The 68,618-nt window shown below is 38.2% G+C and overlaps 3 protein-coding genes and 1 long non-coding RNA gene across 9 annotated transcripts in view; 3 read left to right on the forward strand and 1 right to left on the reverse strand.

Annotated features, from left to right (window-relative positions):
- The first annotated feature begins 9,693 nt into the window (after window positions 1-9,693).
- Window positions 9,694-34,514, forward strand: LOC106954831 (E3 ubiquitin-protein ligase Midline-1-like). 5 transcript variants are annotated; one of them, XM_015044628.1, is made up of 3 exons: window positions 9,694-9,843; window positions 29,610-30,331; window positions 32,255-34,514. In XM_015044628.1, exons 2-3 carry the CDS (start codon window positions 29,666-29,668, stop codon window positions 32,375-32,377), a joined length of 789 nt encoding a protein of 262 aa, XP_014900114.1. In that variant the 5' UTR covers window positions 9,694-9,843; window positions 29,610-29,665; the 3' UTR covers window positions 32,378-34,514. The 5 variants fall into 5 exon arrangements, with proteins under 5 accessions (XP_014900114.1, XP_014900145.1, XP_014900121.1 ...); XM_015044659.1 differs by lacking the exon at window positions 9,694-9,843 and adding an exon at window positions 16,719-16,784; XM_015044635.1 differs by lacking the exon at window positions 9,694-9,843 and adding an exon at window positions 20,237-20,735.
- LOC106954861 (uncharacterized) lies at window positions 23,490-25,146 on the reverse strand. Its single transcript, XR_001426444.1, has 2 exons — window positions 24,821-25,146; window positions 23,490-24,733 (listed from the first exon to the last, which is right to left on the reverse strand). It is a non-coding gene; the product is annotated as an uncharacterized LOC106954861 (long non-coding RNA).
- A 937-nt stretch (window positions 34,515-35,451) lies between the features above and the next one.
- Window positions 35,452-58,693, forward strand: LOC106954819 (E3 ubiquitin-protein ligase Midline-1-like). 2 transcript variants are annotated; one of them, XM_015044608.1, is made up of 11 exons: window positions 35,452-35,760; window positions 37,965-38,686; window positions 40,610-40,669; window positions 51,429-51,524; window positions 52,272-52,379; window positions 53,725-53,873; window positions 54,053-54,180; window positions 54,728-54,871; window positions 55,863-56,024; window positions 56,140-56,347; window positions 56,544-58,693. In XM_015044608.1, exons 2-11 carry the CDS (start codon window positions 38,021-38,023, stop codon window positions 56,890-56,892), a joined length of 2,070 nt encoding a protein of 689 aa, XP_014900094.1. In that variant the 5' UTR covers window positions 35,452-35,760; window positions 37,965-38,020; the 3' UTR covers window positions 56,893-58,693. The 2 variants fall into 2 exon arrangements, with proteins under 2 accessions (XP_014900094.1, XP_014900104.1); XM_015044618.1 differs by lacking the exon at window positions 40,610-40,669 and having other exon boundaries at window positions 35,455-35,760.
- Window positions 58,694-60,906: 2,213 nt separating this feature from the next.
- cog3 (component of oligomeric golgi complex 3) overlaps window positions 60,907-68,618 on the forward strand; it is a 20,296-nt gene continuing 12,584 nt past the window's right edge. Inside the window, exons 1-12 of the mRNA XM_015044670.1 lie at window positions 60,907-61,127; window positions 61,382-61,528; window positions 61,605-61,666; window positions 61,895-62,060; window positions 62,463-62,537; window positions 62,767-62,859; window positions 63,071-63,196; window positions 63,955-64,035; window positions 64,127-64,170; window positions 64,283-64,409; window positions 65,248-65,339; window positions 65,514-65,653. Of these exons, the coding sequence (XP_014900156.1) occupies window positions 60,960-61,127; window positions 61,382-61,528; window positions 61,605-61,666; window positions 61,895-62,060; window positions 62,463-62,537; window positions 62,767-62,859; window positions 63,071-63,196; window positions 63,955-64,035; window positions 64,127-64,170; window positions 64,283-64,409; window positions 65,248-65,339; window positions 65,514-65,653 (1,321 nt within the window). The 5' untranslated portion in view covers window positions 60,907-60,959. The remainder of the gene's footprint in view (window positions 61,128-61,381; window positions 61,529-61,604; window positions 61,667-61,894; window positions 62,061-62,462; window positions 62,538-62,766; window positions 62,860-63,070; window positions 63,197-63,954; window positions 64,036-64,126; window positions 64,171-64,282; window positions 64,410-65,247; window positions 65,340-65,513; window positions 65,654-68,618) is intronic.

Raw genomic sequence — 68,618 nt, forward strand, 5'->3', positions numbered from 1 at the left:
AAATTCCCCCCAAAGGACATTTTCATTTTAAAAACCCCTCCCTACCCACAAAAACACAAAAGCCCACCCCCCCCCCCCCCCCCCCCCCCCCAAAAAAAAAAAAAAAAAAAATTCTAAGACTACTAACATTAATATAAGCATAAAGGGGGTAATGTGAAAGTCTGGGGTTACTTTGCCACTTCAGGCTGAGAAGACTTGCATGAAATGGTGGATCCAAGTGCAGTTATCCACAGCCCACCAGCAAATCTGCCCAGATTAAAAAACAAAAGAAGAATTAATGTTTAGAAGGGCTTAGTCAAAGTGCGACCTGATTGAAATACTCTACAATATTGCTGAATTAAAAAAAAATAAAAATAAAACATTATGCAAACAATGGAGAGACTTCCAGATCACCTAATGGTAGTTGCTGCCACCAAAGTTGGAATAGCCAGTTATCAGTTTTGTACAATGATTATTTTTTCAGATAGAGCCAGTTATTTGCATAGTTTTCTTTTAATAAATAAAATCTCCATGCTGAAAATTGCGTGTTATCTTCTCATTTTATCTCTGTCAGATGTTAAAATGTGTTTTATAGTGGAAAACATTTAAGTGTGAAAACAAGCGAAAAGGGAAGAAATCTGTGAAAGAGGAAAACAAGTTTTCACAGCAACGTGCACGTGAATGTCTTATTATGCTGAATGCAATAATACCACAATGTACTTTGGTTACGATTTTTGCTACAGTCACAATAGTGGAAATGGTGCAATCTGTGTATGTGTTTGTGTTCCAGGAAATTAAAGCTGGAGTGTCATCTTGTAAACGTGTCATTTCGCTTCCCTGTTACATTTCAACTCGTTTTCATGCCTCACACTCACCACTTCTCACCGTGTTTCACCTAAAATCAAAAGTTATATTACATATACCAGATATATTTTTACATCATTAGTTTATTTTAAGTGTTTCATGAAAAGCGGTTATCAATTCATATGACAGAAAAAGTGCATTTTGTTTTGTCAAATATATATTTTTTCTTACACCCTTCATCTGTACCTTTCTTGTTTATATAGATGAAATATTGAACCAAATATCATTCAGACGCCCACAAAATCAACTTTAAATTGTGTTTTGTCTTTGAACTACACACGTTTGTCACTGTCATTGAAGTAATTCAGTATGTACTCTTTTTTTTTTTTTAAATCTAGTCCAAGCTTGATTTTTTTTTCTTCTCTTCTTTGCTGAATCCTTTATCCTGCCCCTGGAGACAGTGACAGATTTGCATTTGTCAGGCAACCAACACCACACAGCGATGTGACCTTTGTTTAGATGGGCAGACAGGTAGGTGTCACTCTGTGTTCACACAGTGTCACTCATCGTCGATAAATCTCCTGAATCTCGGCTCAGGGATGGTCACCATGGTTTTACTTAGGAAAACACCAACCAGCTTTATCAAAGCTTCACGTCTATTGATTGTGTGGTGTGCACATGGATACACTCTCTTCACAAAATATGTCAGATACTACTAACAAGTGTGCATTTTCTTGAGTTAACTGACATTTAAACAAAATTAAACCCGCTTAGTGGCTTTAGTGGCTTTAGTGGCTGCGTACCTTCCTCTTTATTTTGGCATCACAGCTGCCTTGTTTTTGGCGTCTTGCAGATCAGTTAGAAATACTCTTATCTTTCATAAACCTTGGAAAACAAAACTTTTCTCCAAGGATGTCTTTGGTTGGGTTGGACTTTGTTATGCATAAAATAATGGGATAGCAAGAAAGAAAATCAATCAAATGTCTTTTATCTTGCTGAGGAGGAATTTTGACAAGTCATGCCACAACATCTCAGTTGAGTTGGTCAGCCACACCTGGGGAAGTTCAACAATTGTGTTTTTTTTTTATTATTATTATTAATTTTGATTTCAATGTAGTTTGTGGGATTGCCAAATAATTCTAGACTGATAGAGTGACTGTGTTGTTTGTTCTTCAGATTGGACGCAGTCTGTTTTTTGTTTTTTTAGATCTTCATGTTGTCAGACAGGTTCTATTTAAAGTTTTATTAAAGTGATTTCTTGATAGTATATGAATCAGGATAGGGGGGGGGGAGGAACAGTTCCTTATTATAATTAAGTGCGTTTTAACGAGGGGGTCTTGTATCGTTTCCTGTCATGTACAACATTGCAATGATAACTACCAAATGTGGCCATAGGGGGGCAGCATAAGACCACGAACGCGTTTTCATTTAATCTGTCATTAGTAAGCAAACACTGTGGCTCTGTTCATTGAGCTTCAACAGTTTATTGAATATTGAATAGAGTTTAATTTCTCTTCACACTCAATCATATCAAACAGTCAAACATAATTAAGCATTTAAAGATTAGATTTTACAGGCTATCAATTAGGTTCTGGCATGTCCTTGGAACTTTATGCAAGGAAGACATTTCAGATGATCTGTGGTAATAAGTTGCAATATTTAACACAAACCTGGATGGTGAAAAACTCCTACTGCAGCTCGCTAATGCTGGAAGTATCAGGAATATAAGGCTTTTTGTATACTTTACACTATTTGAAAGGCTGGAAAGATTCTTCAATCTTTTCAACAAGTTTAACCTTCACAGCTGTGTAAGTGAATTTGGAATGACCTGACCACCACCGGGTTTGATTTAAACAACCCTGAAGAGACAGAACAGGATGTTTGGATGTGTCGGACGCTTTAACCTCACAGATGTGCCGTATTTCTCTCTCAGAGCCGTTTTTCTCCTCTAAACACTAACAGGTTGGGCTGAGGGGCGGGGTGGGGTGGAATAAACAGAATGGAGATAATATTTTTTTGTGTGACCTGCTTCCTGAAAGCGAGCGATTGAGATATAATATTTTATATCATGTCTTATCTTTTCATCTTTGCCGCTGGATGCAAATTGAGCCTGTGGCAGAGGGACTGCTGCTGTTCCCAGCAGGACGTCCATCCGTTTTGAGCCGACTCCTTAGCATCAGGAGCAGCTGCGGGGAGGACAGGGGAAGGTCACAACCAAAATGAGACTGAGTGTGTTCAGCAACAAAAGAGCCTTGGCCCTGTGGTTTCAAGGGCAAGATTTATGCAAAAAAAAAAAAAAAAAAATCTCTGCACATGAAAAATGGAGCACAGTGGAGCTCATTAAGGTGTTAGTCATGCACAATATCTTTCAAATCAAATGCTACAAAGCCTCAGTCTTTTCGCTGTCATTTCAGGGATCGTCTCTTCGCTACTTAATATGCTGCAGCATACTGACTGCTGTTCAAATACATTCCATAGTTCTTGAGTGCTTCCTAACTTGAAGGATTTTCTCCCTGATGTGTTAAGTACCCAGCAGATCAGAAGTAGCTGCTCCCTGCAAATGATAGCTCTGAATTCAGAGGTGAAGGATACCATAAATTAGCCTTTTCATGTGTAATTTCATAATCAGAATAAAACTATTAAGTGTTATCCTAATCAGCGGCGTAAAATAAATAGCATTTCATTTGGTATGGAGACATATTCAGAATAGTCTTGGTCAGCTTTCATTGCGTTTGCACAGTGAGAGGCTTTATGCATCATAAGATCCATACATTTTCTTATACCCTTCTCCATAGTGGGGTCAGGAGGGGTCACCGGAGATTCAAGGAGTTCTCAAACACGAGAAATGAAAGGATCCAAACAGCACCGCAGGTATGTTTTTGATGAGAGAATAACATCATAATACGATATTAACTACATTAAAAAATATATAATGTATGCATCTCCCACCCCTAAAGAAATAAAAATCAACAATATGAACCAGCATGTAGAATATTTTAACAGCAATAAGCACTTTTTTTTTGTTTTAGATTATTATTTTAACTGGGAGATTGAAAATAGAGTTACAAAAACTAACTGGTAAATCCAAAAGCGATCCAAGTTCCAAATATTGAATAAAGTAAATCAAGTCATAAATATTGGTTGGTGATGTTTATATTTTATTTAAAGTCAACATCTACGGAACAGAAATGATAGGTTTAGGTGTCTCACTATCATTTACCAAATAACTTTATTAAACAATACTGAAAGGAACTTTTCGTTCTAAGGTTTTCTACGGGATTTAAAGGCGAGTGCTAGAAGTGACACTTTCTGACATTATTTTGTTAATCTTTCATTCATAGTCGGTTGTTTTGAAATCAGTTGTACTGCTTTTGTTTTAAATGATCCACTGAGTGTGTTGTTAGAATTATTGCTTTTTTTTTTCTTTTCTCTTTTCAGTAGTCGTGGTGCAGCGCTAGAAGAGCCGTGTTCATATAAAGCCTGTAAAATCTCATTTCATTCATGCCATCTGTTCTGCTTCTTGCTCCCACTGGCATAAATGTGATTAAAGCGCCTCCTTTGGAAGAAGAGACTACACTGGACCAATAAAAAAAACAAAAAACAAAAAAAAAAAAAAACACCCAAACATTTTAATTATTTGTTTATATCTCCTTAAATGTATAGAGTATGCAGGTTTAGAGAGTAAATACAGTATGTGTTTGTGTTAAGAGCACACATTGGCAAAACACTCTTTTTATTTTTCATTGTGATGTTACATGCATATATAATTAGAAGGATGGGACAGTAGGTCAACTTTAGTCAATCTCTCTTTTTTTTTCTTTTTGCCTGTTCCTTGGCAAGGCTTGGCAGTGAGTGATTGGCTGTTTAAATTACATCAGCGGGACACTTGAGGACACCACCAGGCAGCTTTCAACAGACAGCTTTGTTCGTTCCTCGGCCTTGCGCAACAAGCAGCAAACTATGTGGCTGAGAAATGACTCCCATGCAACACCAAGAACTTGGAGCAACCAGATGTTTTCCTCCCTGAGCTCGTTGTTATCGCACTTGTTTTATAGGACGTCCGTGAACATTCTGATTCTGTCTTCATCTCGGTTCAGACTGTCAGCATGCCATTTAGCAAGCATTTAGCATATGCTCGGAGATGTGATATTTCACAGCGTATGTTATGTGACAATATATGCCACACGGCCATATGGTCGCGGCGTATTAATATGTCAAAACAGATGAGACTAACCAACGTTATTTGAAACGTTCTTCTTGTTTGGGGAAAATGGCAAAAAAGGTCAGTAGTGCAATGTCAGATCGCATACCTTTACTTTTAATGTTTAAAGATCATGTATCATCATATTTGCTCCTTTTTCACTTCAGCTGTATTCAGACTTGTATTTCACGATGGTTATGTATTTTTTTTTAAATGATGAAATATATGAAAAATCATGAAATAAAACATTTTTCTGCACAAGGCAAATAAAACTTGCCACAGAGGAAAAATGATACGTTTGGAATGCTTAACATGGACATCAGTGGATTACACAATGATGCAAGACAAAAAGGAGCGATTGCATCATTGCCTGCTCATACTTTGGTTAGGAAAGGAAAAAATGTATGGAGAACTGTCCAGGGAAGAGGAGGGTACCTATCAAACCAGCACTCTACAGAAGAATTAAAAGTTTCAAATTCTCACTGTGGTATAGCCAGACTAATTTAGCTATTTAAGTTATTTTGTTAATTTTGCAGCAACATTTACTTATAGATGTGCAACACAAAATAGCTCAGTTTAATGGTAGAGTTGGTACACAGCCCTCATATCCGTCTTAGAAACAGTCGTCTCTCTATATGTCTGATAACCTGATATTTCCCTGAGATCTCCGTTTCTCCCACAATGTCTTTTTCAATGGTGGAGCAATACTGACCCCTTCTGGCAGAGTTACCAAACAGTCACTGGTGATTGACAACATATTCTATAATTTTTAGCCAAAATTAATGATTCTTTGTACTCTAATCCCAAAAGCCCAATTAGAGAAGAACACAGAAAACACAAAACAATATACATTTACATAAATTATCATGTCAACATGGCCAAAGAAGCACAATTCTGAGAAGCTAAGAATGTGTCATTTCTTACACTTCAATATATTTCATATTAGAAAATGTGAATCATTTGACAACAGAAGAATGTTCTCCACAAACAGAGCCCCTTTTAAATCTATTTAGTTTATTAAATTAGCACCAATTCATAAAAATAATGTTGTTTCAAGGTACTTTATATAAACAGACCGTTCCAATTCAGTACTAGTTATACTACAGCTGCCGTTTGCTGCAGTTGAACTTTGTAACAAACCCTAATCCTATACAACACTGTACAAATTAGAGCGAGTCTATTTTGACTTAATAACAGCTTTGCAGTGTAAACATTGAACTTAGTTGGCACAAACTTGTGCCTGATAAGGTTTATTTTTTCCTAACAAGTTGGTTCTCATACACCAATATTCACCCAAGTTATTAACACAACATGCTAATATTAACAGAATTAAACAACATTGTTTTATATTGGAGCATTTCTTGATATTGCTGTGGAAAAGGCTGACTGGGTCATTGGATAAATACTGTATTTTGGTCTTTGAAGGATTATGGGGAATTAGAAAGCTCAATTGGGATAATTTCTATCCCAATGTTTGGTTAAGCTACCCAACTTCTGTCTCAGCTTAGATTTAAGACATAACCCAGTAGCTGCTGTGGAGGGAATCTCTGAGTTTTGTGTGAGTTTAGGGGTTTTGTTTTCACTCATCTTTGTGCTATTGCTGTTCAGGAGATTTGGAGGCGTAGGGGTCGGGAGTGATATTTTTGCTGAACATACTACTACAGTCTCTTAATTCACTCAGTCCTGTATTTGCCAACTCCAAGACACTGATGAAGAGATCCTAGAGTCGCGCACTATTTCAACTTTAACTTTGCTTTGACACGGTTGGAAAAATGACACAAATCCTCGAGTCAAATCTATTGATTTTGTTAGAAGTGTTTTCAGTGAAAAGCAGATCTTTAGCTGACAAAAATCCCCTGCTAAGATGTTTTTTTGATAGTGTTGTTAATGTTTAATGTAACAGCAACTTTATAATTCAAAAGTTGTATTTGTCAGCTGTGAGTTGCCCTGAAGGAGCAGTGCTTTTTACACACAGAGGGAAATAATGAAGCTGCAGATTGTGAAACTCTTATGAAATTGCAAAATGCCATAGCTGATTTATTTCACTATTGATTCAATCGAAAGACGTGTGATATTTTTTTTTCTTCATACCAGAGGTTTGAAGTAGTTTTCACCAGATATCTGATCTGAGATTTTTTTTTTTTTTTTCATTCGTTCCGGGAAAGTGGAGTTCTCTTAACTCTGGAGTAACTCTGGAGAATATTTGTTGAAGTGATGAAAGCAAATAAACTAAACACGGTTGATCAGCTCCAGCAGTATGAAACACAATCCCACAGATAAAGCATTGCTGTCCGGATCATTAGGTGCGTTCTCCACTTGCCATCACCACAAGTTTGACATGATTCTGCCTTGAAACAATAGATGGAAGCTTTGATATTTTCCCAGACTGAATTTTTGCAGAGTCGGGTTGACGGTGCACATCTGCTGCAAATGTTTGAAGCCTCTTCGCAGCCACGTGTGGTGAGTTAATCTGGGGTTTGGCTGCTGTTTGCTGGAAATTTGCTGAAGTCATCCAACTATACTTTGCTCAAAGGAACTATAAAGGTGTAATCACCCCACCTCCACAGGTGTGTGAAAAGTCCCTTCTTGTCTCATTCAACAGTTTGTTTTTTTTCTGGTCAACCTTAAACAGGGCCTAGGTAGCAAACATCTGTAGGTTTGGAAAAAAAAAATGTTCTCATGGCATACTAAGTAGTCTGAACATATTATCTTTGCAAATAAAAAAAAAGCACATTTTTTTTGTTGCAAAACAAATTAACCTTCTTCTTTGGAAGAAAAATTAAACTTTCCTTTCATACTGAATAAAAAAAAGAAGTTAGCTCTTTCTACTGCGCATTTCCCTTGCCTTTCAATTGCATACAAAGATAAGTAGCTTAAAATAAGCAAAATTCCATCATCTGCGTTACACATACCTTTTTTCTTTTTAGCATGTATTGAAAAATGACACACAACTTGATATTAACTGCAGCAATTAATATCAAGGTTACCCAATCTCATGCTGTGCTGTCCAAACATTTTGTCAACACTGATGAAGATCCACTGTTTTTGACAGGCTGAAATATTAAATTTGCTCGCATGGCAAGGCAAGGGAGTTGGACTTATTTTCTGAGTACTGCTGGTGATAGTTATTTATCCACCTGGGGATCCAGTAGATCTTGTACAGAACATTTAACTTTATTTCAAAAATGTCAAACCGTTGTTAAATTTGGAATCCTGGGGCAATAAGAAGCAACTTAATCAGCTCTTATAGTTTTGCACACAGTAAATGTTGCACCATTCGTCACAATCCTCACATTTAAAGTGGAATAAAGACATAAGATCCGTTTTCTTGCCACATGTGTGGTAAGATCCAAAAGCCTATCTCAGCCAAGGAATTTAATCTGCTGCAAAAAACAAAAAACTTAAGATGAGAGAAGTATTTTAAATTACATTAATTTAGTGATGGTTGAATTTCAGTCCCTTGTGCTTACTGTAGAGAAAGGAAGAGTTAAAAATGAAAATCTATATTTTAGGCTATAAAATCCCCTAAACACCTTCAAGGGCATTTTTTACGTCTCTCCCAAGCTGTAAGTGTCAGAAATCTTAAATGACATCTTAATGTGGATAGAAATTTTTTGGGCGTAAATTAAAATTACTTTAAAGGTGAGCCGTTTCTGCTTTCCAAACCATCCTAAATCAAGGTTAAAAAGAGGATGACATGCACTTGCTCAGACAGATATCTGTGCAATTAGTTTTTTTTTTTTTTTTTTTCTGAAGAGCTCAATTGGTTTTGTCCCTTAGGCGTAAGCTGATTAGTAAAGAAATAAAGTGGCTTAAACTATCTAAACTAAAATAACCTCCTAAACACTGAGGGATTTACTTATCTCCAAACTTCCTATGCATCTAATCTCACACAAGCCGACACGCTGTCGGTTTCCAGAGCTTCCAAATCAGTGTTCTCATTTTATTTTGACCAGACGTCTCCATGCTTTAAAACGTTTGCCCCAGCGGACTCGGTTAAGCTTGCCAAAGTTTTTTTGTTTTTTTTTTTTTGTTTTTCCTTGAAACTTCAAGTTATGTACCATGAATGTTCATATGCAAGAGTTTTCTTGAATTCAGCAGATAAAATCCACACAAATAAATTTAGTTTTGGCTAAAGCGCTTCACTCTTTTACTCGAGGGATGCACACCCAATTCCTCAAATATGATCTCATTATTACAAGTATGAAATTGTTTTCAGAGTGAGTCATCCATCTCAAAGGATGAATTCTCATTAGGATGGTGGAAAAACCAATTCTCTCTTGCTCAACAGTAAGACACCCCGGTTCCCCGCCCTTTCCTCTCCCCCTCTCCCCTTGATCTTTATTGTCTCTGCTTGGTTACACAAAACAGGCAACAGTGACACTGAAAATAGGCCCTCAATCAGCATTATCTGATGCCAGACTCCATCTTGGAGTCTTTGCAAAGACAAAAATCAGTGCAGCCATTTACTTTTACCCCACTCTTGATGGAGTCGATTTTCTGCCAGTTCTCGTAATTTGCAGGAATAAAAAAAACAAAAAACAAAACAAAAAAAAACTCAATCCTTTCAGTGGCAGCTTTTCAAAGGGTTAAATACTCCTTCAGAGCCTTCCATGATCCTGTATAAACCTGTAAAGCAGATGACAGGCTGCGTGTGTGTGTGTGTGTGTCTAAGGGAGGTATTTGCGAATACACACCCTAGTAAAGAGGAGTGTTTGCAGGCAAGAACACCTTTCAGTCTTCTGTCTCCTGCCTGTCTTCCTCCTCAGGGAAATAGCCAGCTGTCTAAAAATAATTCTCTGCTTTTTCCCTTCTCCACCAGAGAGAGAGAGAGAACACATACAGCCATGGGGAAGCAGGTAAGATCTGATTAAGAAGCGTTTTTCTGTTGGACTGAAGGAGTTCCAACTCTTAAGATTTTGATTTGGTTGAATCAAGTAGAAAGCTGATCAGCTCAGGGAGGAGCGGTAGGGAATCCTGCAGGTCATTCTGAAAAAGACACCATTGATTTCAGAATATCGATCACAACACACTGAGCCTCGTACCTGGATGCCTGTTAGTTGTTTTTTTTTCTGCTGAAAAAAAAACAACAAAAAAAAACAACAGGCATGTTGCAGTCTGTGTGAGTGAACACATGCATGGAGGAGAGCTGGAAGAAGCACTGAACTTTATGAACTCATTAAGAGAGTTTTGACAGTTTGAGTTATTTAGTTACAAAGTCAGTTCAGACTGGAGCCAGATGCTTTGTCACAAAAACGTCCCCGTTTTCACATGCTTCACGTCTGCTGACAGCTGAGGAGCTCCGATATGTCAGCTTCCTCGTAAAGCAGCTGCTGGTGAAAACATTCGGCTGGCAAAAAAGGTAGTATTTCACTCTCACAGAAAGAAAGGTAAAGACCAACTTTCAATGAGCAGAGCTGGTTTCGTCCTACCTTTCCTGTTTTAATAAAGCAACACAGCCTTTGCTCTGGCAAAGTCTGGACATGCAATATTGCTGAACTCACTTGGATTTTCTGTTTTTTCCGTGAGGTAAGCTTTCAGATTTTTTTTTTTTCTTACTCCTCGAAAGACCGAGCAAATGTGTTTTTTTTTTTTTGGTTTTTTTTTAATGGTATTCTTTTTTTCTGGGTTCTAGAATTGACTTAATTTGGCAATATAAATGGATTACTTTGGTCAATGCGCTTTGGATGTTAAAAATTTCACTAGTGTTTTCATCACTTAGCTCTGTTTCCACAGCCCTGCCTCCAAATCATAAACACAACCATATCCATTGCATTCTCAGTGCCAACTTCATTAGCAGCTGCGAGGCTTTTGTGCCTGGTTGTTGTGACAGGGCGAGAGGTGTGGCTAGATCACCCCCATTACGACAGCCAATAACAGCACAAAGAAGCAGGACGTTAAGAATTATGTGCGCTCATATCCACACGGTCACATTTTAGGGCCGTGAATTTTGAACATTCCCAAGAAGCCAGTCTTTATTATGGAGAGGCGGAAGGACAGGATTAATCGAGCGCTGATTTTAGTTAAAAGGAAATTTAATTCACTGCAGATGACATCCTGATGAATGGGGAGCAGTTCAGCGCATTGCGAATCTTTGGAAAATAGTAATATTGCTGAAACAAAGTCTTGCTTTTTCATAAAAGTATGTAAAATAAGTGGTGAACACGTGTGTGCTTTTGTTGATTGAGATATTGCTAATGAGGCCATTGACCATTGGAAGTTTTGAAATATAACTGCAAACATTGCTATTATTATTATTTTTATTTTTTGGCAACTGTAAAATTTTTTAAGGTGTTTTTGCTTTTATGAACCAAACATGTCTGCATTTCTTTGGTAATCAGAAAGGATTTTTGTAGACCACGAGTATAGATTAACCCATAGCAACAGGAAGAAACTTCAAATATTGACAACTAGTTTCTCTACTTTCTTTGGCTCTTTGAAAATCCCTTTCTTCCTGTTTTTAGTAGGTACTTATTCCACGTGTCACTCTTAACGTTTTAGCCGTGACTTTCTTTGACGAATACTTTGGTTTAGATTCATTATATGGATTACTTTGACTGTTACCAACATCTGGTGCAAATTTCATGTGATTGACCTGATTAGACAAACATATTAGTTCATGTAATAGTTAATGCTAGCTACCATGCAATTATTAGAACAGCATGCTATTCTTAGCTTCTTAAGAGGGATTCAATCAGCTGCTGAAATTCCTATCTTAGTGAGGTGTGGTCGACACCACTGCTAGGACTGTGATGGCTCTTCTACTTGTTATTTAACAGTGGTTAGCAATTAACTTAATGGAGCCTTACCACCACCATATGGTAAGAAGTATGGACCAAATGTCACCAAAAAGGAAAGAAAAAACAAAACCCTCGTCCTGTTACGCAAATTACACTCTTGTAGCTTTTACTTCTCGAGTCTTTCATTCACTACATGAATGAATGAATCCTCCATTTAATATTAATTCGGACGTTCAGCTGTCAGCAATTCACTGTGATTGCCTGCTTGTATAAACCTGTTTGATCTGGTGAAACAACCAACACTAAATGGGGAAGTAAAACTAAACAAGGCAAAGGAACAGTACCTGCTTTTGGCACAGCTCTATTCATTTTGTGGGCATCGTATCCGCTGGGTCTGTGAGATACTGTGATATAAGGGATTGCAGTAATTAAGTACATGCTAGTGGCCTCAGTTGGTAAAAACTGGACTTCACCACTGAGGTGATCTGCCTGTCAAGACTAAAATAACCATCCATTTTTTACCCCAGGATTGGTGGCAGTGCCTTTCAGATGGCCAAGATCTATGATCTTAGGGAAAAGAAGAAAAAAAGTGAAATGGAAAAAAAAAAAAAAAGAGACCCAAGAACTGAGCTTTGCGGAACTCCACAAGAAAGTGAAACAGAAAGATTTGAAATTTCCCAGGCTGACACAAAATGCTCTGTCAGATAGGAGCTAAACTAGGCAAGAGCAGTCCATCCAATGCCTGTAAGGTGCTCTAAGGGACAAATTAAAATTTTGTGGTCCACAGTATCAAATCCAGCTGTCAAATCCAATAAAACCCAAGATCACACAATTTGCAGACTCTGTGGCTACAAGAATATCGTTAAAAATCAAACAATGCATATTATTTACGTAATTTAAATTCTGACTGAAAAACCTCAGGAATGTTATTTGCTGTTAAAAATTCCATGAAATGTTTGTAAATAACTTTCTACAAAACTTTTGAAAGGAAAGATAGCCTTTAGATAGGCTTAGCAATACAGTTGGCTCAAGACTAGGCTTTTTAACCAAAAGATGCACTGTGGCATCTTTTGGTTAAAAAGTAGTCTGTCCTCAGGTGGAAAAACACCTGAGGACTAATAACAGCAAACACAGAAGGCCCTGAAATAGAAAATAGCTCTTTAGAAAAACATAGGTGGGAATAGATCCATAGATGAACCTAAGATATTAAGATGATCAATAATCTCTGCCAGATATTGACGCCAACAGTCCTTTAATATTTGAAGTGACATCCGAAGCTTATTCTTTATCCACTTTCTGTCTGCTTTCCAGAAATTCTGCTGAAATTTGTTCAGTTTAGAGCTGCAGGTGGTAAATGTTATGCTGATTTTAGACACGTTCTTCCATGTGTATTGTAAAGTTTTCCACCACAGCTTACTATTGTTGATGCGAGAAGAAGTCATATTGAGACACAAAGTCGACCTTAATAGTCGTAAATGGGGTCGTCTGAGTTTCTCCCACTTTCTAAGTTTTTAATCTATTTAACCGAGATGTCAGAATGTCTGTGTTCTGACTACAATACAATAAGCCATATCCTAACGATAGGATATTTTTCAATAATGATGATACTGGATATTTCTATCGTTCCATAATGATTTGGAAAGTAGTAACCAGAGCTGAGCAAAAACAAAAAACAAAAAATGTACTAGAAAAATTGGGGAGATTTATCTGTAGACATAAATTTGTGGATTTGTTTGCAAGTTTCAGCTCCAAGCCAAGATTACACTGTGATTTACCGAAGAAGGCTGAAAAGGAATCAAAATGTCCTTGAGCAAAGTATGAGTTTATGATGCTTATGTTTCCCCAAAATACTAGCTGCATTTTTTGTTGATTTATACATAAAGTAAAAGTATAATGTAGAATATATATGGCATTAAAGCTGGGAAACAGTTTTAAAATACCATTTTTTTTTTTTCCATCACAGAAACTGGATGTTTGGCAGTGCAATCGAGTTTGAGATCTAGTGTATGCAGTTCTGTGCAATGAAGTGTAGCTGAGTGAAATGGTGTCAGTGATATCTAAAAAAAAAAAAAAAAACACCCATAAATAAATCACCCATCTCTAACTTTAGAGAAGAACGTGCTTCTGCAGCCAAGATTCAGGAATGTCCTGTGATGTCCTGAAGAAATGTTTTGACATCTTGATGGACAGCAAATGAGAATATTCAGTTGCGCGTCCCTAAGATAACATTGACGGTGTTTTTTTTTAATATAATATTAACTGCTCACCAACAATGTCAACATGCCCAAGCAAACGGGTTTTTTTTTTAAAAAAAAAAACAAAAACAAAAAAAAAAAAACCTAAGAGAAAACTGAAATTTAGGTGATCCTGACTCAAACAGCTGGGCTGAGGCATTTGGCTCTGACTGCCTCCTTGGACATGTGAAAGCAGCCCCACCACAGATGTTCAGATTGACTCCAGCAAAACCCGGTCGAGTGTGACGGTCGTAATGTTTAACAGAGATGGAGGAACGGCGTTGTCTGAAAACTCTTCAGCCCGCGGAGAACAATTTCTTATCTGCCTTTGTCAAACAGGTTCCGTCTTTCAAAGCGACTACTGCTTGTAAAGCGAGAATACAAACCGAGGCCGGGGGGTTGGATATACAGCCAGAAAGTGCAGGGGTATTGCATTACTATCATCATCTTTGATAAAGTTAGTTAGCCGCAGATTTACGATAAAGATGTGATAAATTCTCTGAGATAGATTCCCACACAAGCTGGAAGCAATTACTGAGTCATCTGAGCAGAAAGAATGCATCAGGCATTCACTGAACCCTTTCGAAAAAGTAGATACGTTTTCTTTTCCGTAAAAAAAAAAAAAAAAAAAAGTCAAGACTTTCTGAGGAGCAGTTTGTGGTGTGGACTTAAAATAGTAGATTATATTTCTTTTCCAAAATGCCTTCCCATATTTTTTTTTTTTTTTAAGCGAGAAAGCACCAGACAGCAAAGCGTTTAGCAATTTTATTTAAGCCACAAAGTACAACGAGCTTCTTTGGGAAATGATCAATGACTTTTTATTTTGACCACAATAGTTTCTTTTGATCCCTTGTTATAGTACTTAAAACAAAACATAAAGACTTCTTTTTTGAATAGCAAAGTTTGCTTTATTGTTTCAAAACAGATTGTCGGCAAACTTTGAAGTGCGAAGTATTCAGGGCCCTTAGAATTTTCATAAAAACTTAATTGCATTGATATTTTATTTAGTTTGTCATTCACAAGCTTCTTTCATCTTACTGTTAACTCTTGCAACTTTTGTCACTGCTATACTATCACAAATATAGTTATGTCTATAAATATAAACAATCAAGTTTCTTCATGGGGGATGATATGTTAAGCATAATGCGGAGTGCCAATTTCTTGCCACTTACATTTGCAAGTTTTGAGCAAGAGTTTATTTTGGTGTCATCTGACCCAAGCCCCTCCTTCCACATATTTGCTGTACGTATACGTATTCCCCACATGCCTTCTGGGAAAATGTAAACAGTACATATATATATATATATATATATATATATATATATATATATATATATATATATATATATATATATATATATATATATGTATATATATATATATATATATATATATATATATATATATATATATGTATATATACATATATATATACATATATATATAACTTTTTTAATGTGTAAATGTTCCAAGTACTGTGAATGCTTGTATAGAATTAACAAAACAAAACGTCTTTAGAACTTTGCTCTTTCATAAATCTAAACAGTGGTGCTTATAGGGTTTCATAAACATTTCAAACTAAATTAAGTCTCTGTATACATGTGCACAGAATAAGTTAGTCTAATTTACTACAGAAGAAAAAATGGAGAGGATCGTAAGCTTAAATCTGATGGTGGCATTTTCACGACCATTACGCTGCTGCGGGGGATGAGGATCAATACCAGGTCGGCTGCCCACACCAGTCCTGCTCATTTAGCCTGCTAACCTCGAGCTAAATGCACGCAGAAACAAGATGGCGTGTCCTTTGAGAGCCTAAATCATACTAGATTACTTTGAACTAACTTTACCTGCTCTGAAGATAAACCGCTGTGAGCGTTAATTAGCTTTTCAATAACATTCTCATTCATTTGGCTAATAATCAAGCCGATTGCGGGTTAGTCATTGGCAGCGTGTCTTAAGGCACGAGCACAATTAAAAAGTTGAACTTTTGCTACGACGAGGGCAGCATTTGCTTTCATCTTATTGTTCGCTGGCAGAGTGAGGGCTGTTCTAGTTCGGGAAAAATGATTATAGTAGCTTAGATCAGCACTTGTGCTGAAAAAGACCATCCTAATGCCTGTAAGCACATGCTAACCTAATTAGACATTTACCTTCAGACTCTAATTACTGTGATTACATTGAAGTTTGATGCCAAACATGATATTATAAAAGACATTTTCTTTTATGCTGCCCATCACATCTAGAGTAGAATCTGCACAGCATCATTTGGTGAGCAGAAGTTGGTTAAAAGGATGTATAGGTGTGTGTGTGTGTGTGTGTGTGTGCTTGTGTGAGTGTATGCGCCAAACGCAGCGATGCAGCACAACCCTGGAGACACGGTCCCATCTGTTCAAGGCCGGGCCTCGTAGTTAGAAACTCATCAAAATGTGGTCCCCAAGGTTTTTGTACCCCCCACCCCCCCACTTTGTCTCTCCATTTGCTACCTCTTTGTCTTTTTGTTGTGAGGGTGGGTGGGGAGTCAGGGGCAACTGCTCAACCCCAAAAAGGGGGCCGGGGTTGCATTAATGAAGAACATATCCATGAAATGGCCTGGTGGACGTGATGCTTGCTGGTCATGATTTATGCTTGCATGAGCATATAGCCAGGGATGGGGCCGGGGCTGGGTGGGGAGATCCAGCAATGAAGGAGGGCGTGTGGAAAACAGAGCTTCTGTATGTTTTGTTTATTCTCTCATCACTGAAATAGAGAGCTCAGCTCTCAATGTGGGAGATTCCTTTTCGTCTTGTGCTCGAAAATAATCTCAAAGATTTCTCAGGACTTTAGCATGTGAGTTGATTTTACCGTTTATTTTCCCGGCTGCTGAAGACAAATGAATTTGCATTTTGAGGCTATTCAAATTGTTTCTGCCTTACTCAGCGTATCTGGCTGCTTTAAAGCTGTGTAATGAGTATTTATTTTAAATGTGTTATTTTAAAAATCTTATTTGTACAGTTTGTGTTCGTAGGCATGAATTAGGATTTCTTTGTTTGGCATGACATGGATTTTCTTGTGGAACTGCTTATACTGCAAATTGAAAACTCTCCTTATGACATGATGACTATGCAGGTGGAAGAAAAAAAATCCTCTCTCTTCTTTCCCCAACTATTAACATTTATGTAACATTCAATTTCATGGCCTGTTTTGCTCCAACTACTTATCTTGCTTTTCAGGAGGGCGTTTCTGGCCCTCTGCAGGTCTTTTTCTAATTAATGCAGCTTGATGTGCCAGCCATCATCAAGAGGACCGCCTTAGGCTGCAAATGGCCTCATTTAATGGAGATGAATATTCATTTGTTTGGAATAATTTTGTGGACAGTTATGCTATTAATTGATAAGGGAATATATGTGTTGTTGTTTTTTAGGCTGTAATTATATGGGGATTATTCTAGAATATTTGTAGGCTTCACTGCCACCGATGCAAATGCAGAAACAGAAACAGAAACGATCATTTTTCGACATTGTGGCATCTTGTGACAGCATTTTATACTGGTTATTTAAGATAGGGTGTTGTGAGAAAGTATTTATTCCCCTGCTGATTTCTTCTGTTATTTTATAGCATTAAACTACTTTTAATATCAGACAATGATATGAGGGAAAACAAGGTGCAGTTTTAGAATTTCCTTTGTTTTATGAAGTGAAATTAAGTTACCCAGGCCGACCTGGCCTTGTTAGAAAAAGCCTCTGAAACCTAATAACTGGTGGTAACATCATTGGCAGCAACGACTCCCGCAATAACTGGCAATGGGTCTTTAATCTTCGTGGAAATATCTTGGTTCACTCTTCTTTGCGGACTTGTTTTACTTTGGGGGACGTTGGAGGGTTTTCAAGCATGAGCAATCTGTTTAAGCTACTGCCATATCATCTCAATGGGATTCGACAAGGCCACTCCAAAGCCAACATTTTGGTTTTAGTTTTAGCCGTTCAGAAGTGAACGTCCTGGCGTTTGGATGACTGTCCTGTTGCAAAGAATTTCTGGTGCAAACATCAAGTCATCATGGTCATGAAACAGCAAAACAAGCCTCCCATCATTTTTAAAGTTTTATGTATGGCTTACTTCTTTTTCTTTTTTTTTAAGTTACATGTCTTATGAAGGATGCAACAGGATGAACCCCTTCCAAAAACTTCCACTTTTGTCCCGTCTACCAGAAAAAAAATATTCTTCTAAATGTGAGATGGGTCATTGTTTTCCTTTTGTTCACCAGTCAATATCGCCTTCGAGCTTGCCCATGGATAGTATTTTTGCTCGGTACCTTTCCAGCTGTTGAATAATGAACACTGACCCTAACTTTGACAAATGAAGATTGCAGTGTTTAGATGTTATTCTGGGTTTGTTTGTGACCTTCAGGGTGAGTCATCAATGGAACGTCTTTTGTAGGCTGGCCATATTTCTTAATTCTACAGGCCTGGCTGTAATCAGGCCTGCTTGGGGCGAGTGAAATTGGATAAAAATGCTTATAAAGTTTGCTTTATGACTTAACAGTGGGTCTTTGGCATTACTTTTTGTTATAGTTTCCCGATTAGCTACACGGTATAATTTCAAAACTGCATATTGTATTAACACAGACTATTAATTGCTTATTTTAAAATGTTTGAGGATGTGAAAAACTTAACAGTGACAGCTAAAGGCACTTACTTCTTAAAAGTTCTGTCAGGACTCATATATTTTCATACCACAGTAAGTCACTTAAAAATAACACCAAAAAATAAAGATCTCTTTTCTTGAAAGCAAGAGAAACCTTGTGTGTCAAACCAGAGCAAAGTACAGCCTCAGTTTCCAGCGGGAGAGGTGGGGACGGATTAAAACCACAACCCAGACAGATTTTCTTTTGTGGAAAGATAAAAACAGAAACAGACTGTTTTTTTGTTTTGTTTTGTTTTTTTTTTATTTGATGTTTTTTTACAGTTCAGGGAAGGGTGTGACCTCTGGAATGACCAAAGAGGGCAAACCAGTTTTCACTGGCTTCACATGTCTGCTTGTCTTTCAAATCAAAGTAAATAGCCATGATTTTCTGTCATTTTGTTGCAAAAGAATGAATTCATAGATGTGTTGCAGGCCCTTTAATAAGAGAACTTATAATTATTTCAGATTTTATTGGGGTCTGGGAGGGCGGGGCTGTTTTCATATTGAGTTCATTTTATACTTTGTGCAGCATTTCTGTCAACTACTGATGGTTGTATGTGGTATAGAGCTTTGAAAAGACTTTGAACAACATTGGAGGCATGCTAAAAGACATTATCAAAACAAACTTGTTTTTTAACAGCTCATCAGAACCACAGGGTGATCCACTCCGCATTGATGCAGTAGTTCCTGTAATAGGAGCAATTACAGTGTGATACATGGACGTGTGAAGTAATTATGTTCATCTTATGGAATATTCAAATTTTCTGAAAAACTGAATTTTTTGGTTTTTACTTAGTTGTATGTCATAATCATCTTGACAGAAATAAGCTTAATATTTCTCTACGCGTATTTTATCTGGTGGATGTTTCAGTTGTTTGAACTGCAGCACACAAACTTTAATTAGTTTAGCGCTTTCTGTGTGTTTTGAATTGGAAATGGATTTGCTGAGCGCTGTTTACAAATCTATTAGTGTTCAGAATGAGTCAAGCACAGACATCAGACTCACAGCCGTGCTTAATGTGTCTGTTGTTTCTCGTCATTTGTCAGTTAGAGCGTTTAGTCTCGGTCCTGTGAAGGGGAGTGACCTCGTTCAGGTATTGTCTCAGTCACAGGGTCTCTACACATTTCACTTCCTTACAAAATGCTGTTGACTTCAAATTGGCATTGGATGTTGGGAGGAAGAGGAAACTAACAGACAGTGGTAGGCTTGACGAAGAAACAAACAATCTGTGAAGAGAGAGCTGAGGGTTGGCCAGTGAAAAGATTAGAATGGCATTTGGCTCGAGAGGCAGGATGCATCCCTGCTCCTGCCAAACTGCCATAGCAACGGCAGCTTAATGCATCCGTCGTAGACCCCCCACCCCCCACCACCCTCCCCGCTGAGTGTCCAGACTGTACCAAAGTGTCATTTAAAAGATCTTGACATTATTCAGTTTGACCCTAGCATTTACCCAACTGCCAACGTATTAACCGAAGCACATTTTTCCCCCCTCAAATCCAGATGCAGAGACATTTGCTGTCAAGTCTGACAAGTCTGCAGCTTTATTCTAAATGACATGCAAATGAGTGAGTTGTGTAAAAGTCTATTATGGCTGTGCATGTAACCCTAACGGAGCAATCCTATCCATCTTAGAGCTCCCATTTGTCATGCTGGGCACCCCTGCTCCCCGGTGACCAATCAGGAGTGTTTCCTTAGAGGCTAAGAGCAGCCCCTCACCTCCTCATCATCGCAAGTGATTGACAGCTTCCACAGGAAGGAGGGGGTGGATATTTACCTCCTCGTGTTCTCATGGGACCAAGTTAATGATCCCAGCCAACAAAATAACACAAAGAGGGAAAAGCCTGAGAAGTCGGTGCCTGGTTGAACCATTTGGAGCAGTTTCGGCTTCCTTTGGAGAGAATTAGAAAAAAAAAAAAAAAAAGAGGCTTGTGTGAGAAGACTTTCAGAGACAGGAGGAACACAGATGAAGCGGCAGCACCCAGACAGATAGTTAAAAAAGTAGAGGGAGTCTTCTGAGCAAAGTCTCAAGTTTTTAGAAAACTCTCATCTTGGTTTCTCTGTGTATCTTTGAGTCACCCTGACTGGACTGTCTGGTTGAGTGACTAACAGGCTGTGAGGTAAGACACACTTTGTATCTTTGGAGAAGGATGCATAAAAAGTCCAGATGAAAGAGTAAGAGTTTCTGTTTAAGCTTCGACAGCCTATTGGTCTGCTGCATTGAATCTGCTTCACAGTTTTCTGTGAATAGTTTGCATTTTGGATGCAAATATTTTTTTTAACAGCAGGTTGACTATGAACAAGCAGTCTAGTGGCACTCAGTGGCCTCCTGCACCTGTTCATATCCATTCACTCAAGGGGTACTTCATTAGATACACCTCTTTAATTGTTTGTTAAACAGTGAATCACCCAATCAGATGGCAGCAGCTCAATGCATTTAAGCATTCAGGCCTCTAGGCATAGCGAACACGACTTGCTAAACTTTAAACAAAGCATCAGAATGTGAAAGACATGGGATTTAAGTGATTTTGAATGTGGCATGGTTGTTGGTGTCAGAGAGGCTTCTGAATATTTTCTAGAAACTGCTGATCTACTGAAATTTTCACATAAAAAGTGACATTTCCGCAGATGAAAAACAGGTTGCAGGCATCAGAGGTCAGAGAATCATAGAAAGACTGGTTTGCGATAACAGAACAGGCAGCAGCAGCTGAAATGACCACTGGTTACAACCACGACATGCAGAGTGGCATCTCTGGCACAGTATGTCAAACCCTTAAGCAGAATGGCTTCAGCAGCAGAGGACCACACAGGGTGACCCTCCTATCAGCAAAGAGCAGGAAACCGGGGCCGCAACAACACTGAAAAAAAAAATGCTTCCATGTCTGATTAGACTCTTCATATTGGCTGAGAGTCAAAATATTTCAAACAGTGCAAAAGCGCAAGTCTTTCCTGCTTTATGTCAAAAGTTTAGTGTGGCGGTGTAATTTTTTTTGATCCGTCTAACCAACTGAGAATTGTTTTAATTTATGGATTTTCTAGGCAGCAAAATGTAAAATTCAAAATTTCATATTATGGTGGCTGAATTTAAGCTGAGTGTCCTGAAAAAAAAAATAGCTATGTGTTACTTTTCAAGGGAAAATTGACTATTAAGTCCCTAAAATGGTTTGACTTCTCTTATTTAATTTCACACCATTCTGAATGCAGCAGGGTGAACTGAAACATGAGGACTCCTGGGCATGGGAATGTGGCTGCTTTGTAATCCAAGTGAAACTATGCCGTTTTGCACTGTGGTTTTACGCCGGTGAAACCACAGCCCAAAACATGCATCTTGCACAGTGATCCAATTCTAAAAAAAAAAAAAAAAAAAAACCCTCATACCCAATGTTGGTGACAAGGTTGATTCGGGTAACGGCGTCTAAACTTTCAGCTGAGAACCTTCTGCGATCTCGCTCTCTCGCACTGCTTGGGTGCCAACCGGGTCAGTCTTTCCACATGTTAGTTATTTTCTAAGCAACTGAGGAATTGTGAGCAGACGCCAACAATGTGAGAGAAAACTTTCAACACTTTTTAAGTCTGCAGTCACAAATCTCAGCGCATTCCTGTGTTTAATCTGAGAAATATGGCTGATGACAGCTAGCATCTGTGTTAAAGTACATTGTTTGACTTCAGTTATTCTCGCTGTGAGCATGGTGCAAATGTCCAGCTCCGATGCTTCCAACTAAATTTGATTGAGGTTAAGGATGATGGTAACGGTATCCAACAGTTTAATTTTGTTTCTGGTGTTCAGCTGGAGGCATCTATGCGAGTTTGGAAAACCTCTGCTCCAAGTTACGTCTGATAGCCTCAAGTTATAGTGCGGAGAAGCAAAAGTCCTGCCCCCCTTTCTCACTATTGGCTTCTCCAATATCCTGCAGCCCACTGCATCTAGATGGGATGGTTCTCAGTCAGAGTAGATAAAAAAGGTGGCAAGTTTTGATCCTCCCGCGGGCTCAGAGGAGAGGGTTAAGAGCTCAGAAACTCACAGAGAGTCTGAGAGGCGAGTCACTACGCTTTAAGTTCAGACCGCCGCAGTGGATCAGCTTCGCAGAGACTCTAAATATCAGCAGTGAATGACTGTGGAGGTGGCTCTGTACTTTCCCTTGCTTCTTTACAACTGGAACCATGAGGCAGGTAAGTCAGGAGGTCACTCAGAACACAGCCAGTGTGTAATGTTACTGTGCCTTTGTGTTTTTTTTTTGTTTTTTTTTTCCCTGCTAAAACATGAGTCATAATGTGTTTCCAAAGCTCCAGGCAGGGATCTTTTTAGGTGCAAAAGTTGTCGGGGTATGTTATTTTTCCTAAGGTTTTGAACCGGATTGCATGAGAGGTGTGATGACTAAGCAAGGTCTGAAGGGAATTTCTGGAATTAAACGGCACAAAAATGAGTGGGTTGAGGCTACAGCAGACTTCCTGTGTAAAAACAGTCATTTGCAACAGCTTTGAGACATTTTCAAACACATTCTCGACTGCAGGTTTTCTGGAAATTGAATGAATTAATCTTTGGCACATTTATTTTAGTTTGATGCATTATTTTTGAGTGTGTGGCTTCAAAAGCATGGTTATTGCCATTTTGTCAACAGATCCTTTTTTTTTTTATTTATCATTATCAGATGTCACAGTCCACTTCACTGTGGAGGAGGAAAATTTATGTTCTTGTGGCTCCTGTTAATTAATAACTGGTTGTTTTAAAAAGAAATGCAAGGCACCTTTCCAAATGAGCACACTGCTTCTGATCACTACTGTGACTAAGACAACAAGCTGTCACCATGGCAACACATGTGGAGATCTTTATAGCGTTTATGGAGTCAATGAAGTGCTTGAAGGGACTGTTAAGAATTGTTTTAGTAGTCTTTATAAACAGTCAATATCTTACCTACAGTACAACAGATTACCCTATAACTCTCTTAGTGTTTTTGTTTAGTACAAATCCAGAGGAGTTGGTTCTGGAGGCTAAAGGAGGAGCTAGTGTAGGAGGGGCTGAAACCAGAGTGGAATCAAGACAACTCCAGTGTCAAAAACACCACCTTAGCATTAAACACAAAAGCTATTTAAAAAAACAAACAAACAAAAAAAAAACAAACAAAACAAAACAAAAAACTTTAAAACGCATTGTCATGTTTGAATTAGGAAGTTATTTACACTGGAGATAAAGTTTAAAGCAACTAATTACTTTCTAGGTAAATGTATTCCAACAAAGTGCAACTTAGATGAATATTCAAATGTTGACAAAATAGCATCTGGAAAAAACCAACATGATTGGAGGCCAAACATCTATTTTGGTTTTTGCCCGCGTTGGACTAGCCATTACCTCCAGTCCATCACCTTCAGTCTGTGAGACCTAATCTGGATTATTCTAAAGAAGCAAAACTGTATTTATTGTGAAAATGGGACGATCTCAAAACGGTGAAATGCTTGGAGAAAATCAGAAATCCTCCCAAGGTTCAGTTTTTAAAATTGGCACAAACAAAAGTAGTCTTTTTTGTCCCCTTTTTTAACCAGAATTATCTTTTACAACGTTTAATCTTATAACGGCTGTGTTATATGTTCAAAAGACAGAGTTAGGCCAGAGCAAGAACAACTAAAGCTTTCAAAGAGATGGACGAGATATTCTTACTTCTGAGAAAAGTTTTTAAATTTTCCAAGAAGTAGTTATTTGAAAGTCACCGTCGTTAAAGCGGGTATATTTTCTCACATTTTGATCCAATCTTTGTTAATGTATTGCTAAGCACGTGACAGTGTGAATACTTTCTTGTATGCAGTTTTGCAAAACAACCACAAGATGTCGCCATTTGCGTGTTTTCTCCACTTGGAAATCGTCAATCCTAAACGACTTGTCCAAACTTAAAAAGTCAAAACTTAAACGAGTACATTGACGTTTTAACTCAACGGGTAACAGAGTAGTTTTAACCATGTGCGAACTTGGAGGAGGCGGGTTGCAGCTGCATGCTTGGAAAGTCGCATTCCTTGAAGTTCCTGTGGTCATGGAAAGGATAGGGTGTTTTCCCGCTGATGGCACCTGCCAAGCCTCGTAGAGGAAATGAGAAGTTGCTGCCGACCAGGATGACCTGCGTTGCTCAGACTGTAAGACAGGAAACCAAACGAACTTGTTAGCACAACCAGACTTGTGAAATGGCAGAAACGGTACATTTAGCGCCACGGTTTTCACCTGAAGCTTATTATTAGCCCGGAACACCGTTATTCTTCTCCGTGCCAACATGTACAGATGAGGTTAAACTCCAGTCGCAGAGATGCTAAGGTTAGTAATTAGGTTGCGCTCTTTAATCATTTAAACTACAGCCTGTGTCTCGGCCGTACAGGCTCCATTAACGATGATCTGGGTAATGTGTGCAGCTGCAGATCAGGTAGATTAGTCAGTCTAATCAGCTGGCTGGTGCCACCGCAGCTGTAAATCACATTAGGCCTGAGTGGGCCGCTGCTGAGCTGAGCAGAACCGAGCAGAGCCGGCTGCTTCTGCTGCTCCTCCGGCCCTGGCCCCCTTCATTGGTCACAGCCACGCTACCAGGACAGGATTACAGATAAATATGTTAGGTGTCAGCCCGGGGAAGAAGACAGAGAGCAATAACAATCTTTCAGAGTCTGAATAGCCTACATGGATCAGGACTATCATTAAGGGTGATAAAAGACCATAACCAAGAGGATTAAGGAGCGTTTGAGCAGGAAATTGCTCTCATATCAAAGACATTTTAATTGTTTCATCTATAAAGGACCCATTACTTCCTAATCAAAATGTAACTCCACATGTCATTTCAGTACCTTGGTTCATCGTTTGGGGCTGAATTCCAATGTTTTAGACCAAGCTTTCCTGAAAAAAGTCTGATTTTTTTTTTTCCCCTCTGTGAACTTTTTCACATTAAAATAAGAAGCTCTAGCTCAACCTTTTGGACATTGCTCCTATAGGCATACCGCTTCAGCAACATGATCTTCCATCAACTATGACCAGCTTTTCTGTCCCTGAAAAATAAAGGTCCCACACCCGGATGTTGCCAACACCATGTTTTACAGTGGAGTATGTTCATATAGATGCAGAGTGTTATCCATTAAACATGCATAATTTAGTTCTAAACTCTTTCACTGTAGTTCTTAAAACCCCTTAACTGTCAGGTGAACATGGGTATCCTCGTGGACCCTTTGACTTCCATGTAAGGGTTTTGGGAGTGACAATTGTGAATAGAACACATTTTACAACATGTTTAATGTGTCCCTTATGTGTGTGCCATGCAGACTGCAAATTGGACTTAAGGATCTCTCTCAATAATGCCTTTCTTTATGCCACTGGCAGGTGTGCAGTGGTGCCATGATATCAAAGCTTGTGACATAGTTTTAATCTGCACCCTGATGCCACTCCTGAGCTGTCAGACATGCTCCTTTGTCTTCATGATGCTTTTGTACATTAATGAGCTCTAACAAACTCGTAAGTGATTCACGGAACAGCTGGCTTTATTTTAGATTAAATTGCACACAGATAGTTTAATATGAAGTGAATATGTGTTGGTATGTCAATCAAATTCCCATTTTTTTCATGGAAAACTGATTAGCATGTGCTTTAAAGTTAGAATGTGAGCAAAGGTTATTGTGTTCACATTGTCTTTCATCATTTTACTGAACAAATGGGGTAAGTTCCCCTTTCTGCTCCAGGGCGAGTGAATGTATTTCCCGCTGGAGGCTGCACAGAAAGCGCCCAGGGAATCAAAGTCACATTCCCTTCATGTCTTACTCTCCCTGAAAGTTAGCACCTACAGGTGTGTCTGGACTTGAGCGAGAGCTTTTTTAATATTTACAGCTTCTTGTCTGTCTCTGAGAGCGGCGAGCCTCCCGGGGGACCCCTCTGAGTGACAGGAGGATCAAAATGAAACCCAGCAGGGGTGTGTTCGGAAATAGTCGCACATGGTAAGCAGATGGCTGCTCACTGACTCGCCACATCAGGGCCAGCTGTGACAGATGTGGATGTTGCCGATGATGTTAAGTCATGTCTGGCTTCATTTTCTAGTCTTATTGAACATTCTCCTTTGAGACTGCGCAGATATTTCGCAAGCTGTACGATAATGCCGGAGTTTGAATTACTCCGGAGAGGATCTGCCTCCAACAGGACTTATTATTTGGTTCTCATCACTTGTTCACTGGCTGCAAAAAGAGTCACGACCCTGCTGTAGAGCCTTGCCAACTCTCGTCTCAGCTTGTGTTGTCAACTTTTACCCTTGAGTCCCTGACGGAAGTGCCAGGAAAAGTTTGAGTCCACAGCATTGTGCTGCATGAAACAGTGGGAACAGTTGCACAAAGAAAGCTGAAACTAATCCCGATGCTTTGAATTTCTGAATGGGCAGGGCTGCGAGGACACTGACCTGCCTGTGAGGACGAGGTTTCCGCAACAATCCCGTCCCCTCTGTTTGTTTTCGACGTTTTACTCCTTCTCTCCCCACACTCACTGCTGTCCGCTCTCCTCCTCTTCTCCCAAGCTCTGGCCGGAGCTCCCGCTGTAGGTGGAGCTGGCTTTCCTGGAATTGTCGGGCAACTTTTCCTGTTGTGCTTGCTACCTCTTGCTCAATCTTTCGCCTAATGACAGCTCTGCAGCAGGATTACTGGGGTCTGGAAAACTTGTGCCATCTGGATGCGTGCTGCACGCCGGAGTCCATGTTTATTGCATTTGTTAGAAACAGATTTTCATGATTCAGGTCAGAGGTTTCCCTGAAGCAAAAATGTCTCGGCAGTGCAAAGTGGGGCGAAATCCATCGGTGGGTAAAGTAAACTTTGTATGAATGGGAGCGCTTTTAGGAATGCAGAAAATACTTGGGGCTGTTTGGAGTGGCTCTTTGCCACAGTGTTATTTTACAAGCTTTTGTATAAGTCCGGGACGTCTTATGATATAGCTGGTGATGACATTAGAATAGCCACCTCTTCCTACTGTGCTTATTTAAAACTGCTCTTTATTTGCCTTGTTTTTTTTATCACAGACTGCATGCTCCAACAGGCGAACCTGTTTGACAAGACCTGCAAAACCTATTGTAGTCGGCTATGTTTTTGTGTCTTTTGCGGTTTTTAATTTTTTTATTGCTTTGAAGTTTTATTACTCAAAAATGTTACCTGTGATTAGTAAAATGGTAAAAAATATATATATTTAAAAAGTAATGTTAGAAAAACAAGGATTTCCACTGAAATTAAATTAGAATTATGCTATATGTCTCAGACATATAGCATATCTCCTGAGACAGTGTTATAAAGTACACTTAAAAAAATTTGGTATTAAAGCTTTTCTGTTTAAGATTTTTTTTTTTTTTTGTCAACAATGGTGGGGGAGAGATCAGGTTTAATCCAGAAAAGGAATTTCTTGGCAGTTGCATTGGCAGGTCTGTGTGTAAAGAATAAAGTAACAAGCTAACAAAGGCCAACAGATGCTTCCCAGTCACAAGAAACATGCTCAACAACTGTGTCTTGTGTTGTAGCCACAGTAAGATAAGCAAAAGTCTGGAGATTCGAGAACAACGGAAAACACAAACTTGCTCTGAGATATTTGTGGCGTCCCGCACAATTTTCAAGGGGCTGCTTGTGGCCCGACTGTCCTTGATAATGAGCTTTTGCCCTCTTCACGCTTAATGAGTGGAGGTAAAGTTCGCGCAGGGAGACGCTGTGAAGTCCGGTGCGTCCGCTTGCAGCTGGGGGTGTCTGAGCGACCAGGGAACAAAGGCTTAGTGTCTGTGACGGTGTGGAGCCCCAGCCTTCTGCAAGCAGGCCAACAGACTTCTGCTTGGCTGAGCTGTCAGTCCTCGCTGCTCTGTTCCCCAGTGGATGACAGTGCAGAGGGGAACTCATGCAGGCTCCCCTGGAGCCAAATTAAAATGAGCTGCAGCTGCATTCTTCTAGTTCAGCAAATCAGATCTGCACCTTATACGCAAAGGGTTATTTATTAGTAGCAGACACCTGCTTATCCTAACTGTCCCACAACTATTTACACAATTCATGTACTTGAGTTCATCTTGCAAAGGAAAGCCAAATAAAACTCAAGATGGGACTGAATTAATAAAGTCTGATTATTCTAAGTAACACATAGTTGTGCGAAAGTCTTGTTTAATTCAGGTTTTATTTGTATTTTGTCTAGAGAGGCACCATTCAGACCACTTGCTGATACTCATTTTAGCAAATTTTCAAGTCCTTTTTCAGAGGTCTTATGATGTCATGGCTCCAATCATTCACAGATCATTCACTTTTTGTTTTCTACCAGTTCTTTTGTAAGCAGTCATTAATTAAATATATTAACAGTAGAGACAACTGTATGGTGTTTGTGAGGGAGATTCTGTCACCATAAGCTACTATTTTAAAGACATTTTAAATTGCCTTTGGCATATTACCAATTCTAGTGAGACTAACAAACACTGCCACTGAAACAGTAGAAACACTGGGTATTTTCTCTTGAGAAAATAAGCAGCCTTTCTTAAACACTTTCCAAAAGACTGCCAACATTACAATATCAATCACTTTCCATAGTAGACTGCGGTTAAAAACTGTATCTGTTCAAACTTCCTGCTCTTTGCTGTAAATGTTGATCTCTCCTGTAGCCTGAATGAACTGCAGACATGTCTTTACATGTTTCAGAAAATACAGTTTTCTTTTTAATTTGGCTTTTACCTCTCTGTGCTGCCATTGACATTTTTTAATCACCTTACTGATTCTGAAAATAACCCATATCCGAGTCATCTTCCCTGACTACCAGCTTCCACATAAAAGAGTGTTAATGCTTGTGAAATCTAGAAGCTCGTGTGATTAAGCTCTCTTATTTTGAATTCGTACCCAATCTGATCTCTATGCCTCTCTATTCATTAAATATGGACAGTTGGATTGAATAATTCCAACATCTATTTAATTAGTTTTTAACTCTCCTCCCCACCCCCTTCCAACTTTCTATAACTGAGTAACTGAGCATTTTTCCTTTGTGTCATTCATAGATAGCTGATCGACTTCCCTGGATTTCCCTCACAATCCCTCTTTGTTGTGCCTGAAAATGGAAACACTAGAGTCTGAGCTGACCTGCCCAATCTGTCTGGAGCTTTTTGAGGACCCACTGCTGCTGCCCTGTGCTCACAGTCTTTGTTTCAACTGTGCCCATCGTATCTTGGTCTCCCATTGCACCCCCAGCGAGCCTATCCAGTCTATCAGCGCCTTCCAGTGTCCAACTTGTCGCTATGTCATTACTCTCAACCAGAGAGGCCTAGAGGGACTCAAACGCAACGTGACCCTACAGAACATCATCGACCGCTACCAGAAAGCCTCTCTAAGTGGACCCAACTCCCCAAGCGAGACTCGTCGTGAGCGGGTGATCCCAGAAGGCAAAGCCATGACGTCTCCTACGGATCGAGTGCAGTGTCAGTTCTGCGAGCAGGACCCCCCTCAGGATGCAGTAAAGACCTGCGTTACCTGCGAGGTGTCGTACTGCGAGGAATGCCTCAAGGCCACCCACCCAAACAAGAAACCCTTCACGGGCCACCGGCTGATTGAACCCTTGCAGGACTCCCATCTCCGGGGGCTCATGTGTCTGGAGCACGAGGACGAGAAAGTCAACATGTACTGTGTAACAGACGAACAGTTGATCTGCGCCTTGTGCAAGCTTGTCGGCCGACATCGGGACCACCAAGTAGCGGCCCTCAGCGACCGGTATGACAAACTCAAGGTAAGAAATGGAATTATTATTGGAATGCTTGAGAATTTAAAATGCAAACATTCCAGACTTTTTTCCCCCTGCAGATCTCACTTCACCTCTTGAAGTACTTTATTATTCCAGTTGCACAATATGATAGTAAATTATTAAAATTTGCATCAACCAAGAAGCAAATGCATGATGTTAGTGGTATGCACTGTCACATAAATCAAAGTTTATCAGCAATTTTCTTAAAAAAAAAAACAAAACAAAAAAAACACTGTCCTTTGCACTTTATCTTCCTTAGAAGCATTTCTGAATGATCTGCAGCTTGCCAATGCATGCAAAAGTAACGAGTAATTACATCTCCATCTCTTTCAAGTTTACTTTCTAATGTTTAGGAAGCTAATCTGAGTTAACGTTGACTAAAATAGTGTCTTCCCTTAGATGTGATCGACTTCTTTTCTCAGTATCACAAAATTCTGTGTCGTGATTTAAAAAACTAACTAAACAAAAGACAGACATATTTTGCCTGGAATGAGAAATGAGTTCTGGATTTCTTGGTAATCGGTTGTGAAGCCAGTGTTCATTTTCCGACAGGTCCACAGTGGGGGATTTTTTACAAGCATTATAAGCTTTATAGGACTAACTGTGCTGTAGTATGTCATGCAAGAAAACGACCTTTTACTCTGCTTTTAATTCCAGAATGCAATAGCACTTGGACCAGGCACTCACATCCTTACCCTAAGGGGAACTACTCACTTTCAACAGGAGGGCAGGCATTAATAAGACATGATGTTAGCTGGAGCGTGAAAAAGGTGTCTCTGCTTTCAGTTCACTGTAAATTTAAATGAGCCGTTCACGCAAAAATTGCACTGTTATTAGTGATTTATTTTAGCTTGATGAGTTATATGGGTTTATTTTATGATCTCATTTAAAGCGGCCTTTAGTAAAAGACAACAAAAATGTAATCAACGGTTTCAGTATGGAAGCCAGCAGATGACACACCTTAAAAAGTTTATTTTGTCATTTTAATTTTTTTTTCCCTTTACCTCAAGATTATCAGTAAAAGATTGCGTTATCTCAGTTTAATTAAACCTTATCAATATAAGTTTCATTATGATTTAGAAAATTAGCCTTTAAAACCCGTATTTTATGACATGCGACCATTATTTTCTCATGCCTAGCTATAAATTAAGTATCACCAAAATCATGATGGTTGTACTAGCTTCTTATTCAGCCTTAAAATGTCAGCTGAAGGAACATTCATGCAGGATCAACATATTGCTTTTAAAAATCATCTAAAAATGTTTTAAACAGTCATGCTGACAACAGGTTTGTGTTGAAAAGCCTGGACACAAAAGAATAGATGCAGGATGAACCTCCATGATGGTATACCAGCATTGTCGCTGTAGTATTAGTGGCATCGTCCACAGCAAAATACTAAATACTATAACTCAGTTGTTTTCCTAGAGGATAGTCAAATATCAACAGCATAAAATGTGATTATTGATAAACTAGCCTGGCTACCTTTCAGTAACAGAATGATAAACTTAATTAATAGCAGCTGTCATACCCATTCCTGGCGCCGTGATTTGGGAAGTTTTCAGGTCATCACGTGATCTATAGTCAAAGTTTTTATGAAGGAAACTATTCTCTTCTGAAAAACAAAACAAACAAAAAAACAGCCCTTTTTCTTCTTAAAATGAACGGCTGCATGAAAACAATGTCCACTTTCTTCACCGACACTCACAATGTTCATGCATGAGTCACAAACAGATGTTTTTATTTATCATAAAATCAATCCATACCACATTTTTCCCGGTTGCTACGCTTGCCGGTCACAGCGGAATTTGGATGCAAGCGGTCTGTTGGGATGTTTTTTGTTTTTTTTTTTTAGCTCAGAGGATTGGTGTTAACTTCTCTCCTTTGTCTGATCATGCTGTCATCATGCAGAAGTCTCCTGGCCGCCTTCTCTGTGCGGGGAATGATCAGTCATACCAGGAGGCGGACCAGGTGATCAGCGTCATTTCTTTAATCAAACAATCGGGACGGATTTGTTTTATTGATCTTCCTTGAATCTGAACGTGATCTTCCTGAGGGATGAAAAGTATCTGTGAAGATAAAGTGATGTATTCCCTGAAACAGCTAACACGGGTCTAAGGCATTGACTAATGAGACATGCTAATGTGACCTTGGCAGCTGTTAATGTATGAGGTATAGTGCTCAGTTTTATGAGCCTGTTGTGTTTTCATTATTGCATCTAGTAACTAATGTGAGCACTAATGTGGCTTAATAACATCGTCTCAATGATTAATGACGTTACGGATAAAGAGGAATATAAAGGCTTTCCATTTAATCTTCTCGCAGAGTTAAGTATTTACTTGCTGGGTGTAATTTTTGATGTTATTCTTTTTTTATTTATCCCTGCGTCCTATGGACTTCACATTACATGCAGCCACTTCCGCTGTTTGAGGTCGGAAGAGAAGGAGGAAATGGCAATTCCTACCGCTGTGGAAAATAGGCTTTTCTTATAGCATGCAGCCCAGGACCCAGGTGGCTCTGAGCTGAGCTTGTGAATAGCTCTGATGGAGTTTTTCTCTTGATCAAAGTGCTTCAAAATGTCTCCGAATCTCCCACATAAAGAAAATTGTGTGGCATTGCACAGACACGTGTGCTGCTGAGTTATTTGGATCATTATGTGCTGAGATCAGATCCATAATTGCAACATTTTTGTGTCAATATTTGACTTCGAATGATCAAAGAGAGCGACTGCTGCATTAAGGAGTACGACTTTTCCAGTCAATCCCGAAGCTTATATGTAAACAGGCAAAAGAGTGAAACTTTGAAGTGAAATTAAATCGACTCAGTTTAAACCATGGGAAGATGCTAATCTAAAACCGTGCAAACAATAGGGGATAATGTTAAGACTTTAAAAGATGTTATTGGTGATAGTGGGACAGTGCTGCACTTATTCACAGTAAATTCCGTTTTTAATTTATGTGGTTGTGCAATGATTGCAGTAAACAGAAGCCATTGTGTCCTTCTATATCACTGTATGCGAATTCAAACTGTTTATCTTGTAAAGTACTTTGAAATGACATTTGCTGCGAATTGGGGCCTCATAAATAAACCATGTTGAGTTGAATTATATGGAGCATTGTAGAAATGACTTTCACTCAAATTTTGTTCTCATTTTCCAAATAGTAAAATTATACTTTCAAATATTGAACTTTTATTGACAGGAACACCAGTCTGAATTAACATATTTTAAAAGGTAGAGCAGTAAATATCCTTGTGCATTGCGTAATAACGCCGTCAATTATCACATTGAAAAAAACAATTTGATGGAGGCGTAATAATATTTACACAATGTGACGTCGACTACTACAGGAAATTAAATGTTAAAGTTCTGGAAACCATTTCTTCCTCTGCGTGTATGTCAGCTTCTCTTGAATTTCAATGCAAACACACATTATTCTGCCTAATGGTTAGTGATTATCTGCACCCAAAAGTATTGAGGAAGTCCGGTAGAGCGCATTCTGAGATGCATGAAAGCCTTGATTACAAATTAGGGTTATTCCACCTAACGCTGATCTTGATTTTCTTGTTTCTTTCACAGCTGTATGTAAAAAAAACAAAAAAAAAACAGTTTATTTTATATATTTAATGTAAAAGTTATGCAAAATGTTTTGCTTATTAGGTCACAGTCTACCTTTGTTTCCACTTCTACCCTAGCTCAGGAATCACTGGCATTCCACATGCAGGACACAGCAGACCACAGCCAGCTCTAAAATATGGAGGGAATTCAGCTGGAAAACTTTTTTCTTATCGTGCCTCAAAATAAATTCAAACATTTGGGCACACAGCAACAACAGGGCTGACGTCAGTGGGGCGCCAGTCACGGTCAGGTTTTTTTTAGCTATGTGCAACGCTCCACATACTTTTGGATGACATTATTTTAAATCTGGTATGAGATATTTTGATATAGGACTTGTCCCAAGAATAGTTCTTCAGGGATTGGAGTCTGATTTTCCTCGTCAAAGAAAGGGTCACAATATCTTTAGCTGAAAAGCAAAACCACTAAAGACAGACCTCTGGAAGGATACAATGGATAAAAGCTTCTCTATTGAAAAAAAAAAAAAAAAAATCCTGTAAGGGACAATTTAGGAACCCACAGAAATGGACAGTCATCAAACTAAAAAAAAAAAAAAACTAAGACAGTTCAAAATTAACTTCAGAAATGNTTTTCATGGAAAACTGATTAGCATGTGCTTTAAAGTTAGAATGTGAGCAAAGGTTATTGTGTTCACATTGTCTTTCATCATTTTACTGAACAAATGGGGTAAGTTCCCCTTTCTGCTCCAGGGCGAGTGAATGTATTTCCCGCTGGAGGCTGCACAGAAAGCGCCCAGGGAATCAAAGTCACATTCCCTTCATGTCTTACTCTCCCTGAAAGTTAGCACCTACAGGTGTGTCTGGACTTGAGCGAGAGCTTTTTTAATATTTACAGCTTCTTGTCTGTCTCTGAGAGCGGCGAGCCTCCCGGGGGACCCCTCTGAGTGACAGGAGGATCAAAATGAAACCCAGCAGGGGTGTGTTCGGAAATAGTCGCACATGGTAAGCAGATGGCTGCTCACTGACTCGCCACATCAGGGCCAGCTGTGACAGATGTGGATGTTGCCGATGATGTTAAGTCATGTCTGGCTTCATTTTCTAGTCTTATTGAACATTCTCCTTTGAGACTGCGCAGATATTTCGCAAGCTGTACGATAATGCCGGAGTTTGAATTACTCCGGAGAGGATCTGCCTCCAACAGGACTTATTATTTGGTTCTCATCACTTGTTCACTGGCTGCAAAAAGAGTCACGACCCTGCTGTAGAGCCTTGCCAACTCTCGTCTCAGCTTGTGTTGTCAACTTTTACCCTTGAGTCCCTGACGGAAGTGCCAGGAAAAGTTTGAGTCCACAGCATTGTGCTGCATGAAACAGTGGGAACAGTTGCACAAAGAAAGCTGAAACTAATCCCGATGCTTTGAATTTCTGAATGGGCAGGGCTGCGAGGACACTGACCTGCCTGTGAGGACGAGGTTTCCGCAACAATCCCGTCCCCTCTGTTTGTTTTCGACGTTTTACTCCTTCTCTCCCCACACTCACTGCTGTCCGCTCTCCTCCTCTTCTCCCAAGCTCTGGCCGGAGCTCCCGCTGTAGGTGGAGCTGGCTTTCCTGGAATTGTCGGGCAACTTTTCCTGTTGTGCTTGCTACCTCTTGCTCAATCTTTCGCCTAATGACAGCTCTGCAGCAGGATTACTGGGGTCTGGAAAACTTGTGCCATCTGGATGCGTGCTGCACGCCGGAGTCCATGTTTATTGCATTTGTTAGAAACAGATTTTCATGATTCAGGTCAGAGGTTTCCCTGAAGCAAAAATGTCTCGGCAGTGCAAAGTGGGGCGAAATCCATCGGTGGGTAAAGTAAACTTTGTATGAATGGGAGCGCTTTTAGGAATGCAGAAAATACTTGGGGCTGTTTGGAGTGGCTCTTTGCCACAGTGTTATTTTACAAGCTTTTGTATAAGTCCGGGACGTCTTATGATATAGCTGGTGATGACATTAGAATAGCCACCTCTTCCTACTGTGCTTATTTAAAACTGCTCTTTATTTGCCTTGTTTTTTTTATCACAGACTGCATGCTCCAACAGGCGAACCTGTTTGACAAGACCTGCAAAACCTATTGTAGTCGGCTATGTTTTTGTGTCTTTTGCGGTTTTTAATTTTTTTATTGCTTTGAAGTTTTATTACTCAAAAATGTTACCTGTGATTAGTAAAATGGTAAAAAATATATATATTTAAAAAGTAATGTTAGAAAAACAAGGATTTCCACTGAAATTAAATTAGAATTATGCTATATGTCTCAGACATATAGCATATCTCCTGAGACAGTGTTATAAAGTACACTTAACAAAATTTGTTATGAAAGCTTTTCTGTTTAAGATTTTTTTTTTTTTTGTCAACAATGGTGGGGGAGAGATCAGGTTTAATCCAGAAAAGGAATTTCTTGGCAGTTGCATTGGCAGGTCTGTGTGTAAAGAATAAAGTAACAAGCTAACAAAGGCCAACAGATGCTTCCCAGTCACAAGAAACATGCTCAACAACTGTGTCTTGTGTTGTAGCCACAGTAAGATAAGCAAAAGTCTGGAGATTCGAGAACAACGGAAAACACAAACTTGCTCTGAGATATTTGTGGCGTCCCGCACAATTTTCAAGGGGCTGCTTGTGGCCCGACTGTCCTTGATAATGAGCTTTTGCCCTCTTCACGCTTAATGAGTGGAGGTAAAGTTCGCGCAGGGAGACGCTGTGAAGTCCGGTGCGTCCGCTTGCAGCTGGGGGTGTCTGAGCGACCAGGGAACAAAGGCTTAGTGTCTGTGACGGTGTGGAGCCCCAGCCTTCTGCAAGCAGGCCAACAGACTTCTGCTTGGCTGAGCTGTCAGTCCTCGCTGCTCTGTTCCCCAGTGGATGACAGTGCAGAGGGGAACTCATGCAGGCTCCCCTGGAGCCAAATTAAAATGAGCTGCAGCTGCATTCTTCTAGTTCAGCAAATCAGATCTGCACCTTATACGCAAAGGGTTATTTATTAGTAGCAGACACCTGCTTATCCTAACTGTCCCACAACTATTTACACAATTCATGTACTTGAGTTCATCTTGCAAAGGAAAGCCAAATAAAACTCAAGATGGGACTGAATTAATAAAGTCTGATTATTCTAAGTAACACATAGTTGTGCGAAAGTCTTGTTTAATTCAGGTTTTATTTGTATTTTGTCTAGAGAGGCACCATTCAGACCACTTGCTGATACTCATTTTAGCAAATTTTCAAGTCCTTTTTCAGAGGTCTTATGATGTCATGGCTCCAATCATTCACAGATCATTCACTTTTTGTTTTCTACCAGTTCTTTTGTAAGCAGTCATTAATTAAATATATTAACAGTAGAGACAACTGTATGGTGTTTGTGAGGGAGATTCTGTCACCATAAGCTACTATTTTAAAGACATTTTAAATTGCCTTTGGCATATTACCAATTCTAGTGAGACTAACAAACACTGCCACTGAAACAGTAGAAACACTGGGTATTTTCTCTTGAGAAAATAAGCAGCCTTTCTTAAACACTTTCCAAAAGACTGCCAACATTACAATATCAATCACTTTCCATAGTAGACTGCGGTTAAAAACTGTATCTGTTCAAACTTCCTGCTCTTTGCTGTAAATGTTGATCTCTCCTGTAGCCTGAATGAACTGCAGACATGTCTTTACATGTTTCAGAAAATACAGTTTTCTTTTTAATTTGGCTTTTACCTCTCTGTGCTGCCATTGACATTTTTTAATCACCTTACTGATTCTGAAAATAACCCATATCCGAGTCATCTTCCCTGACTACCAGCTTCCACATAAAAGAGTGTTAATGCTTGTGAAATCTAGAAGCTCGTGTGATTAAGCTCTCTTATTTTGAATTCGTACCCAATCTGATCTCTATGCCTCTCTATTCATTAAATATGGACAGTTGGATTGAATAATTCCAACATCTATTTAATTAGTTTTTAACTCTCCTCCCCACCCCCTTCCAACTTTCTATAACTGAGTAACTGAGCATTTTTCCTTTGTGTCATTCATAGATAGCTGATCGACTTCCCTGGATTTCCCTCACAATCCCTCTTTGTTGTGCCTGAAAATGGAAACACTAGAGTCTGAGCTGACCTGCCCAATCTGTCTGGAGCTTTTTGAGGACCCACTGCTGCTGCCCTGTGCTCACAGTCTTTGTTTCAACTGTGCCCATCGTATCTTGGTCTCCCATTGCACCCCCAGCGAGCCTATCCAGTCTATCAGCGCCTTCCAGTGTCCAACTTGTCGCTATGTCATTACTCTCAACCAGAGAGGCCTAGAGGGACTCAAACGCAACGTGACCCTACAGAACATCATCGACCGCTACCAGAAAGCCTCTCTAAGTGGACCCAACTCCCCAAGCGAGACTCGTCGTGAGCGGGTGATCCCAGAAGGCAAAGCCATGACGTCTCCTACGGATCGAGTGCAGTGTCAGTTCTGCGAGCAGGACCCCCCTCAGGATGCAGTAAAGACCTGCGTTACCTGCGAGGTGTCGTACTGCGAGGAATGCCTCAAGGCCACCCACCCAAACAAGAAACCCTTCACGGGCCACCGGCTGATTGAACCCTTGCAGGACTCCCATCTCCGGGGGCTCATGTGTCTGGAGCACGAGGACGAGAAAGTCAACATGTACTGTGTAACAGACGAACAGTTGATCTGCGCCTTGTGCAAGCTTGTCGGCCGACATCGGGACCACCAAGTAGCGGCCCTCAGCGACCGGTATGACAAACTCAAGGTAAGAAATGGAATTATTATTGGAATGCTTGAGAATTTAAAATGCAAACATTCCAGACTTTTTTCCCCCTGCAGATCTCACTTCACCTCTTGAAGTACTTTATTATTCCAGTTGCACAATATGATAGTAAATTATTAAAATTTGCATCAACCAAGAAGCAAATGCATGATGTTAGTGGTATGCACTGTCACATAAATCAAAGTTTATCAGCAATTTTCTTAAAAAAAAAAACAAAACAAAAAAAACACTGTCCTTTGCACTTTATCTTCCTTAGAAGCATTTCTGAATGATCTGCAGCTTGCCAATGCATGCAAAAGTAACGAGTAATTACATCTCCATCTCTTTCAAGTTTACTTTCTAATGTTTAGGAAGCTAATCTGAGTTAACGTTGACTAAAATAGTGTCTTCCCTTAGATGTGATCGACTTCTTTTCTCAGTATCACAAAATTCTGTGTCGTGATTTAAAAAACTAACTAAACAAAAGACAGACATATTTTGCCTGGAATGAGAAATGAGTTCTGGATTTCTTGGTAATCGGTTGTGAAGCCAGTGTTCATTTTCCGACAGGTCCACAGTGGGGGATTTTTTACAAGCATTATAAGCTTTATAGGACTAACTGTGCTGTAGTATGTCATGCAAGAAAACGACCTTTTACTCTGCTTTTAATTCCAGAATGCAATAGCACTTGGACCAGGCACTCACATCCTTACCCTAAGGGGAACTACTCACTTTCAACAGGAGGGCAGGCATTAATAAGACATGATGTTAGCTGGAGCGTGAAAAAGGTGTCTCTGCTTTCAGTTCACTGTAAATTTAAATGAGCCGTTCACGCAAAAATTGCACTGTTATTAGTGATTTATTTTAGCTTGATGAGTTATATGGGTTTATTTTATGATCTCATTTAAAGCGGCCTTTAGTAAAAGACAACAAAAATGTAATCAACGGTTTCAGTATGGAAGCCAGCAGATGACACACCTTAAAAAGTTTATTTTGTCATTTTAATTTTTTTTTCCCTTTACCTCAAGATTATCAGTAAAAGATTGCGTTATCTCAGTTTAATTAAACCTTATCAATATAAGTTTCATTATGATTTAGAAAATTAGCCTTTAAAACCCGTATTTTATGACATGCGACCATTATTTTCTCATGCCTAGCTATAAATTAAGTATCACCAAAATCATGATGGTTGTACTAGCTTCTTATTCAGCCTTAAAATGTCAGCTGAAGGAACATTCATGCAGGATCAACATATTGCTTTTAAAAATCATCTAAAAATGTTTTAAACAGTCATGCTGACAACAGGTTTGTGTTGAAAAGCCTGGACACAAAAGAATAGATGCAGGATGAACCTCCATGATGGTATACCAGCATTGTCGCTGTAGTATTAGTGGCATCGTCCACAGCAAAATACTAAATACTATAACTCAGTTGTTTTCCTAGAGGATAGTCAAATATCAACAGCATAAAATGTGATTATTGATAAACTAGCCTGGCTACCTTTCAGTAACAGAATGATAAACTTAATTAATAGCAGCTGTCATACCCATTCCTGGCGCCGTGATTTGGGAAGTTTTCAGGTCATCACGTGATCTATAGTCAAAGTTTTTATGAAGGAAACTATTCTCTTCTGAAAAACAAAACAAACAAAAAAACAGCCCTTTTTCTTCTTAAAATGAACGGCTGCATGAAAACAATGTCCACTTTCTTCACCGACACTCACAATGTTCATGCATGAGTCACAAACAGATGTTTTTATTTATCATAAAATCAATCCATACCACATTTTTCCCGGTTGCTACGCTTGCCGGTCACAGCGGAATTTGGATGCAAGCGGTCTGTTGGGATGTTTTTTGTTTTTTTTTTTTAGCTCAGAGGATTGGTGTTAACTTCTCTCCTTTGTCTGATCATGCTGTCATCATGCAGAAGTCTCCTGGCCGCCTTCTCTGTGCGGGGAATGATCAGTCATACCAGGAGGCGGACCAGGTGATCAGCGTCATTTCTTTAATCAAACAATCGGGACGGATTTGTTTTATTGATCTTCCTTGAATCTGAACGTGATCTTCCTGAGGGATGAAAAGTATCTGTGAAGATAAAGTGATGTATTCCCTGAAACAGCTAACACGGGTCTAAGGCATTGACTAATGAGACATGCTAATGTGACCTTGGCAGCTGTTAATGTATGAGGTATAGTGCTCAGTTTTATGAGCCTGTTGTGTTTTCATTATTGCATCTAGTAACTAATGTGAGCACTAATGTGGCTTAATAACATCGTCTCAATGATTAATGACGTTACGGATAAAGAGGAATATAAAGGCTTTCCATTTAATCTTCTCGCAGAGTTAAGTATTTACTTGCTGGGTGTAATTTTTGATGTTATTCTTTTTTTATTTATCCCTGCGTCCTATGGACTTCACATTACATGCAGCCACTTCCGCTGTTTGAGGTCGGAAGAGAAGGAGGAAATGGCAATTCCTACCGCTGTGGAAAATAGGCTTTTCTTATAGCATGCAGCCCAGGACCCAGGTGGCTCTGAGCTGAGCTTGTGAATAGCTCTGATGGAGTTTTTCTCTTGATCAAAGTGCTTCAAAATGTCTCCGAATCTCCCACATAAAGAAAATTGTGTGGCATTGCACAGACACGTGTGCTGCTGAGTTATTTGGATCATTATGTGCTGAGATCAGATCCATAATTGCAACATTTTTGTGTCAATATTTGACTTCGAATGATCAAAGAGAGCGACTGCTGCATTAAGGAGTACGACTTTTCCAGTCAATCCCGAAGCTTATATGTAAACAGGCAAAAGAGTGAAACTTTGAAGTGAAATTAAATCGACTCAGTTTAAACCATGGGAAGATGCTAATCTAAAACCGTGCAAACAATAGGGGATAATGTTAAGACTTTAAAAGATGTTATTGGTGATAGTGGGACAGTGCTGCACTTATTCACAGTAAATTCCGTTTTTAATTTATGTGGTTGTGCAATGATTGCAGTAAACAGAAGCCATTGTGTCCTTCTATATCACTGTATGCGAATTCAAACTGTTTATCTTGTAAAGTACTTTGAAATGACATTTGCTGCGAATTGGGGCCTCATAAATAAACCATGTTGAGTTGAATTATATGGAGCATTGTAGAAATGACTTTCACTCAAATTTTGTTCTCATTTTCCAAATAGTAAAATTATACTTTCAAATATTGAACTTTTATTGACAGGAACACCAGTCTGAATTAACATATTTTAAAAGGTAGAGCAGTAAATATCCTTGTGCATTGCGTAATAACGCCGTCAATTATCACATTGAAAAAAACAATTTGATGGAGGCGTAATAATATTTACACAATGTGACGTCGACTACTACAGGAAATTAAATGTTAAAGTTCTGGAAACCATTTCTTCCTCTGCGTGTATGTCAGCTTCTCTTGAATTTCAATGCAAACACACATTATTCTGCCTAATGGTTAGTGATTATCTGCACCCAAAAGTATTGAGGAAGTCCGGTAGAGCGCATTCTGAGATGCATGAAAGCCTTGATTACAAATTAGGGTTATTCCACCTAACGCTGATCTTGATTTTCTTGTTTCTTTCACAGCTGTATGTAAAAAAAACAAAAAAAAAACAGTTTATTTTATATATTTAATGTAAAAGTTATGCAAAATGTTTTGCTTATTAGGTCACAGTCTACCTTTGTTTCCACTTCTACCCTAGCTCAGGAATCACTGGCATTCCACATGCAGGACACAGCAGACCACAGCCAGCTCTAAAATATGGAGGGAATTCAGCTGGAAAACTTTTTTCTTATCGTGCCTCAAAATAAATTCAAACATTTGGGCACACAGCAACAACAGGGCTGACGTCAGTGGGGCGCCAGTCACGGTCAGGTTTTTTTTAGCTATGTGCAACGCTCCACATACTTTTGGATGACATTATTTTAAATCTGGTATGAGATATTTTGATATAGGACTTGTCCCAAGAATAGTTCTTCAGGGATTGGAGTCTGATTTTCCTCGTCAAAGAAAGGGTCACAATATCTTTAGCTGAAAAGCAAAACCACTAAAGACAGACCTCTGGAAGGATACAATGGATAAAAGCTTCTCTATTGAAAAAAAAAAAAAAAAATCCTGTAAGGGACAATTTAGGAACCCACAGAAATGGACAGTCATCAAACTAAAAAAAAAAAAAACTAAGACAGTTCAAAATTAACTTCAGAAATGATTTAAGGTATAGAGAAAAAGACTAAGATTAATTACATTAATTATTCAAAATATTGCTACATTAAATGCAGTGCTGAACTGCCAGTATTATTGTAATTGCAAATATACTCTTTAAATCAGCCGATATGAAAATGACAGTAAGTGTAGTACTGATCTATAAAATACAACCCTTGATAATTAACCATTACTAACGAGACAAGTTCACCTTCAATCTACCCCGAAATGGAAGCACTTTTGGGAACTGTAGTATGTGGCGTTGCAGAGTGTTGTGGTTTGTTGCCTTTGTGTCCTGGCGCCTGTCTATGTTGAACCAGAATGTGGGATTTCGGATGAACTGTTTGTGAGGTTTTTTGCATTTAGGTACCTCTGTCTGACTATCCATCCGTTGTCTGTAGCTGCTTTGTCTGATTCAGGGTCACGTGGAGGCTGGAGTTTATTTCGGCATTAAAAGTGCTCGAGTTTGGGAACATCCTGGTTATGTTGCCAGTCAAATGTATTACAGGGTTGAACGACAGCGATACTCCCCCTTAGCTTCAATGTAATGATATTCCTAAAAACTTGGACTGTGGTAGATTACCAACATATCTTTGGAAACCCCAAGCAAACAACTTGCAGAGAACGGGGGACCGACTCTCTGGAGCTTTGTCCTCATGATTTCACAGAATCTTAGATGGGGCATTTTAATGGTTTTATGGATGGAGAATGGAAGATCCACAATATTATTCTCAACTCCACTGGTTAAACTACACAAATCAAATAACTGATGGGTTTACTGCTTCACAAGTTCATAATGCAGAGCTTTAGATGCTTTTTCTGATTAGAGATTGGAGTGAAATACAAATTCATGCATATTTAGTAAAAAAAAAAAAAAAGAGCAAAGGTATATCAATAAAGCTTATGTGGTTTTAGAATAGTGGCAGTAAACAAAAAATATTATGATAAGAAGGATTATTTAGAGGATTTTATTTTATCTTCATTTTCCAAACATTAAAATAATAAGTGAGAAACCAAGTTTATCTAAAGGAAGAGTAATTCGATTTAAACTGAGGTATATATATATATATTTTTAAAACTGACCAATCAATATGTTTGTGCACAGCATATCAAAGCTATTCAGCAGATATTTAAGTCAATCCATGACTTGTCAGGTCTCATAAAAAATATTATCTCATTGTGAAATAAATTTAAAAAAATATATAGAAAAATACAATTTAAAGCACAAAATATGGTGGTTACTTACAAATGTACAAAATACATTTTCCCACTACGGCATTCAGAGGTGTGATATAATCTTTCAGACTACAAAAAAAATTTGAATAGACATTTTTAATTTAAAGATGCAATATTTTAACATAGTACAACTGTGAAAATAGAAACAATAAAAAATACATGAACTGTGTAATAATTTCGTTAATATGTTAATAGTCAGAAGAGAAAGGAGAACAACAATAATACAATTATTGGTGTATACAGTAATTCCTTTTTTCAAAAATATCAATGAAGCGATTTTTAAATGTAAAATAATTTGATATACTGATATGACAATGAAAGACTGAAATAACTGAAATACTGTGAAATGCAGAACAGTAATCTCGATATGCAGTAGACTACCAAGACTGCAAAAAAACAAAATAGAAACCTAAATATGTAAGTCATTGAGTTAAAATAAATTAGAATTAAAAGCATTTTTTAAAAATCAAGGAGAAACAGTATAAAATAAAGTCAACATGATAAAACCACTGGTGAGCTTCAGCATTTAGGCTTCTAGTTTAATCCTGAATAAATTTGTATCCAGTAAGAAACACAAACAGAACTTGTGGAGCTTGGTGTCTAGTATTGGGATGTTAAGGTTTGCATTGTTTCTAAAGGTTGTGGTTCATTCATGTGTTTTTATCACAAATAATGAGGCGTACCCCACAGATATCCAAGCAGAACTTGAACATTTTGGGGCTTCGTCTGTGACCTTTGCATATTCTTTGCGGCATCCCATCCATTTTCTGTCTCTGCCCTGCTCTAATTAGGGCCTGGATTGTATTCCATCAGTAAAAGTTTGAGAAGTTGGGCACACCTCCGAAAGGTTTCCAGACTAGTTTGTGACAAAGTCAGACACAGAATCAACAACTGTCTATTTTCTCTTAACTTGAATTTTAATAAAATATCATGGATGCTTGTGGACTGTGGTAGGAAGCCGGAGTACTTGGAGAAAACCACATACGCAAAATGTAACCCAGTGGAGATCAGTTCTCAACATTTTTGCAATATTTGTTAAGAATTGCCAATGCACTCGTGGTTTCACACTTTCCATCGCATTGTTACAGTTTAGACCAAATTCATTTATTCCCCCCTGCAGATTTAGCAATATTTACATTTTTTGCCAACATTTTTCTACTCTATAAAAGCATTGTTAATGTTTTGGATAAGAATGTGTGGAAGGAAGCTAAAAATGAGGGCGATAGCAAGGAGGTCTTCCAATGTCAAGGATGTCAAAATATTTAAACTATATAAATACATGAAATCATTCTCATACACATTAGTCATTGAAAACAATGCAACGTAGTTATAAACTTTAGAAGTTTAATGGAAACTTTAGATTCAAAATGGATTTCTGTTTTTAGCCCTTTCACACAAACCAGATATTTAATAAATATATAAAAATCTGGTCTTAATTAAGTTGTGCTTCTTCAAATAAAATGCTAATGACAACTAAGAGTGTCCAGATTAAAATAATTAGAAAATGAATGACTAAATAAATTAACATGCAAAAACTCCCCCAAAGAAATAAGACAAATAAAAATGTAGATCAATGAAATGATCTACTACTACTACAACGGAAGAAAAATGTTAAGGATCAGTATAAAAAAGAAGCCTAAGACGCAAAATAACTGCAGTAAAAAATGGAGACCATAATTTCTGGCATTGGGATTTTGGCTTTTATTTTTTATTTTCCCCCGCTGGACATGTTGTGCTGCATTTGCATCAGGTTTCTTGTTGTGTCTCCAGTGCTTTGTTTGATCAGAACTGGGACGTTTTGGATCTGTTACATACTTCATCTGCTCTTGGCTCTACGGTCTTCTGTCCGGCCAATGTCTGCATCTGCTTTGTCCTACATGCATTTCTAACAGAACCTGTAATGCTCACAGGAAGAATATGGAGCCAATTTACTAAATTCCTAATGTTGACACAGGATAAAACTCCTGATCCTGACAGTGACCCGCTTGGACTCTAAAAGGAAGGAAGAGCGTCTGGCCAAAGCAAAGGTGTGGAACCAGAAGCATTCCAGTAGAAAAGGAAGCTGCTATTCTTTCCTCTCGAGTTTAAATGGTTTTAGGAAAGAGTTCTCAGTTCGGAGAAAGTTATTCAAACTCGCAAGGAAGATTGATGTTGTCAAAGGAGTTATATTTTAGGCACATTCAGAGAAGCAGCAGATGAAAATGTTTCCAGAAATGAACTCACTTTATGACTGATGCTGCCTGCTGTCTTGTATTTTCCCATTTCCTCTTTCTGACTTTATTTGCGTCTCACTTGGGATAATCAAACACTTCCTAAAAGCACACACATGTGCCTGTATTTTAGGCCACTTTGATCAGCACGCTGTGCTCCACGCTCTACTTTTTGAAGCTATGAATTCACCTCGCCTGTACCAGCAACACAGCCTCCGAAATGGCTTTCATCACACTCTTTTCAGTATAAATAAATCATATTTGTAAGAGCAGTAATATAAAGCCTCTGCTATTTTGGTATACGGTGACGCACTATACCTTATGAAATCACAATGTGAAACACCTAACATGAAAGTGGTCTCCAAACCGTTTGCTTCAGGCTTTGAACCTTCGGAGCTTTATTTTACCAGCTTTCTCTGATCACTGACTGTTTGGTGTTTTCAACAAAAAAAATTACAAAAAATCGACGCATTACATTATTATGGTTTTGCCATCTCTGTCATGCAGATTTGATGTCGGAGAACTGCTTTGTTGTTCTAGCTGTGTGTAGAAAACGTAGACGAGTTAAAGAGTAATATTTTTTTTAATAAATTAGGCTGTAGAAGTTGAATTTATTTAAATTTAAAATTAGATTTAAAATGAGGCAGACTATTTTATCGTTACTAAACAACCAAAATTGGACTTATTAATTCACACTTGTATATAAACATAAATGGAAGCACCAAAGCATGTCTGGATAGAAATAGTCAGGTTTTCAAAACCTCTAAAATTGGATATCTCATCCTTAATGCAGTTAGAATCGTTTTGATGAGATGATAGAGAAATTGCCAAAAGGACCAAACTTGCTTCCTGACTGAAAAACCGTAATATTGCCATATATCATAAATTTAATAATAACGGACTGCCTAAACTCTGGTTGGTTCATGTTGTCCATGCTCTTTCATTGCCGTGTTGTTTAAAATTATATTTTTTTTTTAACTTGCATGGCAGAATGTACATTTCCTCTCTTGAGTTTCAAATACAAACATATTGTTTGTACAGGTTTACAGCAACACTGCATTCATTTGAACTGAAAGATCACGTCCTCTATAATGCTGGAACTATATCTTACCTTATATCAATACTGAATCAGTACTATTTCATGTAAACAGGACAAGGCAGTTTTCCTTTTTTTTAATATATATAATGGATATGAAGATATTCATTTATATTGCCAGCTGGAAAGTATTTAGAATTTGTTTAGCTACTTAATTGCAACTTTAAAGCTAACTCTGTGGTGATGCAAAGAATAAAAACAAGAATATTACAAACATAAAAATATCATGTTGTTCTGAGCCCTTGTTTATAGATTTCTCAATGAGCAGCTGCAAGAACACATTGTTTGTGCCAAATCAGCTAATAGAAATGAGCACCGATTACTTGTTGGTTTTTAAGAAAGAAAATTGCTTCTTTTACTGGCTTTGTCAAATCGACGCAGGCTAAAATTATGTTTTAAAGTTGTCGTTAGTTTCAAAATCAGAGAAAATTGTACCAAATATTTGCAATGCTCTGCTGATGTTTCTTTTAGTTTTCAGATACCACAGTGATTTAAATGTTGCTGTTGAACTGGGTATTGTTCCAAAAACCTTTGCTGTGAATAGTTATGAATGATTAAGTAGCATTCTGTAGCGCTGAGCTGGACACCAGGAATGAACAGCACTGCTCCTTCTCCTGTGTGTTATTTATATTCAGTGTGGCATCCCAAAGCCCTGGTTCTCTATTTAATCCTTAGATTCATTGCCTTGGATAGATTTAAACTACAGTGTGAACCTGGGGATTTTCAGACATTTTTCATTAAATGTACTCTTAACCATGACAAATTAGTTCTGCTGTCGTAGCTGCTAACTGGGACTCTGAGGCAGCTGTTAACATGGGGAATCATTATATGGAGATAGACTTCAAGAGCGGTCCATCAAAACCAGTCTTTTTACATCAGTGGAGGAAAAAATAAGGTATATTTCCTACATTTTAAATAATTTAAAAAAAAAAAAACAGGACTTAAAACATGGAGGAGAGGGGATCATAGAGCAAACAGAGTAGCCACATACTTTGATAAAAATGAAAGGTTAACTTTGTATTTCATGAGTTAATTGTGTTAAATTAGACTCTACAGCCTCTATTCAAGGATTTGCAGCTAATTTTTTCTATGTCAGATTTTGTAGTCCTTTGACAAAAAAAAAAAAATATTTGAAATTTTGGAAAACCTTCATTTGTTGGTTACCTGCAGTAGTCACTGAGGAGAAACGGTTATACACCTCGCAGAGAAAACAATCATTTATTTGCACACTCACACTTAAGATGCAGGTTGGAATCTCTAATTTAAAATCCATTAACATTACTCAAGAGCCGATGTATGTCCTCTCTCTCCCCTGGGCATTCAAGAAAAGATCGGTGGTATTTAGTGGTTTGGGAGTTAGTGCAGGTAACTCGTAGCACCTCATCTTTGCAGTTTTCCGTCTGTGGTGTCCGACTAGCATTGTTTAATTGCAGACCTTTGAAGTCAGCACACTTAGAAAAGAGAAAAACAGATTTTTTTTTTGTTTCCTTTTGCTTTTGCTGAATTTTCCAAAGAGGTCTGCACCTCAGTTTCTTGAGGAGTATAAAGTATCCCGTTCTTGTTACATTGCGTGAAGAAATATAACACTAAACTTGGTTCTTGTACAGTATGCGCACACCTTAACCCAACACGCACGTTTTTTCTTTGAGATCTGGTAGAAAACTGGAGACAAAACTCATGTGAGCAGGAGAAGAATGTGGAAAGCTTCACACAGAAAATCTCCTGCTGGGATTTGAAACCAGAACAGTTTTGCTGTTAAGCGGCCGTGCAACAGCTCTCTTCCACTAGAAGAGTGGTGTTGATCTTTTATTGAATGCTCATAAAAGGAAACTCTACAAAAATATTTTTCTGTTATTACCTCTTAAAAGCTACAGAAGAGCACAAAACACAAAGCATTGCATCAGTGGTGGTGTAGCGATTTAAAAACCACAGGAAAGTACTAAACGATTTTGAATGAAGAATTGTTTAGGACGAGACTGTAAGGTTAATATGAGTGGTGAGCTCCTGTTGGATGGGTTTCCGTCGACTGGGATCCCCTTGAGACTTGTTGAGAGAACAATTATTAAAACCTTCTGCTCGTCGTCCTTCTCTCATCTCCCGGATCCACAATCTCCTGTTTCAGGCTCCTATGGCTCCCAGAGATATGCTAGCCCAGCTGTTAGCTGTGGGGACCCTTCATGTCCCAGGGCAGCTTACCAGGTGGTAAAGTGCCCTCTCTAACTTAGTACATAGTCTTGCTGTACTGGGCTGGTGAATACAGTATTCACCAGCCCAGTGAATATGTGTAAAGCATAGCAGCTTTACACATGACCACCAATGATGCATATTAATAGGTACACAATTCAGAGAAATGTGTAATCTCAAAGCTAAACTGGCATGTTAACAATCCAGTATCGTTACTAAATGAAGATGGAATAAAACCGGTATTTTATTCAGCAATATTTACACATGCTGTATAAAAAAAAAAGAAAAAAAAAAGATTTATAACCTTTTCTATTGTCTGATGCTACCTTTGACTAAACCTTTCCTGTTTTTGGGTCTGTTGGGGTGATCAAAAAAAATTCTATATTTTTTAAAAGACAGAACAAAGAGAGAGAAGATTGTTCTTTTAAAAGATGCCAGCCAAGATATCAGGAGGAGAGCACAATTATCCGTTTCATCATTGAAAACTAATTCAACGCCCGATAGAGTCGCGCTCATCTAGTTGAACAATTATATTCTAGTTTAAACAGCAGGGAAATATCCAGCCGCCAGAGAGTTCAGGACTGTCCAGGAGTGAATGTGTTTTAGTGTGGAGTCGTGTGCAACTTTGTAATGAGTCTGTCTGAAGCTGTTAAGTGAGATTCAAAATGCACAGTGAAACTGGTCCTGTTCAAAATGAGCTGAAAGGCTGTACTTTTGGCCTGTTTTCTACAAAAGCAATATAAAAAGTAAACTGCCACTGCACTTAGTGACAGTGACGTTGATTTTGGAGAATTGTCCAGAGGCCTGATGAAAGGGAAATTTGGAGGAAAGAAAATGGGTGGATGCTTTCAAGCCTGAGAGCATCATCTGAACTGTGAAGCAGGGAGTGGCAGCATCATGTAGAATACAGTGAGCTTTAAAAATGGATAGCAACCCTAAGTAGCAGTAAATTATGAGTCAAAGTGGAGTAAAGATTACAAAGTCATGATTTTGAGGTGGCCATCACAAAACTCTGCTCTCAGTCCCATAGGATATTGGTGGATATATCTAAAGAAATATATATATGTGCAAGATACACCAGCTCTGTCAGAGAGAATGGGGAAAAAATCACTTTAAATCCATGTGAGAAGCTTGTGGAAGGTCGCTCAAAACATCTGACCCATGTCAAACTGAGGTAAATTATCTTAAAAAGTCTCGTTTACTAGCTTTTATCACATAGAAATAATTTTACCTGTTCAATACGGGGTGCAAAAATGTTGCAGGTTAATAACTATTTTCTAACATTACATTTAAAATGGATTCATATTAAAGATACTAGAAAAAAAAGTTGTGCCCAATTCATCTTGACATCTGTGTTTTAATTCTAGAGGGATAACACTCAGCATATAAGATGACATTTCTTCCCATCAGACCGTCATCATGCCACCCAATTACAGTCAAGAGACTAAGTTTGAAATGTAAGCCTTTGATCTCGGCCAGTGATTAACACAGCCAGGGTTTAGTTGTTTTAATCACCGGCAGATGTTCTGCTAAGCTCCATGCCCCAGCAGGCTGGGTGATGGGATCTTTGGCACACCACAGGGAGGACTTTGTGGGGGTTCGCACTAATCAGAGCCTAAAAGTGGACAGCCAGATTCAGTTACATCCACTGTTCTCTGTGTCTGGGCTCTGACATGCTGTATACTGATGTTAATAAATGCCGTACCTGCTCTTCAGTATTTGTTCAGCTTCTTTATGGCGTGATGATATAAAAGTGTGTAAATGAAATGCTTTTTTTTTTTTTTTTTTTTTTTTTCAATTATGTTTTCCAGCAAGCATTGGACTCCAACCTCAGCAGCTTAATCAAAAGGACCAGTGAATTAGAAAGTTTGATGGGGAAACTTATCCAAACCTGCCAGAATGTGGAGGTGAGATTTATTTGTCCATGCATCTGGAAACTCTTAATCTCCTTACTGCATGATGAATTACCAGATGTGAAAGTAATATTTGTTCATGTCATCAAAACTCACTTATTATGTTACATTTTTTGTCATAATAGTTTCTTAAGTGTTTTATGTAATTTTGATATTTTCAGAGTAATGGAGAATAAATAATGAAAAGCGTGACTTTAATGCTTAAAAGATTAGCAAAATAATGTAATATAATAATAATAATAATAATAATAATAATAATAATAATAATAATAATAACTTGCTCATTTATTTTGTCATTATAATTTATTATTTTATATTTATTATTTTCCATTCTTAGTTCATAACATTTTGCTAATTGTAATTTTTCTGTTTATTGCTGATTTATTAAACATTATTACTTCTCTGTCACCAAACAGACAGATATAAAAGTTGAGCCAGTTATTGATGAGGAACACATGGGACAAGAAGAGAAATCCCTCACATAATCAATTTATTATGATCTCGCCTCCTGTGAGAGGGAAGAAGTATCATCGCATTTGATTTTCAGCGTCATTTTGCTTGTACGCTATTGAATGTGATCCTCATAAGGGTTCCTGTAAAGATTTCCGATTTTCTCATGAAGAAGCTCGCAGCACAATGTTTTGTCAAAACAAATCCTAGCCTGAGCACCACATATTTATTTATTTATTTATTTATTTATTTATTTTACTGTTGCTTATCTCAAACTTCTTTTCTGTCCAGGTAAATGCCTCGCGGCAAGAAAACAAGCTACAGGAGGAGTGTGACCTGCTGATTAATATCATACAGCATCGAAGACAAATAATAGCAACAAAGATAAAGGAGGGAAAGGTACTCTTGTTCTCTGCACATGTGCATCACCTTGTTTACATTGATAACCTTGCCTCCTGAGACCACGAGCGTTGTGTTATTGGAAAAACTGCAGCGTCGCTACTGAAGTGAGACAAGTGAGCCTTTTTTTGAAACGGTAAAGAAATCTGAGAAAGATGTCTCCCCTCAACTTTACACCGTAAACATAATATATTTAATGCTACTTATCAAGATGCCTTAATGTAAATTTGGTTAAGATCCTACTGAAAATGACTGCATAGTTTCTGCAGAGAAGCTGGAGATAAGGAGGACGAGATAGGGATGATGCGTGGGTAGCACAAGTTTGGGCTAAAAACCATATCGGTTTCATTAACTGAAATATTTATACCAGTCTCAAACTTGAAAGAAGAACCTGTCAGCATTTTTTCACTGTTTTTCACTTTTTTTTTCTTTTTTTTTTTTTTTATAAAACATGCAATTTCAGTTTTGCTGTCAACATCAGAAACGAGCTCACTGTGCGTCAGCGTTTTATTCAGAACAAAAGAGAGATGGGTAATGATTCATGCTGATTAAGTGCAACTAGAGACAGAGGTGGAGTACATGAGTTGACGTGAGACGAGGCCGCTTTTCTCCCAAATAGTTATCAAAGGTGCCAAAAAGACTACAGGTTCTACCCAACATTGCGGGGCTATGGAAGTTCAAACAGAATTTGCGTTTTTGTCGGAGCTTCTGCAATTATTTAAAATATTGTTTACATTCCTTTCCGTGATAGATGGGAATCATCGCCTCTCCCTTAGAGAAGATATATCTAGTTGTGCCTTGTTCAGTTTCAGCATAAGATCAGCCCTGCTTTCGGAGAAGCTCTTCTCTCGAGGACTCTTTCCTTTCTCACCTTGTGCTTCATGACAGGTTGTGAATTTGCTGTTAGGAGGATGTTGTGCTTCTGACAGAGCTGTTAGGAAAGCTTTGCAAATATGCCCTCCATTGCAAGTACAGCTCAGTTTGACAAAAAAGAAAAAAAAAAAAGAGAGAGAAAATCCAAAGCATTCAGTAAATCAGATGTTTTCCCACCAGGATTTTGTGACTGACATAGCTAAACATCACGCTGGATTTATTGGTTATTTAACAATCATCATCTATGTGCTGTGGTGATGCAGGGGTTAAGCACAGCACACATATGGAGGCCTTAGTCGTCGACGTGGCCGTCGCAGGTTCAATTCCCCGACCTGGCGACCTTTGCTGCATGTCTTCCCCTTCTCTCTTTCCCACTTTCCTGTCAATTAACTATCAAATAAAGGCCACTAGAGCCAATAAAACCTTAAAAAAAACAATAATCATCTATGTCCGTGTCACATTTTCTACTTAGGCCATGAGGCTGAGGAAGCTCGCTCAACAGATAGCGGGCTGTAAGCAGTGCGTCGAGAGATCGTCCTCCCTCATCACTCAGGCTGACCAAACCCTGAAGGAGAGTGACCACGCCCGCTTCCTTCAGACAGCTAAAAGTATCTGTGAGAGGTATGAGATACCAAACATCAACATCATATTATACCACCATAAATCTGAATGCATTTCAATGTATTTTTACAAAGCACTGTAAATATTTTAGATACAGTCAATGGATGCATTTTCACCACTTTGATGACACATTAATGACTCTTCTTTTTTTTCTTTTTTTTTTTTTCTTTTAATAACAGAGTCTCTATGGCAACAGCATCCTCTCAGATCCTGTTACCAGAAATTAACCTGAACGATGCGTTTGATACTTTTGCTTTGGACTTCACGAGGGAAAAGAAAATGCTAGAAAGTTTGGATTACCTCACAGGTGAGTGACGCTATACTTATGAAAGTCAATGTTTAATTGCTATGCTTGATTACTGTGTGTAAATTATTGTAGCAGCTATTAACGCCTTGATTCCCCGAACTGAAAATAATCCACTCTTCAGGCCTGAATCACGGATTATGCATTTGTAATGAACAAGGTGGTTTTAATTTCAACACTTGTAATGTTAAGTGGCAGAAGAATAAAAAGCTCACTATATTTGGCAGCAGTGGCCTTATTTTGTGCAGAATGAAAGAGGTTTGATTGTTTATGCTCAGCCCCTGTTGCGAAGTGAAAATGTAACACTGCATGGGGGCTGTGGTTGTAATAGCTGGAGGAACTCCAGTGTAGATTAATTACACTTGTCAGACTGAAAGAAAACACAAATGGATGGTGCTGGTTATCCTCCACTGCTTTCTACGATACATTTGTTTGGTTCGTCTTTTTTTGATGATGTTGTGTTCGGAATGAAATCCACTCCGCATCCATTAGTCTCTTTGGATAAAAAGAAGAAAAAAAAAAGGCTTTTTGTTTTTTTGTTTTTCTGCAGCGCCAAATCCACCGTCAATTCGTGAGGAACTGTGTACAGCTTCGTACGACACCATCACGGTTCACTGGACATCAGACGATGAGTTTTCTGTTATATCATATGAGCTTCAGTATGCCATCTTCACCAGCCAGTCTAATGTTGTCAGTAAGTGCATAATGTACATTTGATTGGAGTTTTACTGTGTGATGGAAAGTAATTCATAAAAAAAACAACAACATTGAACCCAGGACTTTACTATTACACCCAAATAAAATAATGTGTTTCAAGCAAAGATGTGCAACTTCTGGTCAGTCACATTTAATATCAGATTAATATGGTCTTCTTTTAATGATGTATTGAAATGATTCTTTCTCTATGGAGAAATAATCAAACAACATACATATTCAAAAACCCACAGGACCACAAGGATTTGATATTGTCCTTTAGGAAGTTCCTCCTTGATTACATGGTATTTGTAAGTAAGTAAATACACAAAAACCTAAGTGGTCTGGAGGGTTGGTACAACAATAATAGGTCTTTTACAATTAGTGCATTGCATACAACTGACTCTGCATGAGCAAATTTGACCCTTTGAGGGTTAAAATCTACTATAAATTCAAAATGTGTGCCTTATTATTGTGTTTGACTTTTTAAGTTGTGTGTTGATCCCTCAGCTATAAAAAAACCCAGCATAACTGGACTGATAAAAGGCCACAATTGATTTTGATGAGTGAATGTCAACTTTTGTCTTCAACCCTATCTCCTGGGATTTTTTTTTTTTTTTTTAGATTTGTTTCAGTAATAAAAAAAAGAAGAAAAAAAAAAGCTGAAAAGAAACATTTAATGTGACATTTATGGCGACGGGCAGGGCCGATGGTACAGTAGTCTTGATATTGTGCCAGGGTGGAAATGAGCAGCAGACCTCTGGAATTGATCACCCTAATGTGGTCGCAACATGCTCAGTCGAACAATGTTTTCTTGTCTGCCCCAGTGCTCCAGCACACTCACATGAGTGCTAATGAGATTATGCTTGACGAGTCAAAAAAAAAAAAAAAGCAGCCACAGACTGAATTACTGCTGTGATTTCTGCTAACTAAGCCTATGATTATTAACTGCTTGTTCCTCGTCAGTGACTTTCTGTATGTCTGGACTGCAGGTCTGTGTAACTCTGTTGATAGTTGGATGATCGTCCCAAACATCAAGCAAAATCAATACACCGTGCACGGACTCCAATGTGGCACCAACTACATTTTCATAGTGAAGGCCATAAACCAGGCTGGAAGCCGCAGTAGCGCCCCGGGGAAACTCAAAACCAACAGTAGGCCATCGTCAGCTGCAAATATTTAACTGATACTGTTTTAATAATGAGTTAAAAAAAAAAAAAAATTATATGTGAATAAAACAACTTACGAAGGTTTCTGATTTCTTTTAAGGCCAGCCATTCAAATTGGACCCAAAGTCTGCTCATCGGAAGCTAAGGGTATCCCACGATAACCTTACGGTGGAGAGAGATGAGACGTCATCTAAAAAGAGCCACAGTCAGGAGCGTTTCTCCAGTCACAGCAGCTACGGGGTTACTGGGAATGTCTACATAGACAGCGGCCGCCATTACTGGGAAGCTCTGATTGGAGGAAGCACATGGTAAGAGCATTTTGCACTGATTTGGATCACTGAGCTTGGAATGAGTCTTGCTGATTGGTCCAGTGTGAAGTAAGTCTTAAGACCGAAGGAATATACTCATCTGATGCACACATTCTAGCGTTCATCTGGGTTTCTTTTTTACTGCAGTACTTTAAATCAGTCATTAAGTTCAATGTGTTACTTTTCACACACTCAGGTTTGCTGTGGGGATTGCTTACAAGTCTGCACCACGACACGAGTGGGTTGGCAAGAACTCGGCCTCCTGGGTACTCTCCCGTTGCAACAACTCGTGGGTGGTGCGCCACAACAGCAAGGAAATCCCCATCGAGCCTTCGCCCCACCTGCGGCGCCTTGGGATACTGCTGGATTACGATTCGGGGTCTCTCTCCTTCTACGATGCCGTGGCCTCGCAGCACTTGTACACGTTTGACATTGACTTTGTTCATCCAGTCTGCCCGGTGTTCAATGTTTGGAATAGATGCTTGACGATCCTCAGTGGACTGCCAATACCCGATCATTTAGAGAGCACAGACTTTAACCACTGATGATGTCGATGCATTGTCATGCAAAAGTATTCATGCCCTTTGAACGTCCACGTTTGTCTTGGTATGACCACAAATTTCAATATATTTTCCTGGGATTTAATCTGACAGACACAAAGAACCGCATAATTGTGAACAGGAAGGAAATAAGACATGGTTTTCAAATGTTTTTTAGACAACTATGTTAAAAGTATGGGATGCGTTTGTATTCATACCCTTTGGATCAATGCTTATTAGAAAAATGTTTTATGGCTGCAACTCTTTTAGGGCCTATTTTTCTACCAACTTTGACCATCTAGAAAGTCGAATCTTTGTCAGTTCTTTTTTGCAAAAGAGAAGAATTGATGAGCTCAGTCACATGGGTTGGAGAGCATTGGGAACATTTATTTTTGATTTTTTTTTCCATCAGATATCAATTAGATTTAGGTCTGGACTTTAACTGAGCCTTGCTTGCATTCTATGCTTTAGTGCCCATTGTAGCTCCGGCTGAATGGTTAGAGTAGTTTCTGCAGGACAGCCTCTCATAGGTCTTCTTCCAGGATTGCCTCGTATTCATCTCTTCATTTTCCCAATCAGTCCTGATCAGCTTCTCTGTCCCTGCTTTAGAAAAAACATCCCCACAGCATGAGTCTGCCACAACCATCATTTCATTGATAATGAAATGTGTATGTAAATGTGTACACACATTCTGTATGCGAGGGAAAAAAGTTCAATTTTGGTCTTTTATGACCTGCACACCCTTTTCCATTTGTTTACTGTGTCATTTTGATACACTGTTCACATTCTACTTTTTTGACAATGGCTGAATAAATACATAGATTAAATCTCACTCAGGGGGACTTTATTTACAAATCAGTTGACTTCTGAAGGAAATTAGTTACACGTGATTTTCTTTACAGTTATGGGAGAAAAGGAGCTGAACACAAAAGAATCTCAAAATATTCAGGTATTTATTTGGATGAAAATTTGAAAGCTTTGTGTCATTTCCTTCACATTTGTGCACATCTTTGTCTTGGTCTATCACATAGAATCTCTGTAAACATATTGAAGTTGTGTTACGGTGGTAATATTAAATAAATGCAGAAATGTTTAAGGGGAATGAATTTTGCAAACTACTGTAAATAAGTGCATACATGTGACGATCGGATCTAAAAAGCAAACAGGACTGAATTGAGTTTTTGTTACAATTTATTGGAATTATTTAAGTACATTTCAGGCCCTGGTGAATACTTTTTCCTTGCTTTGCACAATAATGTATAATACTCTGTGGGGTCCGATTAGGAATTTGTTAAAATCTAAAGTTCAAGGCAATGTTTTATAAGGGCTCAGGATAATTTTTTTTTCTTTCTTATTGCTTTGTTTATTTTTCATTGACAGTGTTGATGGAATTTCATGCACAGACTGCAACAAAAAAAAAAAACCAACAAAAAAAAAAAACTTTTTATTTACAGGCTTTTTTTAAAGTCAGACTATTTTATTGTAGTGTAACTGATTTGTATTCAATGCCAGCACTTTGATAAGAAAGCCGTCACTATGAAATGCATTTCTAAGCCAACTTCAGTCAGAATACTTTCTTCACTTGTCCTTGCGTTCTAAGGAAAAGAAGGGTTTAATCAGAATAGAGCAGTTTCACTCAGAAAATCTGATTCTTAAAGGGTTTATTTCAACATTTTTAAGTACTTACTATCTGTAGTGGCTTGATTACAGTTTAGAATCTCCTCACTACAGCATCTTCAATGCTTCATCGCAGTTTTCACATTTACATGTCCTCACAAAGGCGAATTAAAAACCTACTCCAAGTGATCATCTGTGTGACCTTATCCTTTTGTTCTGTGATGCTCGGTTAACACTACAAAGTTGGTAATTTCATGGAATAAGCACTCATTGTTTACAGCCATTATTGTGGGATTTCCCATCTTTGCTCAGTCGTGTTTTCACAACACCTGCACCACAGAGCGACGTGTCAATTTTTACTGCTTTGCCAGGATCTTCTCTGACCCACACTGATCCAAAATACCGCCTCTGACAGGATTGACTCTGACGTCTCTTTTTGTGCCAGAGTAATTCAGCCTGAATTTTGCAGCGTCTCCTTTCAACAAAGAAGACAAGGGGGAGGGAGAAGAAAAAAAAAAAATCTGAACTCTGCATGACCTCCCCAAGAGACACCCCGCAGACAAAGCTGTAATGCACAAGCACCACCTCCTCATCCATGTAATACCACCAGCCTTACATTTGAGGACGTGCTCATTTTTGTGTGTTGAGACTCCTTTATAAGAGATTGTATTTAAGTTTTACTAATTTTTTATAAATATTTCACATGCAAAATTAGTAAAGCCCTTTTTTAATAACAGCTTTGGAACTATTTAGATTTAAGAAACTAAAAACATCTGTCACTACATGTTTATTTAAAAAAAACAAAATATACCTCTGAGGCAAAAAAAAAAGAGGCACATACAAAACTGAATTTATGCTGCACATGTTTTTAAAATGTGCAAAAATGCTGTTTCTCATAAAGTATTTATTGGCGAGTATTTGTTTCTCTTCATGAGACAAAAGGATGTTCCCGCATGAAGCAAAAAAAAAAAAACACACTTATTGTTTTGCCTTTCAATGTAAAAGACAGACCAATCACAGACTCAGCAGCTTTAAAATCTAGGGCAGTGTGTGTTGATATCAGAAAACCTTAAAATTACATTTTCAGAGAGACTGAGGACAGAAATGGCCCAATTTCTATGATGAATATGTGAGAAAAATTTCCCCGGGGCCCCCCCACTGGGTTTTTTTTTTTTTTTTTTTTTTTTTGTAATAGATACTGTACATGGCGAGAGACTCTAACTCTGAGAACAATTCTGTGACTATATGAACTTTTAAAATATTTAGATCTCTGTTTTGCTTTTATCCACATTTTAATCAGAAGGAAGGCTTAGGTTTGAGAATATAAACCAGTTTCTAAATATATATGTATAAAGTGGTTTTGCTTTTCAAGTCATCTAACTAAATCCCTACAAATTATTTATTCAAATATAGCAAGTTTTATAACAAAATTAATTAACAGTATTAAAAAAAACCATGTAGAGAGAAAAACAACTCATTCAAAATATGGATTGAATGATTAACCAAACAACTGAAAGTGACAAAATATTAGATAAACAAAGAGGACTGTGTTTAATTCTAAACTATTTTCCTAAATCTCGAAAGTCTTGCTTTGCACAATTATGTATAATACTCTGTGGGGTATTGAATAGTTCAAACAAACAAAAAAAAAACAATGGATTATAAACTTTGAAACTGTGAAGACATTGCACATAGTAAATATTGTGACACATAAGTGAGTCTTTGTTACATTTCTATGCAAATGTTGATTGGTGTGATGGATTCTGTAGATGTGTCTGCTGACTTTTAAGGTTGTTTGAAAATTTACCAAATTTTGTTTTTGAAAAATATAAAAATATTGCATGTTACACACTGCTTCCTACTTAGAGGATTTTAATGTCCAGCATTAAAGAAAAAAAAAATCTTGATTTCTTTTGCTTAGTTTAAAGTGAGTCTGTAACTTAACTCTAGGTAAGCATTAGAGTATAAAGTAACTTATTTTCTTCAGAAATATTTTGTGGCGAAAGTAGCTCAGAATAAATTAGCCCACACTTCTTGATAATACTATCTATGATTTTCCATTCGCTGGCTCTGCACCATTTACACGCCGGAGAGGCGCGAAACCGGTAAGCGGAGTTTGCACTTCGTATGGCGTGTCGAACAGCTTTTGTCACACTCAACAACGGCAGCCGGCAGGGGTGTGTGATTGATATAAAATCAATAGAAATGTTTTCATTTTAGTGACGGATGCCAACTGTCAGACAGTCCCTTGATTTCAGCTGATGCATTCCGTACTTAGGAAAGCGAACTACACATGACCCGACTTTTTACCGAGTCACTTGCCGACTGACTGGAAAAGAAGAGACCCACTTTCTTCTTGAAGCCTATTGGTGTAGCCTTTCACGAAGCCCCACCCAAACTCCCGGAACAGGAACCTGTTCGTTGTTGCTGCTGACGTTGGTGCTGTCTCAGTGACGATGGCGTCCACAGATCTGTCGCTTCTGGATCTAACAGACAAGGAAACCCGAGAGAAACTGTCTTTATGGGACCGCCGCACGGATGCCACGGCCCCCCTGACGGAGAAGCAAATGGACTCTGTCCTGGAGATCCGAGCTGCGGCTGAAACGCTGTCTGTTCCCTCGGAGGTGAGAGGAGACTCCACACAGCTAGCTGGCTAACTTGGATGCTAACCCCACTCCTAAATACCTGGAGAAGTTAACTTTACAATTACTTTGCATCTGTATGAGACTGAATTGGTTCTCGTGTATTTTAGTGCTGCATTCAGTTGACTTTAGCTTAATTTAGCCTAGCAGATAGCATGCTTTAGCAATTGTTTTTGTACCAGGATATCCTCCAAGTTAGCTGAAACCTTGTCAGTGACTCCTGTATTGTTGTGCAGCTGCCCATTGAGGACCTGTGCAGCCTCTCGTCTCGGTCCTTGCAGTCCCCGTTCACAGCAGCTGTGCCTGCTTCAACAGAGGACGTCCTTCTCAAAGGTTTTCAGATGCTCGAAATGGAAAATGACAGGATAGAAACTGCACAGCAGGTAAGTGTAGCCAGTTGAACTTTCCCTGCGGAACATTGTCTAATGGTGTAATACGACGCTGTTTGCTTCCCTCCAGTTCTTTGCCTGGTTTGCCAAGTTACAGACGAACATGGACTTGGATGAGAGCGCAAAGTACAGGTGCTGAAATACAAAAATTTAAGATTTTATACAGACCCTAAAACATAATCAACATTATTAAAAATATTAGGTCCTTATGTGCATTCTCTCGTTTTGTTCTTGAAGTGCAATGTATTTGTAAATTCTGTAAGTAACACATCACAAACTCTGTTAAACTACAGTGAGTGTAACCCACATAACTTTGTCTACTTTTTCAGAAAAATCACAGCCTTCTTTGTTTTCATGTAGGAGAACCAGAGATGATTTGAACAGCTACCAAGAACAGTGTGATGCTATTCTGAAAGATGTGAATGCAGCTCTTGACCATTTGGATTCACTTCAGAAACAGTACCTGTTTGTGTCCAATAAGACCGGGGCATTGCATGAGGCCTGTGAACAGCTGCTCAAAGAACAAGTAAGGGAAAATCAGTTGTTTTCACTGAAACCTTTTAAATGGATCGCTTGCCCATAGAGTGTCTGTAAATTGCATTTCAGTTGTTTTTCTACAGTTTTTGAAGCTTGAAAATCCTAGTTGTAAATGTATTATTACGTGAATAAAACTGAGCTGAAATTGTGTAAATGAATTGATGATACTCAAAAGGTGAAGTCTTGAAAGTACTATATGCTGTGAAGATCCACAGTGTCACATGGTGAAAGGATGAAGAGAAAATGTTTTGGTCTGCTGTTCTGAAATCTTATTTCTAATCTGTTTTCAATATAAGTTTCAACATGCTCCATATTTGTATGTTGGTGCACAAACTAAATAGGAAGAGGACTTTTCCTAACCTGTTTTAACTGTTTGTTTTTCACCTTGCAGTCAGAGCTTGTTGACCTGGCAGAGAGCATTCAGCAGAAACTGTCATACTTTAATGAGTTGGAAAACATAAACACAGTAGGCTGGGCTTTTTTTTTTTCCCTTCTGCATATTGCAAAAACATATACTGCATTACACAGATCATATTTTAGTTAGTCACTTAGGTGTGTAATACTCTTCATAAAAAAATAAAGAATATAGTCTCTTACCCCGTTTAATCTCACAGACAAGACTAACTGCAATAACAGTACAAATACTTTGCATTTAAATGACTTTAATCTTTGCTTATTTTTTTATTGTTTTGCAGAAACTGAATTCTCCAACTTTATCTGTAAATAGTGAAGGTTTTATACCAATGTTGTCCAAATTGGATGATTGCATAGAATATGTTTCATCACACGTAAGTAATGTGTAGTAATTTATATTTATAAAAATCCTGAATCGTATGCTTTAATCCATGACTGCATGTAATAGTTGGTGTTTCAGTGGTCTTGTGTTACATAGTAGATGTGTTCAGTGATGGTGTTCAAAATCCATATTTTAAGCAAAAATGTCTGTTTTTAAGTGATCTACACAAATTAATTCTAACTCTTTTTTTTTTTTTGTTACAGCCAAATTTCAAGGATTATCCAGTTTATTTGGCTAAATTTAAACAGTGTCTCTCTAAAGCTATGCACTTCATGAAGGTCTACATCGTAAACACTATGCAATCTCTTACAAGCCAGTTAACAAAAAGGGTAAGAATAAATTATTAACTTAAAAGTGATCTGTGATTGGAATGTAAGCCTGTGTGTTTACCTCCTTAGGTGCTTACTAGATTTTTTTTTATTAAGTATCTTTTTTTCTTGTAGACATTCTAGTTTTGCTTATACTTGCATAAGATCTTCCTTTTTTGAAATGTGGACGATGATGCCAACAAATATAAAATATATCGGTTTCCTCACCTTTTTTTCTTTTTAAAAAAGGACTATTTAAAAAAAACAACTATTTCCTTATTGTTATCCATTCACATATAAGCACCATTCACATATAAGTACTGTTTTTTAATCATATGTAGGTTTTGCAATCTTAAAAAAAATCCAAATTTATCAATTTCATTATAAGGCTTTAAAGAGTTTTTACTTATTTGCATCTTAAAGTTGAATATATGTTCGTTGCCAGCTTTTTGTCCTCAGTATAAAAAAAAAAAAAAAACTATTTTTGTTTTTTTTTGTTTTTGTATATTCTTATATACTGAGGTCGTAGCGTAAATGTGCCCTGTCTTCATAGTTTGACACTTGGTAGGTTTTAGCAAACTCTGTTTATTGGTACATGTAGTTTGTAACAATGACAGTGAAACGGTTCAAGTTGTGGAATATTTATCTTGTATGAAGATGGGTTTTTTTTCTGTATAGATGAATGCAAATAACTTAAAATGTTCACTGCTGAAACTTTAAAGGTCTGCCAGTTTTAGGACATTATTAGTCATGCCATACTTTTGTTTTTGTTTTCTTAGGATCCAATGGGTCTCACTAATGCAGATAATGCATTTACACTTTATTATGTGAAATTTAGAGCTGCTGCACCTAAAGTTAGAGTGAGTATATTTATTTCCTGAATATTTTCAGCCTGTTATATTTGGTTATTTTCTATAAATTACATTTTACTTCTACATCTCCTCCCTTCAGTCTCTGATTGAACAGATAGAGCAGCGAGCACAGAAGATCCCAGAGTAAGTGCTACTATTTGTTTTTCTTCATCAAAGCAGTGGCTTCATGCTACCTTTTATAAATATATTTTCCTAAGACTCTAAAATCGACTTCTCTGTCTCCCAACCTGAGCAGGTACCAGCAGCTGCTAGATGAAATCCACCAGTGCTATTTTGACCAGAGAGAGCAGCTGCTCAATCCCTGCATTACATCCACCATTAATGACTTGACCAAGCAAAACAGCAAAGACCACTGCGCTCTGGTAAGGCATGGAGAGTTCAAAGCCAGAGGTGCCCTTTAGATATTGGAAGATGACATTTTAGTTTACGTGGAAAGGACAGCATGCGGCCCCAGGGACATTTTCTGGAGTGTTTGAGGAGGCAGAAAGCCACGCGCCGGATAAATTAGCATGACCTCAGATTGTGTACAGCAGGTGTCAAGAGAGTTGATCTTTTCGTTCAAGTAAATTTATCGGCAGAAACACAATCCTGTTAGAATATCCTCCAACATATTTAATTTTCAAACTGTGAGTGAATATGCCTGACCTAGAACTTGGCACGGAAATAGATTAAATATATTTTTTTTTTCAATTTGCTTAGCGCTGAATGCCTTTCAAAAGTACTCGAGTTATTTCAACTCTTTTTTATGCATGTCCTCACATTGCAACAACATATTCTAATGTATTTTATTAAAATTTTACCCAATAGATTGGAGAAAAAAAAATAGGCAAACACTGCAGCTTCTAGATGTGAAGAACAGGTTCACTTACAACTGTATTTGATGCCAAAGGTGGCCCTGCAAAGTATTGAGTCAAGAGGGTGAATACAAATGCAAAGCACATTTTTTTTGTACCACATTTATGGTAAATGCCTTGTACTGGCCCCTCTGACCACCACCAGCAGGCAAGGCAGGTGAAGTGATTTGCCCAAGGACGCAACGACAGATTCAGGCAGAGGAAGAATCGAGCATTTTCACCATGTGTTATCATATAAACTATAATATATTGATGTTTTTGCTTGTAAAATATTTTAATAGGGCATCTATGCTTTTGCAATGACCTGTATTTGGAGTTTAGGAACATGTGCTAATTGTGTCTACAGGTCCGAAGTGGCTGTACCTTCATGGTTCATGTGTGTCAGGATGAACATCAGCTGTTTAATGAGTTCTTCACCAAGCCTACGTCTAAATTAGAGTGAGTAGTAGCAGCTGAACATGGACAGCACGCTACAGTAAGCAAGTAGGCAGGAACTGTGTGTTGCTTAGGGCGGGAGCTCTTTAAAATCCACTCTAGAAATTTGAAATTGTTGATTGAGTGTTGAAATCAACGTTTTAATATTTCACTAAAGTGATTTTTAATCTCTGACAGCGAACTTTTAGAGAAGTTGTGTTTGTCGCTGTACGATGTTCTCCGGCCGCTGATAATCCACATCATACACCTCGAAACCCTGTCTGAGCTGTGCAGCATCCTAAAGAATGAGATGTTGGAAGACCACGTTCAAAACAATGGTAGGTTCGAGCTCTTTCTCTTATTAAAACTCATCATTAGGCGTACTGTGCTCACGATTTGGACTTAGCTGCCTGCATGTAATGGGAAATAGAACATAAACATGAGGGGGAAACAACCTAACCAGATTTAAAAGCAGCCTTTTCCCTCCTCTGATAGTGTTCAGTGTGTTCAGTGCATCAAGCGTCACCTAATCAAACAATTTGTGCTGCTGCAAGTGGGCTAGCTGAGAGATTTGACATATTGTGGCCTATTGCCTCTGCTGACTGCTTCACCACTGCACTTTTCTGACCTTTGAGGCTAAAATCACCAACCATACCCATGTCTGTGCTGTTAAAATTTCTTGAATGTCTTCCATGTCCACAAATGAAGAAACATTGGTAAGCAAAAGTATAGACCATTGTACTTCTTTCAAAGAAATACAGAAAATTAAGACTTAAGACAACTCAAAAGCCTTCAACTTGTGAGTCGAAGGCAGTCTTTTAGCATTTTTACAGTTACATTTAAACCTTAGTGTCATCTGCATAGGATAGCATTCTTTTTTTTTTTTCCTTTCTGAGTCTGGAATTGAGGGCAGCAGGTACAAAGCACATTATACAAAGGAGAATCTGAAAATTATTTAGAACAGTGGTCCACAACACTCACCCTGAAGGCACACTGTCCTGCATGTTTTAGAGGTGACCCTGCTCTATCACGGTTGATTGAAATGATTGCTTTACCTCCTCTGCATGCCATCAGCTGCTGCAGAAGCCAGTTAGTCACCCATTCATTTAAGTCGGGTGTGTGGCAGCAGGGGACGTCCTCAAACATGCAGGACAGTGGGCCCTGAGGACCAGAGTTGGGGAACACTCACTAAGAAAAACACCAAAGTTTTTTTCCAGTCAATGAAAAGGACAGGATATTCAACAATAGATTTGATGAAGGACTTTTGCTGTGATGTTATGTCTTTAGCAGTTCTGATATGTGTGTTGTGCTTCTTCAGTTAATTGCTTTTAATTTTATGCTGAAAATTGACTTTTTTCCCCCCGAACTTTACTGAGTTGCTCTGTTTGTATTTTTTGTTGTTGTTTTGAACAAACAGAACACAACGTCTAAGAAAAAAACATCAGATGTATTATTAAATCTTCACAAAGAGTTTGATTTCTGGGAAAATGAAAACATTCTTTATAGCAGAGGTATTTGTTCTTCAAAACTGCAGTCCTTGAAATCTTTATTTTTTCCAGTTTTTTATTTCAGCTATGTTCCCACCTTTAATCAACCATTCTTAACAACTTTTCTTAATTGCAAATAGTTTGCTCAGTAGTTTCAAAATTATAGTTTTGTGTTATTTTTTTCTGTACATCGCCATAAACTATTTCAAAGTTGTTGCTACTTGATCTAAATTAGGTTGGATATTATTGATCATATTACATCCAGGCAAATTAGTTGAAGAAACTTGTGGAAAAAATAATCAATGTTTGTCACACAATTTAAAAGATAATTTAGGAGATGCATGTAAACGTTTAAAGTAGAAGAATGTAAATTGAAATTAGATGTTGGTAACCCTAACAGACCTAAAACAGGAAAAGTGTTTGTTTGTTGTTCGACTGGAAGGGAAACAAATCTGACATTTTATAAAGTATATCTAAATGTAATTCATGTTAACAAAAACAATACATTATCTTGAAAAAAAAAAAAAGGTTATTGCCGTTTTGAATACCATTTTTATGGACATTCAACACCCCCCAAAAATTAAATGATTCAAATTTATGGGCTGCTCTGATAATGCCCTGTCATACCTCTTCATAAATTTTAGAAATAACTGTTGCCAAAACATCGGCGGGAAGGAATATTATACTGCTGCTGAGATACTTTACACATATAAATCCCACTTCTTCCTCAGCAGTAATTTCAGCTATAAAACACCCCAATACTTTAGTTGCAGCTTTTTCCTTTTCGTCTTTTTACTGAAATACCATTTTAAAAGCTGCAGGGAGATCAAGTTGGTCTTTCCGACGCAACTCCCTCTTCCTAGCGCAGCAGATCGATAACTCTTGAGGTCTCTGTAGTCAAGCCAATATATTGGACATGTTAGACATGAAAACCACAGGTTGCACTGGTCTTGCACACATTAGCCTTTCCCCCCCCCTGTTCTTCCCTATGTAGTAATGACGATAATAAATAGATGAATATGAAAGTTACCTTTAACTGCCGTGACATACAGCTAAGACAAAAATAATGCAATTTCATCCACTACTTTATATTCCAATATATATTGTATGTAGAACAATTTTATTCTCGCAGTAAACCTAGAAACTTAAATTGATTTCATGTTGCAGGTCAACGCAGAAGATTATTTTTGAATTATCAGTGCATTATTATGAAGTGGAAGGAGAGGCTACATAGTTTCTTTTTAGATTTTGTTCAAATGACAATGCGAAGCAAACTATAGATTTGTGTTGCTTTACTGTTGAGTCTTTACATATAAATAATACCAACCGTCCCTGAATAAAAAGCCAATGCTATATCACCATTATAAGACAGTGTAAAAACTTTTGAGCTTCAAGAATTTTAAAATGTCGTGAAATTTGTCTTGTTTATAAAATGTTTGGTTCCCATAGTTGCCATGGGGAGTCCCTCCATCCTAGGAGTGAGGGATGATGAAGGGGGCTGTATGTTACTTGGTTCCTGTAAATAATTTTCTGCTACCATTTTCTTTTAATAAAATGTGCTTCAGGAATAGATGGATTCTTTCATGATCGTTGTGTGTTTAGCTTCCTGACCTGAAAACATCTCCACAGCATGATACTGCCACCATCATGTTGTTTTTAATATGTGGCTCTTGACGTTAGTTGGTTGCACTGGAATCTTAATTAAGTCTAGCAGGAAAAGGTGCTTTTTTTTTTTTTTTTTTTTTTTTTTTTTTAAAACCCTTCTAAAAAAAAATTGAATTTTTTTTTTTTTTTTTTTTTCAAAAAAAAAAAATTT

This window comes from Poecilia latipinna, unplaced genomic scaffold (assembly GCF_001443285.1).
Source record: "Poecilia latipinna isolate Pla-1442-1.1 unplaced genomic scaffold, P_latipinna-1.0 Scaffold37, whole genome shotgun sequence".
NCBI classification, from domain to species: Eukaryota; Metazoa; Chordata; class Actinopteri; order Cyprinodontiformes; family Poeciliidae; genus Poecilia; species Poecilia latipinna.

What these genes read in the sequence shown, in the direction of transcription:
- LOC106954819 (XM_015044608.1), top strand. Translation starts at nt 38,021, where the DNA reads ATGGAAACACTAGAGTCTGAGCTGACCTGCCCAATCTGTCTGGAGCTT. An exon ending in ACCGGTATGACAAACTCAAG is followed by an intron (nt 38,687 to 40,609) that starts GTAAGAAATGGA and finishes GTCATCATGCAG; the next exon opens with AAGTCTCCTGGCCGCCTTCT. An exon ending in AAGTTTGGATTACCTCACAG is followed by an intron (nt 54,181 to 54,727) that starts GTGAGTGACGCT and finishes GTTTTTCTGCAG; the next exon opens with CGCCAAATCCACCGTCAATT.
- LOC106954831 (XM_015044628.1), top strand. Translation starts at nt 29,666, where the DNA reads ATGGAAACACTAGAGTCTGAGCTGACCTGCCCAATCTGTCTGGAGCTT. An exon ending in ACCGGTATGACAAACTCAAG is followed by an intron (nt 30,332 to 32,254) that starts GTAAGAAATGGA and finishes GTCATCATGCAG; the next exon opens with AAGTCTCCTGGCCGCCTTCT.